General features: G+C 43.6%; 3 protein-coding genes across 6 annotated transcripts; 2 read left to right on the top strand and 1 right to left on the bottom strand.

Annotated features, from left to right (window-relative positions):
- Positions 1 to 1,227: 1,227 nt before the first annotated feature.
- Positions 1,228 to 18,338, top strand: usp15 (ubiquitin specific peptidase 15; the record flags this gene model as incomplete). 2 transcript variants are annotated; one of them, XM_080491745.1, is made up of 22 exons in its annotated part: positions 1,228 to 1,335; positions 2,006 to 2,133; positions 2,418 to 2,548; positions 4,604 to 4,730; positions 5,520 to 5,665; positions 6,559 to 6,620; positions 7,094 to 7,183; positions 11,080 to 11,227; positions 11,653 to 11,826; positions 12,309 to 12,467; positions 12,606 to 12,830; positions 12,933 to 13,016; positions 13,346 to 13,440; positions 13,851 to 14,039; positions 14,118 to 14,236; positions 14,342 to 14,623; positions 14,809 to 14,879; positions 15,226 to 15,341; positions 15,463 to 15,612; positions 15,956 to 16,059; positions 17,034 to 17,122; positions 17,831 to 18,338. In XM_080491745.1, 22 exons carry the CDS (start codon positions 1,247 to 1,249, stop codon positions 18,206 to 18,208), a joined length of 3,156 nt encoding a protein of 1,051 aa, XP_080347871.1. In that variant the 3' UTR covers positions 18,209 to 18,338. The 2 variants fall into 2 exon arrangements, with proteins under 2 accessions (XP_080347871.1, XP_080347872.1); XM_080491746.1 differs by lacking the exon at positions 7,094 to 7,183 and having other exon boundaries at positions 1,247 to 1,335.
- Positions 18,339 to 27,985: 9,647 nt separating this feature from the next.
- LOC308126858 (protein phosphatase 1H-like) lies at positions 27,986 to 46,399 on the bottom strand. Its single transcript, XM_080491546.1, has 10 exons — positions 45,860 to 46,399; positions 39,733 to 39,922; positions 37,719 to 38,099; positions 36,641 to 36,753; positions 36,005 to 36,089; positions 34,744 to 34,862; positions 32,952 to 33,015; positions 30,847 to 30,954; positions 29,985 to 30,136; positions 27,986 to 28,962 (listed from the first exon to the last, which is right to left on the bottom strand). The coding sequence occupies exons 1-10, from the start codon at positions 46,093 to 46,095 to the stop codon at positions 28,815 to 28,817; spliced, it is 1,596 nt and encodes a 531-aa protein (XP_080347672.1). The 5' UTR covers positions 46,096 to 46,399; the 3' UTR covers positions 27,986 to 28,814.
- A 1,778-nt stretch (positions 46,400 to 48,177) lies between these two features.
- On the top strand, positions 48,178 to 59,939 carry il17rel (interleukin 17 receptor E-like). 3 transcript variants are annotated; one of them, XM_080491812.1, is made up of 19 exons: positions 48,178 to 48,452; positions 50,657 to 50,877; positions 52,222 to 52,249; positions 52,628 to 52,777; positions 53,927 to 54,033; positions 54,312 to 54,426; positions 54,686 to 54,730; positions 54,892 to 55,031; positions 55,628 to 55,699; positions 55,786 to 55,840; positions 55,959 to 56,122; positions 56,832 to 56,876; positions 57,255 to 57,312; positions 57,471 to 57,616; positions 58,108 to 58,167; positions 58,275 to 58,332; positions 58,722 to 58,850; positions 59,154 to 59,210; positions 59,309 to 59,723. In XM_080491812.1, the coding sequence occupies exons 2-19, from the start codon at positions 50,764 to 50,766 to the stop codon at positions 59,428 to 59,430; spliced, it is 1,665 nt and encodes a 554-aa protein (XP_080347938.1). In that variant the 5' UTR covers positions 48,178 to 48,452; positions 50,657 to 50,763; the 3' UTR covers positions 59,431 to 59,723. The 3 variants fall into 3 exon arrangements, with proteins under 3 accessions (XP_080347938.1, XP_080347937.1, XP_080347936.1); XM_080491811.1 differs by lacking the exon at positions 48,178 to 48,452 and adding an exon at positions 50,138 to 50,217; XM_080491810.1 differs by lacking the exon at positions 48,178 to 48,452 and having other exon boundaries at positions 50,582 to 50,877; positions 59,309 to 59,939.
- The last annotated feature ends 4,310 nt before the right edge of the window (positions 59,940 to 64,249 follow it).

Genomic DNA, 64,249 nt, shown 5'->3' with positions numbered 1-64,249 from the left:
TGGTTAACCTTTGCATGCTCAAAGTTGGGATACCAACAAATATAGAAGCTGCTTGATGTTGCTTTGCAGCGTTGCTACCCGTTTCTGAAGTTGTACTTGTATTATATTTTTGTATTATATTAAATGATTAAATCAATTTTATTTTAGTGTTTTGGAAAAAAAATAAGATACGTTCAGATGCTTTATTGGTGATTATGAATAAATGACATTATAAAAAATAATGAAAATTGTAATGCAGAGTTAGGACACTAATGAGACAATCGTGACATAGAGACTTTAGTAAAATTTTTGTACTGTCACAGAAAATGAGTGTACAAAGAAATATTACTCTTGTAAAAATGGTTTTGAATAAAACTTGTATGTTATATTGAATCAGTGTGCAGTGGCTTGTATTGATACAATTTGAACTTTCCCACATTTTGTCACAGTAGTTGGCAATGTTTTCTGTTTTTACACAACCGAACAACTGATGATGTATTTTGTTGTTAACAAGTAAATAAGCTTAATTTGATTTCATGTTTTTTTCTGATATCTTGAAATATGCTCTGCTATCTGGACAACCGATCCAAAGGGTCCAGAATCCCCTGACACGTCATTATTTGCTGAATAAAGGATTCTGGGGCGGCTGTGGCTTAGTTGGTAGAATGGTTGTCTCTCAACTGAAAGGGTTGCTGGTTTGACTTTCAACCCCCCCCCCCCCCCCCCCCCCCCCCCCACATGAAGTGTCCTTGAGCAAGATGCACAAATTGCTCCCAATGGATGGAGTGAGTACCTCCTCCCTTCTGCCTCCCTTGGTGTGTGAATGAGTGAACATGAATAACACTGCAATCTGCTTTGGGGACTGCTCAAACGGTGGAAAAGCGCTATGTAAGTGAAATCCATGCAATCCATTCATGCGCATGATGTTTTGCACAGAAATATACAAATTCCTCAGGGGATGACACCTCTCTCCATTATTTACTGAACTTGTGGTCCAATAAATGATTTTGTTGTATCTAGTGTTCAACTCTCAGTGCTATTGTAAGATCATACAACATGTTTGACAGGGGCAGTGATTTGGTGAGTGGCAGCCACAATGATGGAGCAATTTTCAGCATTTTCTGGAAGTTTTTTCCACCACTGGGTGTCACGCTCCTCTTGGCCCGCGAGCTCACCGCTGATTGGCCGCGGCGGCGGCGTCACGCAGTACGTAGCTCGGTAACGCCCCGCGCTTTCCCAGCATGCAGCGGGTGATGTCTGAGGAAAGATGGCGGAAGGAGGAGCGGCGGATCTGGATACCCAGAGAGGGGAGGTCGCGGCGCTGCTGAAAACACAGCTGAGAAAGGGAGACACATGGTGAGGGCCGAGCTGAATTCCGCCAAAAGATGCGGCGCGGCTGTCGGCCGGCTTTGCCGAGGCTGTCAGTGAGAAAGGCCGGCGGACGGGCCGTGTTGACAGTCCGGTCTCAGCTAGCTATCGGTAGCCTGTCAGCTTCATGTGTGACAGCTCGGCAGGCTAGCGGCGCTAAAGCTAACACCAACTGGTAGACTTTTGTGATAAACCTTGAGCCCCCATATCTACTCTGTGAGTTCTACCCTGATGGATATATTCGCTGCTATCTCAATAGTTACTCACTTTTACTCCGATGACACGCTATTGAGGCTCCACTGCTCTGGCCAGTTAGCGTGCTAACGGCTATGTGGCTAGTTAACCGACGCTCCGAGTGGTCCGCCAGTCAGCGGGTTCATCCGTCGACTTCAGCAGGGCGGAGTCGGAAAAGAACCACCTGTCAAAATCGTAGAGCCAGCTGGCTAGGCTTGTAGCAACCTGAACTCAACTCGGTGTCAGGGAAGCTAAAGTTACATATGTCAGTTTGTAAACGTTTGTTACATATGTCAGTTTGTAAACGTTTGCCTCCCTGAGTCCCATTTGATGACAGTACAGTAGATTGTTTTTCTACCTGAAAACTTCTCACAACCTTTGGTCAACCTGTCAGCTGATATGATTCCGGATTCCTTCTTCACAGGTACCTTGTGGATAGTCACTGGTTCAAGCAGTGGAAGAAATATGTGGGATTTGACAGTTGGGACAAATACCAGATGGGTGATCAGAATGTCTACCCAGGTCCAGTTGATAACTCTGGTCTTCTCAGAGGTAAGATTACTACTGGTTCATTCTAGTCAACTTGAAATAATGTCGTAACGTGGGCTTCTTTTTCTGGAAGTAGCAACAGAGTGAAGAGGGAAAAAAAACAAACCCCGAGCATTGTTTGTTTACTCTATTGAGTTGCCCTTTTGGGAGTGGGGATTCATAGAAAGCGCTCCAGCATTTTCTTTGTGTGTTTTGTGTCGTTTGAGACAGTCAGAGCAGAGTCAGTGGTGTAAGTCGTAACCTATTGAATGCACTTTGTAACTCCCTACTCTTTCTCCATCATTTAGATGGGGACGTCTTGGCAATCAAGGAGCACCTCATTGATGAGTTGGACTACATCCTTGTTCCGACAGAAGGCTGGAATAAACTTGTCAGCTGGTATGGGCTGTCAGAGGGGCAGGAGCCAATCGCTCGTAAGGTAAGCGTTCAGATATTACCTAAAGGGATTTAATATGTTTTTTTGTGACAATATTTGTGGCTATGGTGTGCATTGTGTCATGTGCAGAACATGTTCTCCCTAATAGTGTTATTTTATAATATGCAAGATGTAGAAGACAGTTTTAAAAAGGGAGTTGAGCCTGTGATGATTATTTTAAATGTCATGATAAGAAAGTCTTGGGTACAACAATTTGTAACACTTTGTCATGTTTGCCTGCATGCTGCAAGTAGCGAAGTTTGGATTGAAAAGTTGAACTTGTAGATCAGTCAGATCGGCAAAGATACTCTGGGGAAACTACACAACATAGGTCTTATGAATGGGATATTTATATGTCATTAAAAATAAGTGACAGTGATGGTGGACTGTCAACTGTCAAGACATCCATCCATCCATTTTCTCCCGCTTATCCGTTTCCAGATCACGGGGGTGGCAGTCTGAGCACTGTCACCCAGATCACATTGCACCGATTAAGAACCTTTCCTGCGAGTGGTGAGCCCACAGGAAGGTGGCGCCTGGCGTGGGACATGAACCCACTACCTTGAGATTGCGAGTCTCATGCTCTACCAACTGAGCTAGCCGGGGTCAACAAAGACATTCCAGTCTCAAACTGCAGTTATTTATTTTAAGATTGTTGAGTTTGAAGTAACTCCCATCTGTGAAAAAGTTTTCATGTTGTCAGCTCCAACTTAGCAGGGTCGGCCATATCAAGCCCCCCATTTCAAATCTTGCCAGTCATTGCATTATGGCTGCTGGAAGAGGTTCCTCTTCCCCTTCCGTTTCAATCATTCTCTCTCTCGTTCTTTCTCCCCCTTTTATTGACCCTCCCCTTTTGCCATGTATGTCTCGGGATGTATCGGGTGGCGGCAGGGTTTCTATTTTCAGGCAACGTTCTAGATGACTGAAAAGCTACATGGAGCGATCTGCGAGACACAACATGCAGGAGGTTCATTATTAGTTTTTCTCTTACTTCATGTCTTTGCTTCTGTTTGACAGCCTGGGGAGTGTGGGGCGGGGGGGGGGGGGTTAACGATCGATTATAAAAAGGATTTAGGATTGTAGCGACTCGCCGCTACGGTTCCTTATGCAGTCCTCTTTTGGTCTGCTTGCCAACAGTGGCGGAGTGCGCCTACGTCCTTGTTTTTTGAAGTGGAGGAATGCCGGCTGAGGTCACTCTGAGAGAAGCAGCGTGAAAGCTTGTGAGAGCATAGCCAGTATGGGAGGAGGGGGTGTGGGTGGGGTGACGGTTCTGACTCGGCTTTGATTCGAGAAATTCTGCTATCGAGTTTGCCGACGAGTTGGACTTTTGCTCTGAGCCTAGAAACACATGAGTGTTGTACTGAGGGGCATCACTGGCCCACCGGTAAATTTGTTTTTTTGGGGTTAGGGAGGGGTGTACGGTAAATCGGAAGCCCTGTGTGCATGACGGTCACAGTTCTCTGGGACATTTGTGAAATTGCTACTGCTTGTATACATGTGTGTTGGAGGGGCTCAGCGGCGAAATAAATAGGCCGAGACCCCTCAGCTGTTTCCACGAGGTGCTGCTAATTTAGGCACTTCACTCTGACTCTGTTCCTATCGGGACACTAGACGAGTGACAAGCAGGGCAGCGGTCGCTACTTTTGTTTTCCCATTGAAAGAGAAACTAGCTCAACCCACAACTTGATGTTACAGTTTTGTTTTTGCAATGAAACTTAAATCTGGGAAATGGAAACCTAAAGGTGTTTGTTTGGCTGAGAGTTTTTTTTTTTTTTTTTTTTTTTTTGGTCTGGACCAACAAGAGCCTGTGCTGTCATCTCACATTGAGGCTTGTACAAGTAAAACAGGGGGCAGCAGAGACCTATCTTTGACTTTGTCCAGAACACAGCCTGTACTTTCATGGAATCTGTACCTTTTATTGTTTATAAAGTAATAAAAAAAATGTTTTGTTGGATGTACTTTTCAGTTACCCATGTGTGTTTTGTAAAGGTGACTGAAGAAATACTTGGTTAGATGAAATTAATATGAACAGTTTTTAATGTGGCATTGTTGTTGCAGGTGGTGGAACAGGGTATGTTTGTGAAGCACTGCAAGGTGGAGGTGTACCTGACAGAGCTGAAGCTCTGCGAAGACAGCAACATGGACAATGTCATCACCAGACGCTTCAGTAAAGCTGACACAATAGGTACGTACGAGGGAGTCGCCTCACATGAACTGGAAGCAATTCAATTGCATTTAGTTCCCAATGTAGGGTTTCAATTTTCAAATTGTACAATTTAAGTGTTTTTGTTCTGTAAACTACTCCATATATTTTGTGTGTAGCTGCCATTCTGTACAGAAAAGCTATATGGATGATGGATTATCCCCCTGTATAAATTATCCATACTGCTTTTATTACTAAAGTGTCGTCTGAATAACGTTTTACACTACTTAGTGTTTTAGAGACATTTATTGGCACTATCTGACCCTCTAATTCAAGGGTTTTGGACATTTGGCACGTGAGCTAAACCTGGCCAACCAAATGCTCCATTCCGGCCTACATGCTGAAATTCTAAAGTGTGAGAAATGACATAGAAAGCATTAACTACAATTTTTCAATTAAATATAACTATTCCTAATTTTCCAAACTTGCTAACAAAATTCCTTTCCCCCCAAAAGTTCATTAAACGTACATAAACTTATCCATATTTAAAGGTTGCTTTATCGGTTTTTTCCCCAATTGGCTCAACTGATATGAAACATGGCTGCATGTGTGCCCTCTGAACTAAAGTGGATTAAAGTAATAGGATTTGCCAGATACTTCTCATGAAACTTGATTTCCCTACACAGGTTGCCATTCAAAGAGAACAATAAAGGTTCTCAGTGATAAACTCGTCCTTTGTTGTTAAAATGTGGCTTATCTTTTCGTACCATACCTTCATGGGTTCCACAGTGCTCTGGACATGACACTGATATGTCTGCTGATAATTTGCAGACATGATTGAGAAGGAAATGAGGAAGCTGTTCAGCATCCCCGATGAGAAGGAGACCCGGCTGTGGAACAGGTACATGAGCAACACGTTTGAGCCTCTCAACAAACCTGACAGCACCATCCAGGACGCCGGCCTCTACCAAGGACAGGTAGGACCTTTAGTAATCTCACCTGACACAATGTTATAGCTTTGTGGATGACCAAAAAAAGCACATAGTAAGTGAAGGCAAAATGCAATGTTGACTCCAAAGCTCAACACTGAAAATGTGACTGGCAATGAATGAAAACTAAATGTATCTGAGTGGAGGTCAAGGAAACCTCTCCCTATCTGCCTTGTCTCAATCTGCAATCGGTGAACATCCTTCTCAGGCAACAAAAACTCAATGCTCTTGGCATTTGTGATGATTTTCTCCTTTGCTTTACTGTTAAAGTCTTTATTATTTTGTTATTACTGTCTACATATAGAAATACCCTGATATGAGCAGGTTGAAATAGAAAAACTCAAAAAATTTCAGAATTAAACTTGGAATATTTAAATCAGGTTTTTCGAGACTCGGTGCAGTCGCTGACTGTCAAGCAGCCACCAGTAGTCTTCCAAGTCTTCCACTCAGCTGCACTTTGTAAGCTGCTTAAAATGTGCATGTACGTCCGGGCATCCACCTGGCTCTGTGCGGATTAATTTAGACACCTGGCTGTGTGGAGATCACAGAATCAACCCATTGTTTCACCAGATCGACGAGCATCGGACAAATCCTCCCTCCGTGTTACAGCAGATAACATCCATCCAGCTCCCTGTCCTTCCCTATTAGAAACAACCGCAGTATGATTGAACCTGAACCTTCCATCGACATGTCAATGTGTTTTCTGTAAATGTGTCATTCATTAAACTCAGAATATATATATATATATATATATATATAGAAACTAAATGGAACTCTTTCAAAAAAAAGCCGTGTTCAGTTTCTGTACATCAGACAATGGGATACAAACAGGTTTTTTTCGTTAAAGAAGCAGATGGAGTCCTCTTTTCTCTCTCCTGCAGGTTCTTGTTATAGAGCAGAAGAATGAGGATGGCTCATGGCCTCGAGGCTCCACGGCACCCAAGTGAGTGAAAAGCACATCCCCTGGCTTGTATTTCTCTGTTGAGTCGCAGGAGTTATCGCCACAGACCTGGAATTCAATTTCCACACTGCTCAAACACCACTGTTTTACTACCGAATTTCCACAAGATTACACCCATGCAGTGTAATACCTAAATGCGTAGGACTGCATGTGGTATGTGTGTGTGTGGGGGGGGGTAAAGTAACATGGGATGTAGCGCCCCTTTCCCTTCATGCCATTGGAAATAGCAGCATTGAATGTGTAGCTATCAGAGTTTTTCTGCTATGTCACTGCAGCATCCTCGAAAGTCTCGTCCCTCTACAACTTCTCCTCAGTCTTTTTGCTCGACCTTTTGTTGCTGACATGCCACTCCGTTTATTTTATCTCATTCCAGTTTGATTTGACACTCACACACCTGCTGGAACAGCTCTTTTATTTTCTATTCTAACTCATGATCTATTCTTTATCTTTTGAAGGTCATCTGGTGCTTCCAATCTCTCTGCTTTGCCAAAGATCTCGCCTTCATCTCTCACAAACAATCATAACAGCAGCTTCAACAGCAGGAAGTAAGGAGTAGTTGTGGGTTGAATAGCCGAGGGGTGGGGTTTGAATGCCAACAGCCAGAGATGGAGCCCGAGGTTTAACACAGCAGGCCTCCCTGTAAACCTGGCTGAAAAATTCCAGTTGTTTCGGCCCATGAAGTTGGATGAAATGTTTCGGCAAAATGATGCAATTTCAGTTTGTAGATTTTGTCTGAGCTCCGTTTCAGCACCATTTGCATTCATTCCACGTTTCAGTCATACTTGGTGAAGCGGTTTACAGCATGGCACCATAAAGTTCATCAAACATAGATGAAGGTCTATCTCTGGCTGTGAGTTTAAGCGATCTCCTGATGATGCGGACTCAGCTGCAGGAGCTGACTGCATGGAGGGGGTCGGAGTTTACGTGGGATCGATCTTTTTGAATTGCCTGTATTGACAGCAGTGCTCTCTAGAAGTGGTTCCTTCCATCAGATTTTTAAATCGGTGACGCTGAGCAAGAGTTGCATGATGTTGGTCTGTTTCCGTTATCTTCAGCTGTATTCAGAATGACTTAAAGCCTCTACATACTTGGCAAGAAAATATTTCCTGCAGCTTGTATTAACCTTGTAAGACTAAAAAATAATTTTTCTTGCCATTTGTATCCACCTTTTATTGTTTTGGTAAAGTTCATTAATTGATCCAAATGAGTCTAAACTAAATTAAACATAATTCATCAAACATATCTCATTGGTCCAACTTTTGGACGATTAAATGCAGATGTACATATGTTGGGAGTTTATAGGTAACATAAAAATGTATTCAAGATTTTGACCCCACAAAAACACCCACGTTCAAGAGTTTTAGAAATATTGTAGGTAAGCGCAAAGTCTTTCAATGACCTTCAGCTTTATGGTTACACAGGCCAAACTCCCTCCGTCATGTGTCTGGTGCCAGTTGATCCCCAAATAAAAGGAAAGAATCCATAAATTTAACAATTTCCATTCTTATTCCATTTCCTGTTTGATGATGACTTAAGCTGAACCGTCATACGGTTTGACCACGTACGTCTTCAGCTTCATCACCGGTTTCTCCGGACCAGATTCATTGTTCTGGTATCTCAGTGTCCTTATGTAAAACCAGCAGATACCTCTGTGAATAACTAAATCTCAGCATATGCTCAGTCATTCAGCTCTTGTGCAGGAATATATTTAGATGTTATCTTTTCTCATTCTGTTTCTGAAGTGTTTGACAACCTTTTGATTTACTGCAATTTGGGAGCGTTGCTGTCAGCCATGTTGCAAGAGAGCACTGCTTCGCTGTGGGGTGGAGCTGTACTCCCTCTGCTGTCCTATAAGACTTCACTCTTCCCTGCTTCCACCTAATGTGTGTGATTTACCGCATGCAGGAGTGTGTCTGTCTCTTTGAGTGAGTGTGTGCGTGTGTGTGTGTGTGTTTGTTTCTTGGCTATAGACGCTGTCGCATTTGTTAATACTGTTGGAATGCAGAAGTAGCCCCAAGCTCGGGCCACCCAAGAATCGATATTGAGGGAAATCAGCTTTTTTTTTTTTTTTCTCCCCTGATGATCAGTGGCTCTACAGTAGAAGGCAGATTCACTCAGAATATTTAAAGGTCGTCTTGAACTGAAGTTCCACATTTCCATCCGACAGCTCAGTGTTACAGCAGTTGCATCTTCCTCTGCGTAGTATTGGTCGATGGTGGAATGAATAAAGTGGGTGAGTTCGGGGAAATTGGAGCCTCGGTCCCAGCAGCTCCCCTGTCCCTGATTCACTCTAGTGCTGGTGCCGTCTTTTCCTTTGAATTATGCATGCAGCTGCATTTTTTTCCCCCCCTCCTCATATGAAGTGTTCCCATATTACATAACACTTGTCTTTTTGATTTTGCGGTTTCGGCACCGTCTGTTGAGCTGTGGTAGCGACGCTTTGTAACAGCAGTTAAGTGTCACAGACTTGGAGGTGGCGTCTCCTGATTCTGATCCTTTTTTCCCCTCTGGCTCTTCATATCTGATGCTCCGTCTACCTCTCTCCCCCGAGCTCATTGCCATGCACAGGTTGCGCAGTTGTAAGTGACCTTCAGAATGCATTTCATCTGCTCCCGCTCCTCATCGCCCGCCTCTACGCACACTGCCCTCTGTGATAAGACCAACCCCTTCCCTGGGTTTTACTTTATTTATTTAGAGCCTCCCCTTTTTAAAGCGCACATGCAGACCGCCATGGCATATTAAAGAGGAGGAGGGTGGGACAGTCAAAGTGTGATTTACTCAGGACACTTGCTTAGAGTGTCATTGGGTGCATTTTTAACAGCAACGGAGGGAAAGAAATTTGTGTGTTAGTGTGTCGCAGTGAGGGAAAACACAGTTGAATGCGTGTGGCACTACAAGATAAGGGAATAAATGATGTGTCGGCATAACATGTTAATGTTTATGCGAGAGATACTGAGAGAGCCGGGTCTGTGAATACTGCAGCCTCAGCTGGATGCAGTGGATCAGCTGCTCCCTCCATCCCCATCCTCTTCTGTCAGCCCCCCCCACCCCTCAAACTGTCTGCCCCTCCCCCCCATTCTCTCTGCTTCTACCTCCCTCCCTCCCTCTTTCTCTCTCTGTGCACCTCTAGCTTCAGTAGCAGTAGTCTTGAGCATCCTTGCTGCTGTCGCTGCTATAAATATCTGCTGGTAGCCGTAGAGCGGCAGAGAGCAGCAGGCAGGCCAGAGGGAGGAGCAGAGGACAGGACAGGACAGCATAGGACAGGGGGAAGGGATCCGAGGCGGAGAGGATAACAAGATGACCAGCGGCCGAGCTCGAAAAAGAAGAAGGGGCGAGAAAAGAAGAGGCGAGCTGCTGACTTAGCTTTAAGAAAGATTATGCACGTGTGTTTTTATGAATTCCTCGGTATGTGTGTTGGCCTGAGCTGGACTTACAAAAAGTCAAATTTAGGCCTGAACTTCATTGGGACTAAATTGAAACTCTTGCCGGATTGGGTGAGGATAACTCACCTGGACTGAACTGTGGAGACTTTGGACTTTGCTTACAACCTTCTTTAAAACTGAACTTCAAATGCGACCTCACTGAACCTCATCCAGGCTGCTGGTCGCGTAGTTTCGCGCGGACATGTGGGCCGGGGTGGAGCTGAGATGTCATGCTCCTGTGTTGCTGGTGGTGCCTGAGGCCTGAGGCGGTGGAGTTGGATAGCAGGAGGGTGGACCACCGTGTGCTGAACTGCGAGGCCACTACCCCCAACACCATTACTGCGGTTTCTCTTGACCAGTGGGAGCCAGAAACTACCAACTCTGCTTTGCCTGTTCCCCAGAGGTCTGCTGATAACTGCAGTTTGGGGAGGCCTACCTTAAAGCTTCTATTGATTATATGCAGTAGCTTTTTCTAATCTTGGTGCTGAGGTACAACTGCCCTTCATCTGCAGAAGTTTCAATTCCTGGGGACGACAGACCTGCATGTTTTTGATGTTCCTCTGCACCAGCACACCTGAGTCTGATTGCTAATGCCATCACAATCTAAAAAAAAAAACACGCCGCTCATTACAATCAGGTGTGTTGGTGGAGGTAGATGTTAAAAACTTGGATCAGGATTATACACATCTGTATCGGATGTTTCAGTGCCAAAGCACACACCCGAATCAGGTCGAGGGGACTGCGAATGGATTAAAAATGTTGGGGAGCTGCACCAAAATGACCAGGACTTAAAAACACTCCTTAACAGCAGCAATCATTTTTTTTTTTTTTATGGGGTGGATGAGAGTATCAGTAAAATCTGCAGCTGTCTTCTTGTTTTAGTCTTTTTACTGTTTTGAAAGTAAATGGTTCACTTTCTATGCATATGTATTCATGTCATAGTGCTGTTTACTAGATTCATTACTTTTACTTCCCTGTCTAACCCGTCCTTGTGTTTGTGTTTTTGTTTGGCTACGCAGTGTGAAGAACTCGAGCTACAGCTTACCGTCCTACCACCCCTACAGCAACAGCTATGACTACTCCGACCAGAGTAGGCCGAGCGAGCGGTCAGGCCTCTGTGGACTCTCCAATCTGGGCAACACCTGTTTCATGAACTCTGCTGTGCAGGTAACAAGCGACTAGGCAGCGTCAGCATCTTTGGAGAGTCATATCGACTCGTTTAAACCTCAAGCTTTATGTAGTGAGCTCGCAAGAATTGGAATAAGTGACGTTGGAACGTACGAATGGACTTTGCACAAAGTTTACATGTGTTCTAATTGTGCAGTTTGCCCATGGAGATACTGAGATAGCAGTGAGAAAAAAAGGAAACTAACATTAACTTTCATGCCATGGAGTTTTAATATTTTTTCTGTAATCTGTTTATCCTCTTGCATCACTAAACCATCTTTTTAATCTAGTTACCAATCTGTATTCATACTTAAATGTCAAGGCAGCGGTGGCATAAATGTCTGAAATGTCTGATTTATGAGTGACCTGAATCCAGCTGATCTTCTTCTTCTCTCTCTTTTTTTTTTATACCTCTTTTGTCTCAGTGTTTAAGCAATATCCCTCCACTCACGGAGTACTTCCTTAAAGACAAGTACACAGACGAGCTGAATGAGGACAACCCGCTGGGCATGAAGGGGGAGATTGCCAGAGCCTACGCCGAGCTTATTAAGCAGCTGTGGTCGGGCAAATTCAGCTACGTCACACCAAGGCCTTTCAAGGTGATTTATTACATGGGGAAATAATGTAGAAATGTGAAAACAGCTTTTTTTTTTTTCTTCTGCTGCATGTTCCCTGCAGACTTGTATACTTTGGAGGGAATGTTTGCCGTCATTATTCTCGGTTTTGACAAGTTGACCTGAGCGGTCTGACTGCATAGCACCGGGTTGTTTGTGGAGCAGCCACACTGTGCAAATCTGCAACGTGTCATAAGCTGGTAATAAATCATCCTGAATGAATGTATAGAACTTTATTGGATCTAAAGGTTAAATAGGTAACTATTGTGAAGATTGTATTTATAGGAAATGCTGCACAAGTAAACAAATATATTTAGAAGAGAACAAAAATGGATTTAGTCCTTTTCACATTTTTTAGGAGGCAAAATGCACATCTACATTTTTTCCTTTTTGCCTTCTGCTTTTCTTTTGCATTGGAATTTAAAAGAAAAAACTGATACAATTGTGTGTTTTTTTTTACCAAAAAGACCCAGGTGGGCCGCTTCGCACCCCAGTTCTCAGGCTACCAGCAGCAGGACTCGCATGAGCTTCTGGCTTTCCTTCTTGACGGCCTTCACGAGGATTTGAACCGCATCAGGAAGAAGCCCTACATCCAGCTTAAGGATGCTAATGGGCGACCTGATAAGGTGAGAACCAACAGCTGATGGGTTTTGGTATAAAACAGAGTCTTAGTAAAGGCAATGATTATTGAAATGTTTACATTTTAAGACGTCACGTTTGCTCTCACTTTTAACGATTAGTTTTTGTTCTGCGGTCACTTCCAGGTTGTCGCAGAAGAAGCGTGGGAGAACCACATTAAAAGAAATGACTCCATCATCGTGGACATCTTCCACGGCCTGTTCAAGTCCACTCTAGTGTGTCCTGTGTGCGCCAAGATCTCGGTGACCTTCGATCCGTTCTGCTACTTGACCCTTCCACTTCCCATGAAGAAGGAGCGGACGTTAGAGGTTTACTTAGTCAGACTGGATCCTCTGGCCAAACCCACACAGGTAATTACCGACTGCTCCAGTTACCATGCTTAGAACTTTGACACAATGATGTTGTGGGAACACAGTGAGCAGTAGTCTTCTTCTGTTTTGTTGTTATTGCAGTACAAGCTGACGGTTCCAAAGGTGGGCTACATCTCTGACCTGTGTACCTCCCTCTCCACCCTGTCTGGAGTCCCTGCTGAAAAGGTATAAACCTCACAGTCGGCTCCGCTCTGTGCAATAACTCGGCCTATTGTGAGCCATCACACTTATGATGCTGACAACTCCTTGGACAGTACAACCCAAAATAGTCCAGTCCCTTTTCAACTGTCTCCTCCAAAGCTGCAGCAGCGAGCGAGTTAGATCGCATCTTTTTCATGTGAATTATGGGAGGATAACAAAAAGCAGAAAGAGACTCTAAATCATCAACGTATCCTGACAAGCATTTATGTTTGTTCCAGCATGAATATATTTCATTGAGCGATCTGTTTTTATTTATGTCTGTTAACCATTTCTGATCGTCTCTTGGCTTCCAGATGATTGTGACCGATATCTACAATCACCGCTTCCACCGAATCTTTGCCACCAACGAAAACCTCAGCAGCATCATGGAACGAGACGACATCTATGTGTGAGTGTCGTCGGTTATTTCTTCTCTGATCGTCACGTTACTGAAATCATGATAACCGAACTGTAGGCAAATTGCTGGCTCGTAAGGTTTTTCCCAATAATCGAAAGTTTTAGTCATTATTCATGAAGTGATTAAATAAATTTCAGCCTTACTGAGGATCAGCCAGCTTTAGTTCTTGAAGAGGGATCACCTCCTGTTTTTGCATTATTCATACAAAATAATGTTTGTTCAGCGATTTAAGGTTTGTAGGTTGAAATCGGAAGGTTTCCTCCAGCTTTTCGTCAGCGGGTTACTCAGTTATCTGCAGTTGGTGTTCTTCTCAAACAACCTCCAGAGCGGTAACGACACTGGACTGCTTGTTCATACCCGTTTCATTAATGGACTTGCATTCTCCACATTTCAATCTGCAGCTTCGAGGTGGCAGTAAACCGAGTGGAGGACACAGACCACGTAGTAATCCCAGTGCATTTGAGGGAAAAGTACAAACAGTCGGGTTATAATCACACCAGCACGCCACTGTTCGGACAGCCTTTCCTCATCGCCGTCCCCAGAACCCTGAGTGAAGACAAACTCTACAACATGCTGCTGCTGCGCCTCTGGTAGGTTTGCCGTCAGACACTCAGGGAATTCCGTGAAAGTTGCCCTGATGCCATTCTGAATGAGTTTTGTGCTTGCAGTCGGTTTGTGAGATCTTCTGTGGAGGAAGATGAGGAGGACTGTGAAGAGACGCAGCCATCCAAACAACACACTGTCAATGGTAATGCCACTAATGGAGTCCTGGAGGAGGGGTCGCCAAGTGAGTGCACCGTCACAGCATTGTTCTTTTTTCCCCTCATTATCACCATTCAGCGTTTGTTCAGAGACAACTTCTTACTCTTGGCTTTTTTCTGCCTTCTTCCAGGTGAGATGGAGACCGACGAGCAGGACGACGAGTCGAGCCAGGATCAGGAGCTGCCCTCGGAGAACGACAACAGCCAATCGGAGGATTCTGTGGGCGGGGACAACGAGCTGGAGAACGGCGTGGTCGGCCCTACGAACTCCACCAAAGGCCAGCAGACAGCTGGGCACAACAGAAAGAGACTATTTACATTCCAGTTCAACAACATGGGCAAAACGGACTTCTCGCTCATCAAGGAGGACACGAGGCAGATCCGCTTTGACGAGGGACACCTCCGACTTAGCGGTAGGTAATCTTGAGTACAATGTATTCGTTTGTTGTAAGCAAGAAGTACAGTGTAGTTTAGTTGGCGCATAGAACAAGACAGAAATATGTTAGTTTTCTGACCGATAGTCAAGGTAAAACAAGTAGAAGAATCGAATAGTGGGAAGCAAATGTTAAAAAACGGACATGATTTGTGTGTTTAACAGACCGCTCGTATCTCTCTTTGGACTGGGAGCCGGAGATCAAGAAGAAATACTTTGATGAAACTGTTGTAGAGGTAAAACTGTTTTTTTATTTTTTTTAATGAATACACTGTCTCCACTACAGTTTATATGTTGCAAGGTAGATCTTTTAGCAGTTACTTATCAGTGTGGAGCAAAGGCAGCTTTATGTCTTTTTAATTCACCACTGCGACCCAAACGAGAGCAGCAGCTTGAAGTGATACTTTCAGTTCTATGAGTAGATATTTGGTCAGTATTGAAGCACCAAACTGGTTCTATGAAGTAGAAAATCTCCTAATCATGTAGAAACGTGTTGTGAAAGGAGTGATTTGATAAATAAGGTCATCTACGTGTAGTTCAGCGTGGTAAAGTTGTGAAAAGAGTGTCTGACTTGGATTTCAGGACTTCAACAAGCACGAGAGCATGGAGTACAAACCTCAGAAAAAGGCTTTTTTCAAGCTGAAGGACTGCATCGAACTGTTTACCACTATGGAGAAACTGGGAGCCGAGGACCCCTGGTGAGAAAACCCCTCCGTCGCAACATCAAAACGAGTTACGAGCAAGTTGAGAGGCCAGCCGCCGAAGCACGGGCAGCCCCGCTCTGCATGTGGGAACATGACCGTGTGTCTGCTCCCGCAGGTACTGTCCAAGCTGTAAGCAGCATCAACAGGCAACGAAAAAGCTGGACCTGTGGTCGCTGCCGCCGGTGCTGGTGGTCCATCTTAAACGCTTCTCTTACAGCCGCTACATGAGGGACAAGCTGGACTCGCTCGTTGACTTCCCGCTCAGGTACACACCCAGAGGAAAAAAAAAAGCTGTTTTATCACCTACATAGATTTTACTGCGTCGTATCTATTGTTTCTGTTTTTCCCTGCAAATCCACAAAGGGTCGTCCACACATGGCGCTGAAGCTGCAGATTCACAATACAAACACAGATGCAGTTTATTGTGACATCCTGTGATATGTGGTTTCAGATTTAATAGTCAATTTTATGAATGAATATACTCTGTTCTATGGAAAGATCAGTCTTTTAAATTGAAAGGATGCATTTTTAAAGTATTTAGTTTGTTGAAGTAGTGAACGGATTGAAAACTACACGTTATAATTGAATGCAATTTTTTTTCCCTGCAGAGATCTGGACATGTCTGAATTCTTGATTAACCCCAACGCCGGACCCTGTCGCTACGACCTCATCGCTGTATCAAACCACTACGGCGGGATGGGCGGGGGCCACTGTAAGTCACATTAACAGTATTTATAGTCTTCTCACTTCCCAACACAGAACTGTCACTGTCTTTTAGCTGCTTCTTCAGAGGCTATGTACATATTTCTCACTAACGAGCTTGATGTTCTCATCAGTCACTGTCGGTGTTTGAGGCTCCTTGTTAAAAGCAGCGGATCACAGGCAGCCGACAGCAGGAGTCTGGCCCGCGCTTAAAAAGAAACTCATGCGCTTCAAGCTGTTTGAGAAAAAAAATAAACAAATAATAATAATAATTTCTATTTGGTTTGGACTGTTGCGTTGCCAGAATTGTTTACAGACTTGTGTTTTGAATTTAGCTTTCAGGGATTGCCTTTGGATTTACAAACTGTATGATTGTGTTTTATTCTCACAAACTCTTCAGTGATCGAAACAAAACGCAGTCAAACATAGAAAAACCATCCGAGTGCGAATCCATATGATTCTGTCCTGCAGCATTTCAGATGTCTTTTTGTGATCGGTCGAGCAAAGGCGTTTTGTTGTTCGTGCATCAACGTCTTTTTTTTTTTAGGACATTTGACTGAACTCTTATCATCCAATTTGACTTTATGTTCAGATTGTTGTCAGTTTTGGTTGTAATTGTTTGGCTTTTGTGAAAATACAGACGTTTTCATCACAACAAAGAAAAACTTTCAAGTTCAAATTTGAAGCTTACTGAGGGACTATTTTCCCGCTCAGGCCTTTCAGAGTGTAAATTGAGCTGCATGCGGCTCCTGAACTAAAATGTGTTTGACGGCTGAACATGATTTAACACTGAGACGGTGCTGCCGTTACATTTTGTGAAAAAAGAAAAAGAAAATTGTGCCTGAACTTGAGCAGCGTTTTTCTCCAAGTAATAATTATTCTCATTCGTGTATCGGCAATCTCTTTTTCTTTGTTGACTCAGCGATTGATTAATGAATAATTTCACCTCCATTGACGCCATTTAATCCGGTTAAATCTCCTCAGATACCGCTTATGCCAAGAACAAAGACGACGACAAGTGGTACAACTACGACGACAGCAGCGTGTCGCCTGCCAACGAAGATCAGATCGTGGTGAGTGTCCTCATTTGCCAACGCCACTGGCTTCGCTCCTACTGTATATTCATCAAGCGGCACTTTGAGCCGGACGCAGAGCGCCGCTGTTTGACAGAGCGAAGAGCATTTCATCTTCACTTTCACTGGAATTAACGACGACGCTGCCAAACTATTTGATTCAATAGAGGTGGGCAACTGTGGCGAGACGGCGACGCTATGTAATATTAAACTGCTGTTTGAAGCGACAGAAGCCAGACGAGGGAGGAAAAGTAGAAACCTCTGTCCGCCTTATATAACCTCCCAAAGTTAATCTCACTCATTGTGATTTCTCTGGTTATAAGCGCCTCCTGAAATTGTTTTGTTTACTTTAGTATTTCTACTGTAAAGTCGGCACATGAAGTGTTTTTGGACCCGATTTACGGAGAACGTAAATAGAAGTTTTATTGATAAAAAGACTTCAAGCTGCAGAGTTACGGGACGAATCGAACACGAGAGAGTTGGATTCATTCATTGTTCATTTTTGACGAGTTGTCACCACATTGATCCCGAAACTTTCCCCGAATGGGAAGACGAGCCGTTATTTCTAGGTCCCGGGGGTTGGTTATAATGTACAGCTCGTGACGCGTCCTGTTCTTGTACGACTCATCCGACGCTGAATTCCAAACGTTTCCCTTGGAAAGGTGAACGGAGTTTGGTCTTTTGTCTGACATTTATTCGTCTCTGCAGTCCAAAGCTGGATACGTGCTGTTCTACCAGCGCCAGGACACCGTGAAAGGCACCGGCTACTTCGCCCTGGACCGCGAGGAGGAGGAGGAGGAGGAGGAGGAGGAGGAGGAGGAGGAAGAGGAGGGAGAGGAGGAGGAGAACGAAGGTGAGGAGAGACAGGAGAGGAAGAGCACCTCGTCCACTCAGGGGGCGTCTGCATCTGCGTCTGCGTCGGCCGCCGCGGCGGCTCAGAGCGACGAGGAGGACCCCAACGAGAACCGGCGGCGGAAAAACGACAACGAGCAGGAGGACGAAGAGGAGGAGGAGGAGGACGACGACGAAGAGGAGGAGGAGGAGGAACAGGCACCTAATCGAGACGTCGCCATGAAAACCAACTGATGTAAATGACGGGAATACACGGAAACAGAGCGAGAGACAGAGAGAGACAGAGAGAGAGAGAGAGAGAGAGAGAGAGAGAGAGAATGGGATCTTTCCATCCAAAGCCATATGGACACACTGCATGACGGCGGGCGCCGCCGGTCCCACCCAGCGGCTCGGACTCAGCCACTCGAGGGGCGGAGCCACTGCGGGGACCACGAGCTGCCGGGTTACACAACTCTCAGAAATCAGGGCCCTCCTCTGTGGCGGATCACTGCGTGCGAGTGTGTGTGCGCGTGTGTGTGTGTGTGCGTGCGTGTGTGAGTGAGTGTGTGTGTGTGAGACTCTGTGTGTCGCCACGTCCATTTGTTGTACGTCCGCTCACCTGAACGACGCCGCGGGATCGATTCGGAGCGAATCTCCCACTGCTTCTTCTTTCTGTTGCTGTTTTTTTTTTTTTTATATATATATACATATTATATTTTTTGAGAGCAATGCATTGTTGGCATATCGTTTTAAGTATCACCTCGATTTTGTAAATATTTTAAAAACACTGAATTAAACTGAGTTTTCATGAGGCGCTGAAACATTTTGAACTTGCACAATCACCAACCATCCACCCTTGTTTTTTTTTGTTTTTTTGTTTGTTTTTTTGTATTAATGCCAGACATACTGCAACTGTTAACGCAACTTTGTCTCTCAGAGGGTTTTTTCACACATAACTAAGCTTCAGAAGCTGCCTTTAGTGAGCCTGTCATGACTTGTGTCTACAATCGAGGCTTCTTCTAGAGAAGCGACACCCGTCGCCGTGTGGTTTTATAAAGTGTCAAACAGCCAAACTGTCCGAGCTTCGTGCTGCTGCTGCTACTGCTGATGCTCTGATTTAGCTTTTTTTCTTTTTTCTTTTCTTTTCTAGACGATCACGCTCCTGCTTTTTTTATTCTATTTGTGAGCTGGATAAGATCTTAGATCCTGTGTGTTTTAACTTTGGGGAAAACAGCCCAGCGGATTGTATTTTAGCAGCAAAAGTGCTTTAGGAAACACGGTTGTTAGAAGCACTCCGTCTTAAGTTAGCCGAGATCGTCTGCGTCGCGTCCCGCTCTTCATCTTCCTCCTCCTCGCCCCGAGGCGCTCCGGGATTAGGGACATCGGTGGTTCCGACTGGCGTCGGACGCGTCGTCTCGTGTCGGGGGGGATCACCTCGGCCTTAACTCCTGATCTCGGACCGGTCGCCTTTCTCTTTGCCGTCGAACCGTCTCTCCTCTCGGCGCAAAAAAAAAAAAGTATTTTATTTTATTTCTTTTTTCTTTTTTTTTGTTTCACCCTACAACCACGTCACCGAACCCACAAAAGGGCCAGAATGTACGCTGAATGGAATGAACACTGACCACATATTTGTGATCGATGCCTTTTCATTCATTTCTTTCCCTTTTTAAAAAAAAGTTGCTTGGTTTGGTTGAATGTGACGGGATTTGGGGTCTTTTGCCTTCGACATCGGCTCTATGAATTTCTGGGGATTAGCGATGGACTTCCTCCCTTTCCAGAATTGGGGGGGGGGGGGGGGGGGCAATACTGAAATCCGTGGGGTGAGTCTGCCTAAAAGGCCTTTCAGCTTTCAGGATCGTGAAACGGTGAGAATATTTCTTAGCAGGTCGTTGTAGGATATTCCTTCATCGACCTTTGGAGTGCTCCCCCCACCCCCCCCCCCCCCCCCCACCCCCCCATTGTAAACAGCATTAAGCTTACCTGTTGTTGCCTCAGAGTACTGGATGTGTAACAAGCCATTTCCGAGCGTCTCTGTGCTTCAACCACCCCCCCCCACTCCCAGCTTAGCGCTGCCTTGCTTTTGGGGCGACTCACCCCACCCTGACTGAGTGAAATGTGATTGCTACTACAGGCTTATACAATACTGTACATAAGAGTTCACTCTGTGAGTGCACATTTGATAAAAGTTTATTTATTTATATGTAAGCATTTAATAATAAACAGACGATATATTTAAAAGCGTGGCAAGACGGGGAGGGGGGGGGGGGGGGGGCGGGTGGTATGTGGCTTGAGCTCACATGTACACACTAGTTTGTGAAAAGTCTTGCCTGTGCTCTCGTCAGGGAGGGGATATTTTTTAAGGAAATCAAAAGGATGATTCTGTTTTGGGACTTTTTTTTTTTTTTTCTTTTTTAAATGTAAGAAGAAAAAAAAAGAAATCATCCAGACATCCTCGCATGACGGCATATTGGGGGTTTCCAGGTTTGGCTGCACTTGAGTTCACTTGGGTTTACATTTGAAATGTGCATGTGTATTTATACACAATCTTCAATAAAGTTGTGTAAAGCTTCCGGACGGTTCTGACCTGGTTTTTCTTCTCCCTGAACCTTTATTTTTGTTTCAAGACGTAGAAATGCAACTTGTCGATACGTTGGGGAGTGTGTTTTTTGTAAACCCCCTAAATGGCAATAGTCTTTTAATTTGAAATACATCGTAAGTCTTTTCATATAGTGTGTGAACTAACCTCTGAATGCAATAAATTCAGTTCTAAACGTCTAATTCATTTCCTTTTATCAGTGATGTAGTTGGGGAACCCCCTTGACCCCCCCAATCATATTTTTAATCTCAGTTTATTTACACTGAGGACTGTATTCCAGACTCGTCCTGTAACGACACTCTTTCATCTCCTTGACATCCACATTAAGATCGAAGCGTGCGCTTCTCCCCGTTTTATTTCCTTGTGGTGGGTGAGGAGGGGGGGAACACAGTGTTCTCTCCGGTTCTGAGGGTTCTCATGGCTGGGAGGTTCCCCGGGAACCAGCTCGTCCCCCAGCCACTCCCCCCCACCCCCAACCGATGGGAGGGAGGAGCTGGAAGACCCCGCTGTGTGCAGAGAGCGCATCACTCCCCAAGAAAAACCTGAACCCAGCGTTCTGCTGGAGCGGCGTTACATAACCCCGCACTAGAAACAAAGGCCGGCGTGGAAATGTCTATTACTTATTTCACATTCAGATTATTTATTGATTTTAAAAATTTTGGCAAAACTTTCATTATTAGACTGTTTTTATACATGAAAAGAGGAAAAAAAGTATAAATAATGACGGTCCCTCTCAACACGTCATTGAAACAAACTAAATATAAACCTTTATAGCAATAGTTATGATCGTAGTGAGGTATTTTCAAACAAAGTGAAAACAAGTGTGGAAATGAATTGGACCAACATCAATAATGTAAACTGGGGAAAAGAAATAAGACTTTCCCAACTGGTAAATTTCCCAGTTAAAAGCTGCATGAACACAGAGTTAAACTTTGACATAGTAATTCTGAATAAACAACAAAAAGAATTGATCAGTGTTTTTCACATTGATTAGAATATTGTAGCAAATATTTTGATTTAATTTACACCCTACGCCGGTGTAGCGCCAGCCCATAGGGGGCAGCAGAGGGCTTCAGGAGGGTGTCGCAGCCGGGAAATCTTGGCGCGGGGTCATGGGGATGCATTTTCCCAATATCACCTTTTTTTTTTTGCATTGATTTCTACCCCAAAATAAACATATAGTGCACACTTTTGTGAACTGTAAAACACAAACAAGCCGTCTCTCTATTTGCAGCATGGATGGTTTATACTGCCGCTTCTTAATTCTTTGTTACATCATCCAAATGTGTTCCTTTCAGAATAAAATCATCTGATAAACACACAAAAAAAAGACACCAATCGATAACGAGATCATCTTATATAATGTGAAAACTGGACATGAACCATGGTCTGCACGCGCTTGCACTGAGGCGAGCCGGAGCAGGCCGGGCCTTGCTGAGGAGGGTTTGCATGTTCTCCCTGTGCACGGCATCCATTCACAGTGCGCGTGAGGTGAATGTGAATGTTTGCCCTGCGGTGGCGCGTCCATCCCGGCTGACCCTGAACATGATGGATGGATGGATGAAGCAAAAAAAAAAAAAACAAGTTGTGCACGTGAGACTTGGTTCGCGCTCCGTGCGCCTCTCGCGCTAAGCTGCAACCGGAGAAATCACAAACATCAACAACGAGATTGTTATTACGACGGGATTACAGAGGTTGTATAAAGGGATCACCCGACAGTGATCTCTTAATCCATCACGAGACTGCACTAAATGTGACCAGCAGGTGGCGCACTCCGTCAGTTCCTCCCTCCCGGTCTGCTCATACGGGTCCGTGGAGGGGAGAAAGAAAAAGCAGTGAGAGTGAGACCTCCTGTTATTTCTCCATCTCTGCGCCCGTCCTGACGTTCCCCGCGAATTTTATCCACGCCGCGCGCTCCGCCACATCCACTCGTTTCCCACCACGAGCCCGACACGCAGCCCTCGTGTGCCGAGGCAGGGGGAACGGCGGGATGGAGGAAGAGGATGGAGGAGGACTGGGAAGAAGAAGAAGAGGGGATCTCGTCGAGTCCGCGTGGATGTGTGCGCCTTTCGGCGTCTCGGAGCGGATCTTGACGCGCGGACAACTTTTTTTCTGGTTTTTAGTGAGCGCGCGGCGGAGAGACTGAAGCAGACAACAATAGATTATAAAACAGACTGCTGCAGTTCGGCTGCAAGGTGAACCCGCTGAGTGAACACCCACCCGTCTCTTTTCACCCCCGCGTCTTTTCTCCAATCCAACCGAATCCTGCCCGTTTTCTTCTGGATTCTTTTTGTTTTGTCACTTTATTTGGACTTTTCTGTTTCGAGGCTGCAGTCATTCTCGTGTGACGCAAGCAAAAAAAAAAAAAAGAAAAATGCGATTTTCTGAAATTTTTCTTGAAAGTTTCTTAAATCCTACATGTGATTTGCTTCGAAATGTCAAATATTACAATGTTTGTTTGTGCTTTTTTCCACGTGCGTAACTAAAAAAAAATATATTTTTAAAATGTCTGAGCACTCGTATTGGATTAGTGCTGAATTGTTCCAAATGTAGTTGTAACACTTGAACTATTTGATGTTATTTTGATGTTTGTTTGTTTTTAAACAGCCACAGTGTCCATGATGGCTGGTTGTGGTCTGGCAGATGGATGAATGTTGCTGCGTCCTCACCTGCCATATGTCGTTTTTCACTGAGGTCATCTGAGGAGATCGAGTGTGCAGGAAAAAAAAAGGGGGGGGGGGGGGTTAAAAAAAAAAAAAAAGGTAAATGAGGTGTTGTTTCTCCCTCCTTTCGATGCTTTGGGTGGGGTTTCTGTCTCGCGCCTCGCCGCGGCACGGTTCCTTCTGGGGCGCACGCCATGTTTTTCGCCCCCCGTGCGCCCTTTTACGCACGGCGGGCAGGAGACCCGAGGGATCATCACGCCGCAGAACAAAAGAAGGTGCCAAGCGCTGGTTGAGGTAGTAGTTTGTGCTGTTGGTCGGGTTGACATATTGGCCCTTGTGGAGATGACTGCGCAATCTACTGCCTTGCCGGCGCTGGTGACTTGCAACAGGAGAAGAAAGTGGAGAAGATCCTGGACCCCCCCCATTCCCCCTATCCCACCCTACCGGACCTCACTGTGTTTGTAAACACTCGATGACGCGCTGATGGGATCATTAATACGCGTGATGATTGCACAAATCTGTACAAAGCTGGAAATCTTTTCACCCTCACAACTTTTCTTTTTTGTAGTAATAAAGTGATTTATATTAAAATGTCCCAAGTGATTTTTCTTCGACTTGTGTATTTAATTAATTCTCCAGCTTTCATTTCAGTGTTTCTATAAGTCAGGTGAACTTATTTTTTTTATTCCCGCCGGATTTCTCTTCTCAATCAACTAAAAAAAATAAAACAATATATATATAAAATAGTATTCCAGGTATTGAGGAAAGTAGTGATTTGTCAAGTTTGAATATAATTAAATTAAAACCCATTAGAACTGAATAATGTAAAGGTGATATCAGTGCAAAACCACCTGTGACAGTTGCAGGCTGATATTAACACCCAGGGAACTTAATGTTCCAGTTTCTCAGTAGCCAATGAACAGAAAGAGCCATCATATCAGTCTTCATGGATAAAACATATTTTAGCTGATCCAAGGATGAATTGGAGGTTTTGTTGATCTTTGTATACCATCAACGCAATATTTCGTCTAAAAGACGAAACATGTTCAACCTCCTCACACCAGCATTTTCTGATGAATTCAGTTTACTAAATGTGATATATGTGATATATGAGTACCTGTTGACCCCCCCCCCCCCCAAAAAAAAATAAAAAATCAGTAATTAGGTAATTCATTCATTCATTTTGCTGCACATTTCCTGTGTGACTGATGCAGCCACAATACAGGAAATCAATTTGGGATAATGGCTCCTGCTGATGACCTCAGCATCATTAGGAACCGTGAACGATTTGCCTGCGCCCACACTTTCCAGAGAAGTCCCCGTTTCCCCCTGCGAGACGTTTTGGAGATTCACCGAGCACTCTGCTCCTCTGCTGATGAAATCCCTCCGCTGCCCGCTCGCACTCTCCGACTAGTCTTCTGGAGTTGACCCATGTTTGTTAGTTCCTGCTCGCCCCGGCAAAGGGGAATACAAACAGCAGCGATATTGATCAGCGCCTTTGCTCTCCGCTTTGCTTAGCTTCTCCACATCGATTTGGACTTAGAGCGGAAATATTTGGGGAGAGATTGATTTTCGGGGCACTTAAATGTCAAGTAAAACTAAAGTTTCACCAAAAAATCAGACAAAGCATCTTTTTTTACATTAATCCGTCACATTTATTGTCTTTTTTTTGTTGTTTTTAAACTTCTGGGTAAGAAACACTGAAGGTAAACATTGCCGCTCTGCCCCTCAAAGTCAGAGTCGTACGAGGAAACATTAAAAATATGTTTGGTTTTCTTTTTCTTTTTTTTTTTTTGACTCGGTATATAAAATGTACAGTTCACATTCACAAACAGAGAGATTGAAGGGTTGCACAATGGCCACTTAAAAATGCTTTCCCACTGAGCTTCACACTTCCCCCTTCTGCTACAGAAAGAAAAAAAAAACTCTCCATCGCCTCACAGTTTCCCCAACCTTGCAGTGTAAGGTAGAAAAAAAAAAAACCAACAGCAATGACAACATTCACAATACAGCAACTTCAAAAAGATCTACAGTCGGACTGAAGGGACAAAGTAAAAGTCTTGAGAGCTTCCTGTACACTCCAGTCCTTTCTTGTATATCTACTCGTGTCGCGAAGACGACAAACCATCACGATGGTTGAACCTGAGTCGATGTGCAGCAGCTGGGTGGCACAATAGGATGAGAAAATTATAGATCATATTTCACATTCATCTAAGAGAAAAAGGCGTATTAATGACATAACAAGTCTGAAGGACGCACATTCAACACGTACCGACGACCCTCGACACGTTCAAACCCCCCCACCGCACTTCCTTCACACAAATACCACCTGTACCGCGCCCAGACACACATATGGGTGGCATCAGAGAAGTTTAAAACGATAAAGTAAAAGCATAAAAATAAATCATCTAATAATAAATTATTAAATAGAGCTTGAAAAATGGTCTGCTACATTGCATCTGACGCGAGGACAGAAATGAAATATTTTCAATGACACACACACACACAAAAAAACGCCCAACTAAATAGATGTTTCATGGAATGTACAAGAGGAAATAAATGTACTGACGCTGCAAGGACGAGGAATGTAGAGAATAATTGTCAACTGCAAAGAAGTCCAAGCTAAGGCCCCGTTTGCACGACAACGGCGCTCGGAGCCACTGAAAACACAGTTGCGCCTCGTTTCTGTCGCGTAGACGCACATCGTTTTTGAAAACGCGCCGAAGATGATTGTTAGCGGAGCCGCGCGGCACAGCGACGCATTCCGGGACGTGAAGTTAAAAGTGGTACAATTTCAGTACTAAAGTGTCGGGCGGAGAGCTGAAAGAAATCCTTTTGGAATAAAAATGATTAAGACACTCGTTCAGCAGCGTCCAACTCTGGCTGAACAAACACGGAGCTCCAGTCGGTTGCTAGGTAGCTTAGCTCATGACGGCCAACAAACGGCCGGATAAAGTTCCGTACTTTATTTTGTATAACAGTTAATTGTTGATTTTCTTCCTTGTTTTCGTTCAATAAGTAATGAATAACATGTCTTGTTAGTGAACTTTACAAACATTAGTCAGTGGACAGAATTGGAAGAATCTCAAGGCTATGCTAAGCTAAGTGGCTAATCGCTAGAGCTTGATATTTAATGTACAAACATGGCTGCTGTGGGAAACCAATGAACAGAACGTGTGGCAACTCCTGCGAACATGGGGACGAAAATATCGCCGTCAAACCATCGACAAACCGACGAACCCAAAGACAAACCTCTCCATAAAAAGAAAAAGAAAAAAGGAATTACAATTTATGTTTTCTCTTCAGGTCTTAAGTTTTTCTTTGAATCATGCACTTTTAAGCTCTGACTTCTCTCTCAGCGCAAAACTCCAGAAGACTTGATTTGTTTTTTTTGTTTTAGACGCTGGCTGCTTTTCGCCTCCTGCTCAAAGCGAGTAACCAAACTCTTTAGAAGTTCTCTTTCACCCAGAAAGAGACGGAAAACGTGCAAAGACGGTTTTGGTTTCACATATGGCCATTAGCATTAGCAACGCGCCATTCCCTTCCTTTATCTCGTCCTTTAGCTCCGATGCTAAACGTCTGGGATGCTAATGACGCCTAAAGGGGAAGAACAACCTCTTAGATATATGCGTGGGTGGGGGTTTTTTTTTGTTTCTTTTTTGCACTTTTACAAACAAACCACTTGGTACATTACATAAATACAAATCCAGTCCATGTAAAACAGACCGTCACTGTCTGCATGCATCCACACAGCGAATCTCCGCGTCCGCATGGTCCTGTCATTTTTGTTTGGTTCAACTTTGATTGTTTCTAAAAGTTATCTTTGAAATGGAATTGAATTTAATCCTCCCTGCTACAGGGAATACTGGCATTTTGTGTCTCCCTCCCGATGTCACGTTTCCAAAGTGATACTCAAGGACATCCGTGCACAATCTCATGGATTATTTCACACTTTTGAAAAAGGTTTTTTTTGTGGTTTGAAAAAGGAGAATGAGGTCACTTTCACCAGAAGCAACGAAAACACCCTGCAGGTTTTAGGAAGAAAGACGAATTTAAATAAATTTCCTTCGTTCAACATCTACTTTTTCTATATTCGAGATTAAGTGACTCTAAAATCAAAATGTTCAATATGAGATTCCCTTGAAATTTATCGGAATTCAGTCAGTCCTGCTTTCAATGCTGACGTCAGTTTCCGTTAAAAATCAAATATTATGACTTCATGCAGGTTTAGGGGTTCCGTGTCTCTCATTCAGTTTTTGCATTCAAATGCACATTTAGCAGAACAAACTGCTTTTCTCAAGTTCACCGGAATGTAAAAACTATGTTTGCTTATGTCTAACTTCAAAATACTGCCTTGGTAGTGCAGGAAGACGTTTCAGAATGAATTATTTAACGTTCAGAGTCCTAAATTTGGTCTCGATGTACTGAAACTCTTAAATTCATAAGATTTATTTATTTTGTAATCTAAAATGTGGAAACGAAAAGAAAACAATGTGTTTTCTTTAAACACGAGAACAAGAAGAAAATTAGATCATATTAGGACTTTTTATACTTCATTTTACAGATTCACCACTTCATATTTCTGACTAGTCACACGAGAGTTGTTGAACCTTTTTAAGAGTTCTTTTCCGTCTACACTTGTGTTAATGTCCAGTCCAAAATAAACTTTTTTTCCACCTTGGAAGAATTTCTTACTTCTCATGAATGACAGCTTGAAGTAGAATATGAAAATTACGGTGAGAAGTTTGCAGTCGTTTTTTTTTTTTTTTTTTAAGTTGATATTTAATCGAATGTTTTTTGTCACTGAAGCGAAGCTGAATGAAACGTCAGTGATTTTAAAAGACCGGATCTCATTTAAAAAGGAGCTTATATCTTCCCGGAGGCGGTTAACTTGACGTCAACTTCCCCTCCGTGAGCGCGTCTGTCTGCAGACTGTCGGCAGGCGAATCCTTCAAAGCCACACTGTGGCAAAAAACGCAAAAATGCAGCTGACCGGTCAGCTTGGTCCATGTTCACCAGATGAAGGAGGTATTTTTTTTCTTCTTCTTCTTCAATAAACAAGTCGACTGTAGGGAACAAGAGAAGAAGAGCATGAGAGAGATGGAGGGGGCACGGCAGGGGGCCGAGGACTGTGGAGCGTAACCGGCGAGGAAGAAGTTTTTCTTCACCCTGGAAAAGCTTTTTCCGGCTTTCACATCTCAGACGGAGTTCAGGAGCAGCCGCCTCCTTCGCCCCGTGGAACTGCTGTCACCTTGAAATGGCAAAGCGTATTTATCCTAACAAACCAAATTACTTCCTGACGGCGTGGACCCGTGACACAAAGTCAGTTAAATTATCCAATAAGTGCGATTTTTCTTTTCCTTTTTTTTTCTTCCCTGACTTTTTCAGACTGTGTGAAGAGAGACAACGCTGCCCCGTCCTGAACTCCCGCTGAGAAACGAAGCGCGCCACAAGTCTGCGTTCCGCTTGACTTCAGTCGGCGAGAGCAAATTAACGGAGGGAACGGAGAAGGGAGGGGGGGGGGGGGGGGGGGGGGGGGTTGTGGTTTTTAGGCGTAATCCGTCCTGTTCAGTTTGTTCGTCTCTTCCTCCTGTCCGGCTCTTCAGGGCTGCCGGTTGCCGTACATCAGGGGGATGATGAAGACGGAGATGTCGTCTCCGGAGCCCAGACGCTCGTTGGTGATCCTCCAGCCTCGGTCCCGCAGCACGCCGCGCGCTCGCATCACCAGGTCCTGGGCTGCCATCGTGTACCTGAGTCGCCGGTTGAGAGGTTATCAAAAAAATTAATCAATCAAAATTAGCAATCAACTCTTGAGAAGATCAACCAGTGAGGAAAATACAGGGTGCATTGTGGAGGAAAAGAAAAGATGTTATTTATTATCGCTGAAGTTGTTTCGTGCCGTTTAACAGTTTCTCCTCGGCTCCATTAGGAGGGAGATTGAATTCACCTGTGAGCTGATGGCAGAGCCTTTTCCTGATTGGCTAATCAATCAGGAGCACGAGGGAGAAAAGGACATAGAGAAACTGGAGATTTTCAATTTATTTTTATTAATTTTTTTGTCTTTTGCGGAGGATTTGAAAACAGGCCAGTGGTTGATTTGTAACATTGGTGCTTCAGTTAAACAAAAATATTTTTCTTTATTCGTTTGTTACTGAGGACACAGTTGGAACTTTGACTTCAGTAAATAAACTTGGATTCCAAACCAAATTCTGAATTGATGAAAAAATGTTTCTACAATGAAAACTGAATTTGGTGTTGTAAACACAAACTTTACCAAGTAATACACAAATGATGCATTACTTGTATCAAGTATTTCATTTGATTCCTATTCCTCAGTGACTTGCTGGGACAAATAGAGACGCCTTCAGCCCAGGTCTCCTGAATGCCTTAAATTAAAAACTTGTTGCCTTCACAATTTGTTTGCACCTTTGTATGAGGAAAAGGGACCTTGTGGAATTTAATCTCTGTATTTATATAGTTGTATAGTTCTATAAAAGACATTTCAAACTAGAGGCTGTTTCACTGTGTGTTGCCAATACGGATGTTTTGCTGTTTGTAGTGAAGGAATCTTTGTCCTTCCCTGTTCTGATGTGCCGAGATGTTCAGCAAAAAAAACCCCCAAAAAACACTGAAAAATAAGACGTAATTTCCCCTCAAAATAGCAACGACGACCGCAGAATGAAATATGCAAGGCAGAGGCACAGTTTACAGAGATCACATTGAATAATGCAGCGAGGATGTACGGCGCAGCGCCAGAGTCAAACGGTCCCACCTGTGCAAATCGTCGGGGTCGCAGTTGGCCAGGAAGGTGGTGACCACCTCGGCCACCTCCTGGTTGGAGAGGACGTCCCAGAGGCCGTCGGTGCCCATCACCAGGACGTCGTCGGCACCGTGCTCGTAGTGCGTGAGGTTATACACCTTCACCTGCGGGACAAACGTTTGGGTTATCTGCGGAGAGCGCGTGAACGGTCTCACCGTCTCAAAGCTTTAAACGCGGGCCTCAGACACCGAGCGCACTGGATCTGCACAAACTAATAGAAATCTCCGAAGTGGCTCCAAAGATCAAGTGCTCTCAAGTTGCACGGCTCGAGTTACTCGCCCGTAAAGAAATCCATACGGCAATACCCGTTCACTCGGCGCAAATTAACGAATTTGCTGCAGTTTCCGTCACCGAGAGGATCCGGGGAAGCCGCCGGAGAGGCTCTGGTGAGAGGTGAGACTTGTGTTTGTGAGCTGAGGGGAGGGGAGAGGCAGACGGAGGCGCCGAGAGGAGTCGAGTCTTTCCATGTGAACCTGGTGTGAACCCTCGCCGTTGATGAATTAAAGATCAAGCGGAGAAGAGCCCGGGGAGGAAAAATAAAAAATAAAAAATGCAAAACTCTATAAGACAAACTACATCGGGAGATGAAAGCGCTTTGAAAGCGGCGCCGAGACAGCCAGACAGGTGAGCCGAGGTTTCAGGCAGCGGAGGACCTTGTTTAGACTGAGAAGCAGCAAAACGTTACCTGCAGGGTCTGTGGCGCAGATATCTGCTCCCATCATCCTTATGTGTACGTCTTAATTCTTCATGTCACAGGAGAAAGGGGGATGGCCAGCGATGTGGGGCAAGGCTGCCGTCGGCGTGTCACGCTTACCTCCGGGCAGCAGGAAAGGAACGGCTTGATGTAGATGTTGGAGTCGTGAACTTTGAGGTCGTGGTCGCCGAGCCCGCGGGTCACTCCGATGGTGGCCAACACCCGCGCCTGGAAAACACGGGAGGGTCAGTCCAAACGGATTTCACTGGCAAAGCACATTTTCCCCAGTTAAGCCGTCTCTAAGCTGGCGGAGGGGGGGGGGGGGGGGGGGGGGGGGGGGGTACAAACGTCTTTGGTATTAATGCAGATCAGCTTGTTACAACAGTCTTTTTCTGTTTTACCGTTTCTCATTTGGTTGTACTCATATAACAAAAAATATATATATTTTATCGGAATGTACGTGTTAATTCTTAGCATATAAGTTAATCGTAAAAGTTATGATATTCTATATATTAGATTTATAATCACAGCATCCGTTCTACTAACTGTATGTATAAAATCTCCCGATCCAGCCTGAGACATAAGTTTTATGAGATGAGGCTAAACTATCCTCGCTTACGACTCCAGCGAGGCCGCGGAGAGTTCACTTTGTTAGTGTTGAGCCGGGCGCTGGGGCGCCTGCCGGAGGGTCCAGATACAGAAAATGTAAAATAACAGCGGGGGTCCGGCGCTGACTCCACACTTTCTAAACGTCCAGGCGGCGCGAATAAAGGGGCGATCTGGTACTTTGAAGGCTTTTCAGAATATGTAATTGCATAGCGGCCGTGCAGATTAACAAACAGACCGAGTGAAGCAGTAAAACTTAGTTATTGTTTGTTTAATCTACCTCCGGAATGGTTCACCCCTTGTTTCAGGCTCCTTGACTCCCCCTTCCGCGTGTCTGATTGCCGCTCCCGGCCTTGATGTGTTTCACCTGTGCCTGATTGTGTGATTGTTCACACCTGGTGGCTCTGGTTTATATTGGGCGTCTTCTGCTTGTTGGTTTGTTGTGTGTTTCTGTGTGGGCAGCGTCGGGGTCTGTTTTTCTGTGTTCCCTTGTTTGGACTTTTCAGCATCTTGTGATCGTCGGGTTTTTGGTTTTTGGGAATAAAGATGAGCTTCTTAAATCCCCCTAACGGGGGAGGACGCTTCTCAAAGTCCAGCCACAGGGACAATCTGTGGTCGGGGGGAATCATCAGGCATTTTTTTTTTTTCCTTTTAATTTGTGGGGAAAAAAAAACAATCAAAATGAGGTAAAATAATGAAACGGGTGGTTTTTATTTTTTAAATGCAGTGATTTAAGTTGTTTGAAATTAAGACATTAAGTTCTTTTTTTGGAGTAGGTGGGTGTTTTTTATATATATATATGAGCATAAACATGATCTAACCCTGACTGACGGAACCACACAGAGGACAACTTGCTTTTTAAATGTTCCCAGTAGAGCAGAAGTGGATCCTTATTTCAAAACAGTGAAACAGAAACGTTCAATACAAAATGCCTGAAATGACCAATTTGAGACCTTAATGGTTTCTGTCACTGATAAAAAAAAAAAGCTTTCGGTTGTACTGCAAAGCACTTTTAGGGTCCAGAGTCGGAAGACTGGAAGGATAAGTCCGACAAAAAGAAGCGCTCGCTCATAATTTCTTGCACATGTTGACATATTGTGGACAGTGACGTACTTCTGCTGTCTGCGTTGTGCCGTTTGGGTTCTTTAAAAAGGCACACCTTGATTAAAATGGCTGTTTTCATTTCACTTCCATCTTTGCCTCAAACTGAATTGATTGAAAATTATGGGGGAGAAAAACGAAAATGACTGTGTGGTGGTTTTTTGGTCATTTTTTCTTCTTCTCTTCCTCAGCGTGGTTTAACTTTTGTTTCTCATGGAGGCGACTGTCATCTCGAGAGTGTGTGCTTCAAAGTGTGTGTGCATGTGTGTGCATGTGCAGGGTGTACTGGTGTTGCCGCGGGGGAGGAGACGGGCACGGATGCGTGCACTACTAGACATCAGAGACACCAAGTGTTCGCCCACTCCCTGGGGAGCTGGCAGGCGTGAAGTGTGTGTGTGTGTGTGTGTGTGTGTGTGTGTGTGGGTCAGACTTGACAATTTATGGAGCAAACGATTTCCTCTGCTGCTCAGAATTCCCGGGCAGCCGCGCTCGACTCTGGAAAGGACACACTCGCTTACCTTCTTGCCTTCACCGTATATAAGTGGAAACTTGAGATCTTCATCCTCGATGGTCTTGTAAGCCCTGAGTGTGGGAAGAGCGGAGAAGACCGGGACAGTCAGACGATCCTACACGCCACCGACCACATCCAGGTTGTTCCTGTCAGCTCATTATCGCCGTTCCCTCATATTCTGTTTAAAGCCGTCTCTTTAACATCGACAAAATTACACGAGCTTTGGCTTACTCAGCGGTTTTCGGTACGATCTGAGCACGTTTCAGTTTCGGTCCGCTCTCGCTGGTCCAGCTGACCTCGATTCCAGAATATTGGTTTGTGCAGCTCAACATAACGGCCCATTGAAAAGCCCTTTGACGAGCCAGGCTTCAACATTCTGCAGGATTTGTTTTACAAATTAAGTGAGCTGGTAAGCCTGGGATTTTTGCTTCTGTGTTCCAGCTAATTTGTCTTTCTCTCTTTAGTTACTGCAGTTGTGAGATATTTCTTGTTATAAACATCAGGGTGGGAAAGAGGGCAAACGCCATTCTTCTTCTTCTTTTTATTTTTCTTTTGCTTGCGTTTAAGCTTGCATCTCGTTGCCAGAGGGTTTCTCCGGAGTGCAACAATAACAACAGCTTCTCTTTTTCTCCACTGAAGAATTAAGAGCGAAAACCGGAGGGGGGGGAGGGGGGCATCTCGGAATGAACAAGAGCACACCAAACACTTGGTCGTGTTCGACCGGCGTTTCGGCGAGGAGCGAGACGTGCACCCCCAGAGAAACGGCCCTCTTGTCTCACACATTTTGTAATGGAGACGTGGTGACATATTGCGGCTTCTCCACCCGTCGCTGCCGCCACACTCTCGCTTCTCACACCTTCGGTAGAGCGAGGGAGAAACTGTTAATGCCAATTCAGCTTCACGCTTTTCAAAACAAAAGTGGAGGAAGTTCTGAAGTGGAAAGGCCACAATTGTCCCCCAAAAAATCCAAAACCTTTGGTTTTATAGTTGATATGTTAAACAAAATTAGACACTTGAAGACAATAATCTTCCTTTCAGAAGGGATTTGCTAAAATCCTAAACTTACAGTACAGTTTTTTTTCTTTTGAGCCACGTTATCAAATCTGTGCTCATCCTCTCGCAATGTGGACGAAACACAAAAGATGAGTCCAAATACTTTTCTTGCACACAAAGGAAAGTTAAAAAAAAAAAAAAAAGTCACGGCTACAGATCCTGCCTGGCATATTTCTCCTCCGTGAGAGGCGGTTTGACTGTGAAATATACATCACACACCGCAATAGGCTCAGAACTGTATGTGTGTGTGTGTGTGTGTGTGTGTGTGTGTGTGTGTGTGTGTGTGTGTGTGTGAGGAGGAGAACATCTCATTACCGGCTTCCACTGCAGCCACAGTCAAACAGCATGGTGCCTCGCTAACCCACATAGAGCTGCACCAACAGGGCCATCTCTGCTGTATCATTATATCTCATCAGCTTTTGGCTGCTCCCTCATTAGCTCTCGGCTGACTCTCTCCACTTTCCAAAGGGTAGAAACAGCAGTTAAAAAAAAAATACAAAAATAAGGGCTGGAAGAGAGGAGGCTCACGCCACAAACCAAACCTTTTATCTCTGATTATTGTTTCATTTAGTGGAAATGCGGCGGTGGGAGGGGGAGGAAGGGGGAGGGGGGTGTTGCAGTCCCACGCCATTACCGGCGTTCAATTCGCGTCGTCTGAATGGTGCAATTCGCGGTGATGCCGGAGTCGGCCGTCTTTAAGGGCGCGGTGCAAATAGTGTGTGAAAGAGAAAATGGGAGAGACCTACCATCCGTTCATGGTGAAGTCTCTGTAGAGCATCCGCTTGCCCACCTCCTTCCTCTGAACTCTCCGGGGGAATTCCAGGTGCGTGAACTCATTTCCTAACAGGTGAGGCTGCATGAAGCCCTGGAGGACCGACAGCGGACTCAAAAGTCACTCGAGCAGTAAAATGTGCGGCAGATAGACAAGCTCAACTCCATGAATCAGATACCGAAGGAACATTTTACAACAAAAACACCTCAGATATTAGAAAGGTTGATAAACCCAAGCGTGTTTGAGATAAAAAGTGATTTTTTTTTCTTTTAAGGCCTGGATAAAACAAATCAGTCTCTTTAAAGTTTTGCCTTTAACACACATTTATTCCGCTCGTTCATCGACTCCCACTGAAACATGAGTCACCGCGGACTGTCATTGTCTGCAAAAAGGCCAACCACCAGCGGCTTTTCTAATCAGGCGAGCTTGTCGAGTGTCACACTGGCTGATTTCGCTTGTTTCGCAGCTCCGCGGGAAACTGATGGAGGTGGAGAGCCGCGCTGATTGTGTCGCTTGCGGCTGAAACAGTGAGAAGCGGCGGTCAACCGCACGCCGTTTCACTGGCCGCCCTAATGAGCAGGTTCAGTTCGGGTGACGAGGACTAAAGACTAAGAAAAATCACACACACATTTTTTTTTTTTTTTTTTTCCAAATTTGGAAAGAAATACACTTGTTGGTGCAAAAAATAGGGAAAAGTATTTATACTACTTTTTTATTTATTTTTTACTTTTTCTAAATGATGTGCATTGTCCATACAGCATTAATAAATGACATAAGGACTGCTAATGAATATATAGATTAGATATTCATTATTGCTGTCAAGCATTTCTCTGAAGATCAAACTTGCTTTGCCCAAATGCATTTTGCATTAAGATGACTTTAAACAAATATCTGAGTTGGCTTTACAAAGACAGAGTAAAGCAGAGTTTATCTGTTTAATTCTCCTTTTCAACGCGACGATTTTACAGCTCGCAGCCAGTTATTTTTCCTCTCATTAAAGGCAAACCTCAGTTTAGCAGTTGTGAGAAGACACAATGAAAAATACCTCAATAGCTCATTTTTACTTGCAAACCGAAAGTAAAATGTCACAAATCTGTTTGGAAAGCAACACAAAGTATTCATCCTGAACCACTCCCTGACATAATTATTATTATTATTTTTTAAATCAAACAGCAATTTAATCCCCCAAAATGGGCACATAAATACGCTTTGTGTGGAAGTAAGCATGCTCTTACCAGGAACTGGAGTCGCTGCCGTTCTGACTCCGGTGTGAACTCTGTCGACACGGGAATGATCTCATTGTTCCGAATAATGATTGCCCTGTGGGTACACGCCGAATGTTACAAAAACACCTGTCATTTAAAAAAGAAAACATGCCTGTCGGGCGGAGAGAGTTGATGTGAATTATTACTGTGTAAAGAGATGTGCTCTTGGATTTGTTGATACACGTGTTTATATGTGCAGAACTAAATATCCGTGTGTGTAATCCACTTTGTGCGCTTCTATTATGTTTTGGGTTTTTGGTGCCCTCGGTGTAGACTGGCAGGCTCACACTCGAGCCTTCTGGTTTACCATTTGTCTCCTGACAAACAGAAGCCTGATAAAACTGAAAAGCAGTGTGGCAGAGGCACCCAAGCCAGGATAGCGCTTCAAATGAGCCTGCCAGTCTAAACCGAGGGAAAACACAAGTCAGATTTACAGAAAGAAATGCATTTTAAACCACGGATGCAGAAATGTTACACACATTAAGTTCCCAGTTCTGCCCGAACATGTCCATGCGCCGCCTTCAAGTTTCTTCGATTTGGTAGTTTTACTGCCGTGTAATTGTCACATCATTCCAAACCCATTCACTAATAAAAACACACACATACCTGCTGTCACCTGCGTTCCCAACGTACAGTTTTCCGAGCAGGTAAACTACGGTGAGCGCCGTGCATCCTCCTGTGATGTTGTAAACCTGCTTCTCCTTCTCGATCTGGGCGTCCTGGGGAGAGCAGAGCAACAAGACGTGGTTCCCTTCAACTTTGATGAAACGTCACATTACGAAAACTGGCGAGAGAAAAAAAGAAAACCGCCCACCTCCACCCACGTGTGAGCGTAGAACTGAAGAACTCATTTAGGGAAAATAAGTTCAAATTCTACGCTGTGAGCATCCGACCCAGAGGGAGAGAGAGAAAACTACTCAGGAACAGAAAACGAGCAGGAGGCACGACGGAGACGATGTGTGTGATGCTGGCGCTGCTTCCGAGTATCGATTGCGTTAACCTCTTGTCGACTGTGCATCGCTACACGACTACTTGTGTCTGAAAATTGCCGACGGCGGCGTGGGAGAGGATTTGCGTCTCGCCTAAAACACAACTTTTGGATTCCTTCAGTTGCTTTCATGCTTTTTTCCCTCCACACGTTCCATAATTGGTCATAAAATAAATCATTGTGATTTCGACGCATTTGTGCAGAGACCTTTCAGACATCCTGAGGAGCAGCCCCCACCCCCCCCACCCCCCCACCCCAGGCTTGAAATGACGGATTTCTTCTCTTTGTCGCAGAGGCCACAGCTTTTACTGATGCAGTGATAATCTTCCACAAAGGATGTCAAACCAAGTGTGAGTGGGCTTTTTTTCACGGTGGGGGGTGGGGGTGGAGGAGGGGGTGGGTGTGTCTGGAAGAGCTTTTACATAGATTTCTTTTTACTGTGTCTGGGTACCACAGGTTGGCAATTTGACAGTTTGGACTGCTTTCCATTGCCATCTAGTGGTAATGCTGCAGAAACTTAAGTCTTATCAACGTTTTCTTTTTTTCAAACAAAAACTCAAAGTCATTATAAAGACTCATTTCCTCTGTAACTATTTCTGATGTAACTAAGGTGAGAGAAGCGACTGCTACAACCAGATAAAGAACACTAAGTTACTGGAGCACGTCAATGTGACTTCCCCGTCGCCCGTCTCTCACCATCTCTTTGAATGCGTTCTCTATGGCGCCGACCACCAGGCTCTCGTGCTGGACCTTCTTCTCGGTGAAGAAGCGCGGCGGAGGCGGGGTGCTGCACGGGGAGCCCGGCGTGCCCGGCGTGCCCGCCGACCCGCGCAGGGAGGCGGCCCGCGTCAGGGCGCGGTGAGGACCCGGGTTGTTGCCCTGGAGTTGGGGATTCACGTCGGGCTCCTCCCCCATCACGGTGGGCGGCAGGGAGGCCAGGTTACGTAAGATCTCGATGACGGCCTGCAGCTGACAGGCGATGTGGTGCTGCAGCAGGCGAGCGGCGACGACCGCGGCGCCCGAGCCGGCGTGGCCGTCGAACAAGGCCCAGTAGTGGAACACGAGTCCTTCACCGTCCTGCAGACAAATGGAGAGAGCTGCAGTTAAGGCCAACAATCAGCTGGGATCATCTCCAGCACTCGAATGACCCGGAGTTCAATACGACGGCGTTGAAGATGGAAGGATGGAAATTGATCAGTGACTTAAGCTGCTGGCTGCATTTGTGGCGTGTGTGAGTCACCGGAGGAGAGACCCAGGATTGAACATCATGACTCATTGTGTCCAATAGTGTGTGTGAGCTGCAGAGGTCAATCCTTCACATCCCCATGGTTCTGCCATGGAAGGAACAAGGCTTTCTTTCTCTCTCTAACTCACGGCATCACACACTCCAAACTGGCATAAAAAGTTATTTTCTCACAGGACATGACTAACAATTGGCTCGCTTTCTCCAGCAAAGAAGTTTTCATGATATTGATGTCTTATGGCCAAGTCATGAGACTGGAACAAAGTCAGCAGCATGATAGACGTCCTCGAATGACTTCCATATTGTTAGAAATAAGCTGTGGAGGACTTTTGGACTTTTTGGGGGAATTTCAGATATTTACCTGTTTCAAAATATCTGCTTCACGTGACTACAACAGGGTTGTTGAACTCATGTAAGTTTTAGTCGAGACATACAGTTCAAATCAATTTCAAGTGGACAGGGCAAGTGAAATATAACAATAATAACTGAAGATTAATGAGGGGGCCACATTTTCCTTTTGTCTTAGAGCTAAGAAGCTTGACTACATGATCAAGAAAAGTCTTTATATTTGTACAAAAACCTTAACATGTTGAAATGTAAAAAAAAAATGACCTTCCTGCAGCACATACTTTCTCTTTGAATTTTGTTGCATTGAAAAGTATAAATGTCACAACTTTGTGCTTCGCGAGGCAAATCAGCAGAAAGACTTGGACTCTCCTCTGCCACTGTGTTTCTCTTCAGGTCACTTCTCAGTTTGTATGTCTTAACAAATGGAGTCTGGTGCTCACTTTCAGTGGGTTGTTGTTAATATGTCTGCTACTCAGCGGTGAGATCCAAGTGAATAAATGAAGAAAGCAGTTATATTTATCATCTTCCGTGTGAATTTCACACCATGCACGTCCAGTTTTGGCCCCTGGGCCGTAAGTCTGACGCTCCTGGACGAGAACATCCGGGAGTTGTGAATAATCTTGAACAGATTCGTTCATAGGAATGAAGTGCGTTGTGTAGGGAATGCTTCTTGTGATTCACGGGGTTAGCTGTTTGTTTACTACCCAGAATGCATTGCGCACGTCAAGTTCCTCTCACCCCACCCGCTAGAAAGATCACTTGTAAAGGAACCACTTCCTTGCTACTCCACTTCTGTGCACGAGCCATTTTCAAGGAGGAAACAAATGTTACAGGACTCTCCCTCAGTGTCTTTTTCAGATTCGCTGATGTCCTCTCAACCCTCAGCCCGCTTGAAAGTCCGTTTGAAGGAGGACCAAAACCGGTGTTTTGAAGGGGACCAGATTCAGCTTGAAAAATCCTGAACCGAGTTCGGGGTGCGTTCACGTTTCCCCAAACGAAACAGACTTTCCCAGAAAGTCCCTGAAGTGAACTCTGGTTCGCATCAAACAGGGGAATGTGAACGCGCCCTAAAACAAGTGTAACTATGTAGTCTGTGTGTATACTTATGTATAACCCTACCTCTCCCAGTTTGCCGTGCTCCATTCGGAGCCCCATGCCCTCCCCATTGGGCAGGGAGTTGCGTCTTTTTGCCGTGGGGGTCTTGCTGGGAGTGGAGGGGGGGCAGTAGCTCATCGGTCTCCTCCTTGCCACCACCACCTCACAGCAGGCCTGGTCCTCGTTTAGCGCGCTCTTACCGGCATTGATCACCCTGAGGACAAAAGACACGGTTTGCTGAGCAGGGTCACAAAAACAAAACTCGGGGAGAACGTGCACACTCCACATCAGTCGTCTCCCTGTGAGGCCACAATGCTCACCACTGAACCACAAGAACGGTCTAATCTAGTTACGTAGTTTCATCGACAAGGAGCAGATGCACGACTCGCTGTGATCCAGTGCAGGCGCTTGAAACAAGACGCTCGCTATTGGTTTAAAGAAATAAATAAATAAACGACTGCGGCTTTTCACGGTTCTCATGGTTCACTGCAGGATCGTAACAGTCATCCAGAGCCAGCCGTGTGTTTGTGCGCGCCCGGCAACAGCCGCTGCCTTTGTACATTTCATGTCTCCAATGAAGATCAAAAGGAAAGGTTTTTCACCGTGCCACCGCTCTGCCGGGAGGAAGACTGTCGCTTCTGGGCGAGGAAGAAGTCTCGCTGTGTGTGCACATACGAGACCAAAGCTTTGCGTCGGCAGAGCGGGAAGCCTTATTCGTTTGTGTAACTGGACAAACGATAAACCTGTTTTCTGTGGGATTCAAACGAAACACAAGCTCGCTTCTCTGACCTCTAAGTCCACCTCTTTCCGTTAAAAAAAAAAAAAGCAACTCATTTGCAGCTATAGCTATAACTCCAACACTGACCACACCTGCCGCACAGCACATAATGATAGCTGGAGTAACTGAGCTCCCAATATGTGGTGCAAAAGAGAGACTGACAAGTCTGGCCAGAGCCAGACATCTCTGGAGGCTGGGGTGTGGAGAAATTGGCATGTCTATTTATAGACACTGACTGTGGGCTGTTTTCTGCAAGGCGGCATCATTATCTGGTCCAGAGCCTCATGTGCTTGTTAACATGAGGTAGGAAAAAAAAAGAATAAAAAAAAGGCAAAAGATGTGACTAAAAGGAAATATGAGGATATAAGGGAAAGGATCATTTTGATAGTCACACTGCTTTGGTTTTATTTACAAAATGGGAGTGAAAGAGGAATGAGTTTTACTATAAGGGCAGAATAAAAGTCCTTGTCTTCTTGATGATTTCCAGTGACTTAATGGCTTTAAACTATAAATCTATAAAAGGAGCATCTGGGCCAACATGTTTGCGCGTAATCATGGCAAATCCACCAACAAATCCCATTGCGATAAAAAAAGAAAAAAAAAAGGAAAAAAAAGCCCTTATAAGTGTTTTATTACCGAGAGTGATCCGAGTCTAAAAGTGCTACCTTGGCTGCAATGCGCCACTCGCCGCACGAGCGGAGTCCATACTGTAATTACGCGGCTCTGCCTTCAAACCCCGCGCTGTACTCCTGCACCCATTATCAAGATGATGATGCCCTTTGATTTATCGCGGTCATAAAACACTCAACCACTTTTTGAGGTTGTTGACGCGCAGATGTCCAGGAAGTGTTTTTTTTTTTTTCTTCTTTTTTTTTTTTTAACCGAGTGATAAGCTGTGCGACCGAGTCGCTGAGCACGTTTCACCGGAAACAGTTCAAACAAATAATTAGCGAAAAAGCATTATCATACCGCCCCCAAACGAATGCACTCCATTTAATTTAATAATGCTGCGTTTTGTGAAAGCTGCCGGTGCTTTTGTGCGCACAACTCATTTGTCCTCCTTTCGCCATTTGCAGGAAGAATGATTTCATTTCCATCAAAATAAAAAAATCACTCCATTTGGAACAATTAGCGTCCCTCCCATTAGGAACAAAACCTAATTTTCCCCTCTATTGTCAGACATCTAATGCTCTTTTTGTTTCCCTCCCCTCTGCTACAGATTGTGGGCCAGACAGTGGCCCCGAGGAAGCCATAATTATTTGGTGAAGCACAATGGTTCAAAGCTTTTCCTCTGGTCGGCTCGGAACACGAAGGGAACAATAACATCAAAACTAAAAATGTTCATATTTACTGCTATCGTCAGTTAGGACCGCGCGTACAAAATTGTGCGTGAAACAGAAATAGCTGTAGTTTTTTTGTGTCGCGTGGCGGCGGAAAGGCAGCAAATTCGGTTGTTGCTTTCAGACTATTTTAAGAAAGGCTTGTACTGCAGAGTGCACGGTATTAGGCCGACCCCCGAACACCAACCATTAGCAGGAGTGCATCTGCACGTCTGCATCTGGATGACGGTTTTTATTTTTCTGATCGCAGCTGTCTCCGCCTGCCTTTTCCACAATGTTCACACTTGTGGTGTGGTTTTTGTGGTTCAGGAAAAAAAAAACCAACAACAACAAAAAAGGAAAAGTCAGCCTTTCAGTCTGGCACTTGGGACCAAAACGTGTTGCAAATAGCTCAAGCTGTTCTTTCTGTACAAACTGTCTTTAAGCACATGAGGAAGTCACTGAAAACTGCACTTTTTGAAAACAGCCTCAAGAGTTTAAAGGGGTCACGTTATGCAAAAATGCACTTTCTAATGGTTTTCCAACAGTAATAGACGTCCCTATACCTGGAATCTACTCCAGAAGTAGAGAAAGTCTGTCCTCTCTCTCCCTGGCTTGTTTCATTCTTTAAAAAGTGTGTTGCTCCAATGAGCCAATCAGAAATCAAACCCTATATAGTGTCATCGGGGGGTTTAGCCAATCCCAATCAAGGTCGGCCCTCACACAGCTCTGCTCTGGCACATGGCACCACGAGAGGAAGTACTTCCTCCTCTTCCCAAGATGGGCATGTGTGGGCGGAGCCAGTCCAGCTCACACAGACACAGCAGACTCTGAATGCAGCTCCTATGATCCAACATTCAAATGGTTGAAAATCAAAGAAAAGCTGAATTTGGGGTAAAAGACTTTGAATACAACGTTTTTGGACCAACGAGACCGACGTGAAAGTGTTGAAAAGCTGGATAATATGACCCCTTTAAGGAAAAGCTTTTCTGAACCGCACAATACCGGACATACACAATACAGTGACCGTGGAAAATAGTTTTTTCTCCAAATGTGCAAATAGATCCGACACCGATAACCATAGCAGAACCTGGAGGAATGATTGTTCTGCTCAGTCATCTGGACTCAACAGCACTATTCCATCAAAGTGTACATTTACTAGACCGTCATCTGGCTCAGCGGAGACACATTTCTTACATGATTTAAATAAGGAGCATGTGCTGAAGACGGATTCGTCTGTTCCCATGTAAACGGGGCCTTCGCTGGAAGAAAGATGACAGGTCCATACTGCCCCTTAATGAAATGTCTTTACTCATAATAATAAAACCATTACAAGAACCAGCCATTCCGACATTTAGTTTACTTTTTGTAATAAACTAGGAAATTAGTCTGCTTGCTGGTTATTTTGGTTAATGTTTCAACTCTGACTAGTTGGTAGTTAAAGGTTTATATTGATGATTAACAAGCGTTTCCCTGCTTAGTAAGTAAAAAAAAGACAAGGAAGTAAAATGTTGGGTATGTTTATATGTGTGTACATTCAGCGTGAGTCACTGACTTTTTACCCTGTCTGGTGAGAGCTGTTACGGTCACCCGACTTTAATTGTGAAAGGGCGCTCAATCGTCTGGAGGGGAAACAAAGAGCTGCATTGACGGTTGGAGACAAGCGGAGTTCTTACTTGTGCTGCAGTCAACTGGCTCAAAGATGAAAGAAGACGCTCGCAATATTGCTCAGTTCACGGTGGAGTTTTCGTAGTCAGAAATATATATACTGGAGTATTTTCACATTGCATTCTTAAGGGTTCAGACGGCTTAAAGGGTTTTTAACTGGACACGTTTGACTTTATTGATGCGAGCACCACAACACAAGATTTGACTTAAAGACTAACTTCTACAGGGAATTTTCCTTATATAATGTAATAGTAAGCCGCTCAGTTCGTAATATCTGGAAGAGGCCGGAGCCCAAACGGCTGCTGTGATGAGAACAAGGGAGGTTTTAATTACAGATAAATGCTGATATGAGCTGAACTCATTAACAACGCTGAACCACAGGAGACAATTTCATGGATACCACGAGCATGAACGTGAGAAATGAGTGTGTTAAAGATGGAGGAAGCGAAGGACTACGACCCAATCAGAAACCGATTGAACAAGCGAAAAAAAAAAAACCCACATTAACTGGTCCTTCAGCTCATTTTCCCAAATTAAGGATCAAGGTGTGTGGAAGGTTTACAAGATTCACGTGTACGACGTTAGACAGAAGCTTCTCTGACACATCCAAATGATCTGGAAAACAAAAAATACAGTTTATCTTGGATTTTCCATAATCTAGGACGATCCAAGGAGTCAATTGTTTTCACCGTAGTTCACTCACAGCCCAAATTGTGATCTATTCGCCAGAATCATTGAAATCATAGTAAATAACTTTCAAATAACAACAAATCCCAAATGAAAAGTCGACATTTAAATTCACCGTTTGTACAAACAAAAAAAACATGAATGTGAATTTTCTCCAAATGAAAAATAAAGTGCATGACACCATTGGCAATAGCTGGTTTACACGATGAAGAAGTAAAGAGGTCACAATCTAGGGAGTGACTTTGGTGGGACTTTAACTGACGGAGGAAAAGGATGGAGCAGAGCGGAGCTGATCAGGTGATACGATCGCTAAAAGGATCCATGCTTCCCTCCTTTCATCACGTTTCCCCGGCGTGCTTCTCAAATTAGGATCTAATCATATTATGCACTGGAAGGCCGCCTGCTGTGTCTGTCATGTATTGTTTTTGAGTTTTTGTGTGACGTGTGGTGGAGCTTGGCGCCCTGGCGGTGAAATAATGGTGACACCTAACCTCATTAGGTGCAGACACGTTTACCAAAATAAAGTCCAATTCAAAGAATGAAAAACTGAATGAGCCCGTCTTTCAAATCCTCAAATGAACCTGGAACACCTGGAGAACCTGGGCAGGGAGCCAGGTAGCGGTAGAACATGCAAACTGTACACAGAAAGGGTTAGGGTGGTTTCCAAACCTGGAATATGCTGAAGATTAACGCAATATCAGATCTACATGATAACTATCGGTACCAATGATTATCGACCCGATATCAGAAAATAAAGGACGTTGCGCGGAAAAGTCCGCTTTTGCCGATAACTAAAATTAGAAAATGGCTCAAATGTCTTGATTTCGCTCATTTACAGTCCGTTTGTTTTCCCCCGTGACGTTATCGGTGTAAGCATTTTCCAGTTTCTGAAAAAGAGAACAGGATGGCAGTCGACAATAAATGATCAGCCAAAGTGCCGGTAAAAAAAAGTCTCAGTCAACGTCACAAAAAAAATGCCTCTTAAACTTGTTGCAGATTAAGAAACAGATGATTCATTGCTCTTCAGTCTTGATGACAGCAGAATCTGCAGCAGAAGCTTTGGGGCTTTTAAGGACTAGAAGTAGTCAGCAGGTTTGGACAAACCAAACCACACAAAAAAAAAACCAAAAGACACTGAAGTTGTCATAAATCGGAAGTGATGTTCTGTGAGTGTGTCTTCAAGCAGCTGACATACACACACACACACACACACACACACACACACACACACACACACACACACACACACACACACACACACACACACACACACACACACACACACACACACACACACACACACACACACACACACACACACACATCTCCAGCAGCCATAAATAGCGTCCTGTTGTGGACTAATTCCCAGATACACTGCGAGTTGAAGGTGCATCATCCTCTTGCACGTGAGGACCAGCTTGTGCTGTGATCCCGTGGATGAATGCTGTCATCTGTTTCTGAAGCGGTTAAGCTCCATGCGACTCAAAGTCTCACCGTTTCTGCACTTGGGCGATGATAGTGGGTCACAACAGGTGAATAAAGAGTCCACTCCTGAGTTGGTTTATTTCATGAAGGGGAGGAAAGGGGAGCACCTGCCGGCTCTTGGGCCTTGAAACAAATGCGTCAAATACCACTCGCACGTGAAATCAAAAGGGTTTTTCTCTTTTCTTTTCCCAGCAGCTGCAGTGGGTTTACTTACTCAGCGTATCCGGTGGCCCACGGTAATCTCCTGGTTTCCTTCAGGATGAGGATGGGCCGCGCGATGTGATCCGCCGAGCACTCGATCTCATCCGGGGACAGTCCGAGGAAATCGGGTCTCATATATGGGAATTTCAGCGGCATCTCGTTCCCGGGGTTACCGCTGCCCCCGGAGCCGCCCCCGGTCATGATTCCACCCATGAACCCGGCCACCGCGGACTTGACCCGGGTGAGCATGTTGGTGGCGCGTCGCGGCGGGGTGTCCGGCGGCCGGTGCGCGGCGCCGCGGCTGCCTTTCCCCGGATTCCCCCCCAGCTCGGCCCCGCTGCTCGACGGAAGGCTCGGCGGATGGAAAGAAGCGCTGCGGCCGAGGAGACGGAGGACGAGCGGAGCCCTCAGGCGCTCACGGTTTCATTCATTCGGAGGGAAGCGGGCAGCCGCTGCCGGAGGCGGTGTCGGTGGCGGGGATGCTTAAAGCCTTCACGCCTACATGGACGGTCATTGATAACGATTCAGCCCGCCGTGAACGCGGAAACACACTGAAGATTAACGGTCACGTGACGCGTCCATGGACGCACACTGCAAAAAAAAAAAGAAGAAGAAAAAAAAAAAGAAAAACAAGGGCGCGCATCTTCATTTAACAACTATATCGCGTTATAAATACTGAATAAAACATCAAACTATCCTGTAATGTATGCACATACATTTGAGAGATAATATTTCCCCATTAGTAGCAATTTTGCTTCAATATTTTTGCTTGAACAATTGTTAAGAGATTCTTTGATGAGTCACAGTTTACCTTATATAAACAGAAAAATCGGTCTTTAATAATAAAACTAATTCAATCTCAAATGTTTTCAGAATACAATTGATGTTGCATGACTGTCAAACCATTTGGCACGACGGGTATTTCTTACAGCGCAGGGATCAGCTTAAAGGTTGAAAGCAAATCAGTTCTATAGAAGAGACACACTATGCACTTACGATATGGACACAATTATCACCTTGTAAGCAGAATGAAGTACTAGATTCAGGAAGGCAGTAATACTATTATAATTACAAAATAATATTTATGTATGAGACATGTTTATAACCTGTATAGACTTCTATGTGAGTAAGTTTTACGTTGCACCTCAAATCCACACAGAGGAATATGGAACTGTTGCATTATCTTGTGTTTCATAATGCGCAAGAAAATATTGAACATCATAGAGATATCTTAGGCAGTATTATAGAAAAACATTTGATTGATAGAAAATACATTTATTTGGATGTTATGTTTGTGAAGAGATCAGTCTGAACAAGAGTTGCTCAATTCAATTCAGTATCACCTGGCACGACACAGTCATCTGTCGTCACAGGTTGGTGATCCATGCGTAATTACGCACGGCACGTTACTCAGTCTTGCCTGTATATGAATGTGTACTGTTCTGTTACTATCAAGTAAATACACGATCTCGTGTAGTATGGCGGCCACGATGACATAACTCTTAAAAATATGATTTAATCATTTTGTTCAAGTGAATGAAATTCACTCCTTTTCTCCATCTTCTATTTTTTTACGTGTCAGAATCAATTGCAAGGTATTGCGGCCTGAATTCGATATATGTTCAGGTTATATCTTGGTATTCATGTGTTTATTTGTAATAAAGAACATTTCTAACTGTAAAAACTAATGTCACCCCATTCTAACCTTTAAACGCGCATGACTAAAGAAATAGATCTGTATTGCAATACACACAGAATTCCAGCAGATAGAGCTATTTCACAAACTTGAGCTTGGATCACAACAGTGGCTCTATTGACGATTGTTTTAGAGTCTGATTTACAGAATGTTGAGGAAATGCTTTTCAAGTTTTCACCACCTTAAAAACTTTACAAACCTGTAACCTGAGCTGTAAAGAAATCCTGCCAGAAGTAGGTCAGTGTTCACAGCTGAACACAAATGGTTGAAATTGCTAAAATGTCCTTCCTTCTTGTGGCCATCAGACTGTAACTCCTATCTGTAAATAGTGTTTGCTGTGGTTTCTTCAATTTCACCCAGTAGCGGGTGTATTAATTGTGGTTTGGCACATGTTTGCGCAATGTCATTCATAGAGCACAGGCAACTCGATTATGTTTTCTTTTACTCTTAATTGTTGATGCTGAAGTTGTATCAGTGAAAAAAACATGTTGTTGTGAAAGACTTCAGTCATTGAAACCTTTACCAGGATGAGTCACATTCTTTTTTTTGGCATCGAGCTCTGCCTGTTGTAATCAGCCTCACTTGTCTCATGTTTGCTCTTTATGGTGGAGGACTTTGATGTTGCACAAAAAGACATTTAACAGAAGTGCACTGCCTGACTGTAACAGCACAGGTGAAGCTCCTGTTTGAGCAGGAAAGCAGCACACAGGCTTTTAATGCTACTCTTTGTTCTTTGATTTATTGGGCAGTGCAGTCATAAAATGAAACCAGAAAACTCCGGGATTGGAGTTATAGGAATTTCCAGGAAATTCTAGGAATTTCCTCAGGTGCTGTGGGACTTCTTCGTCACATTCTGCTCCCGGAAATCCGAACAGTCCGTAGGAAATAGAAAATGACCGTCTGAAATGGTGTAAGTATAACGTTTTCTCAGCTTTCCCAGACATAGGAAGCAATCTAATACAGGAAAAAAAAACTTAAGAAATTTGATGCTAAATTTAAGTACCATCAAACTTCAACTTTATTATTTGTCCCTTGAAAGGCGATTTATTGTGCCGGCAGTTATAACACGTGTAACTGTTAAATGAATATACAGAGTAAAACAATAAAATAAAACACAGTAAAATAGTAAAAACACAGTAAAGCAGCAAACACATTGAAAGCACGGTAAAAGCAGTAAACACAGTAAAACTGTTATATCACATATGACAGATTTGGGCTTTGGCAGCAATCCTGGTCATTGAGCCAGGTTCAGCGCAACAGTCACTACAACAGTAACATCAAGACTCGATAAAAGTTTATTCTGCTCATGTATGTACGGGACATTGAACTATTTATGAATAACCAGGTCGATTCTTTCCCTCATCGTCAACATGGGGTTGCAGTGACAGTCGGGAGAATAAACGAGTGAAGACACTTCAGTTGTTCTGTGAGGACCCCCTCCTGCACTACTGTTTGTGTGCGTGACAGTCCTCTGATGGGAGGTGAGGGCCTCTTGATCAGATACCTGAACCACCTTTACTTGATCTTATCAATGCGGAGGAGCTTCAGCTCCATTGATGATCCCAGATCAAGGTGAGGAACGCAGACAGACGGTAAACAGAGAGCTCTGTTCTGCAGTTCAGCTCACTCTTAATTACAACCGTCCACTTCACTCCTGCCGCATGAATGAATCTGTAACCTGAGAAAAGCACCTGAGAAGCTTTTGCCATCCCTACCCTGAGAGGACATGCCATCATTTTTGCTCCGGGAGAGCCACGGACTCAGACCAGGACGTGCTGATCCGCTTCTCACACTAGAGTCAATTGTTTTTGTGCAATACTGGAAGCCCTCATGTGTTGGTCCCAGAAAGACAGCGTCATGTGCCAAAAGCATTTATCTTGACTGGGCCTCAACATCACACGTGTGCATATCACAATGGAAGGAGACAACAGTGAGGGATCAAGTTGTAAGCTTTTTCGAAAGTCCACCAAACATCTAACTCGCATGCCAAATGACAAGAACAGAGAACATATCGTTCCCTTAAGAAACCTCAAGCCCTGCATCTTGTGAGGGAGGAATTTGAACCGGAGTTCAGGAGATCTCAGACAGACACATAAAGAAATATTTTATACTTTGTACTTGATTCCTCACAGGACATTGTGTCCTCAAAGTGCTCCATCTACCTTCCAGAGATATCCGAGGATGTCCACTCTTAGATGTGCTTTCCCAGTGCATCCTTGCAATGTGCTTGTACTGTACCTGCTCAGTCTATCTTGTACCCGACCATCCCTTCATCACTCAGCAGCTTCACACCCGTCTTTACTCACTTCTCCAGAACACAGGGTCTTAGATAAGTCGATTATCGTCTTTGTTGTTGTTCATTGATATCAATCGTCAGATTCATTATACCATAGTTGACATTTCTGTTATTGCAGGCCCCTGCCTACATCGCTGCAGCGGAAAGCCCAGATAACATTTATTTCATGCTGTTATTACAGCGTTAAATGTCAGAAGTTACTATAGTGAAAAACATGAACATTTTTGTCTTGTTGACACATGTCGCTACTGTTACGTAATATGACCTGATAATAAAAGCCAGAGTGCCCCAAACACTTTGTCTGAGAAGTCTTCTGGTAAATGTGCATTTTCCTGCAGGATCACTATATTGCACCATGGTTTTGGAAAAGGCTTTGCTGGTGAGCACGTATTGAACACACAATGCTTGTAACAAGTCTGGGTCAGTGATCTCTTTTAGCTCTGGCAAACTGTTGGACTGCAGGGGTGAGAATTTAATCTTTTATTTGGAAAACATAACATCTCTTGCGGTCAATGGACTTATTTCTGTGGCCAGTGGGTGGAAGTGATGAAATGTAATGCTGGTTGGGAATCATTAATTCTGCTGTTTTGTAACCATAAACTTGAGGCAAGCAAACTTTTGAAGCATATGGGTAACCAAATATTGGTTGATCTGATTTTCGGAGGTGACAGATATGCAGTATGGCTTATACAGTATGTCTGAGAAGAGCTCTCCATGCTCCGCCTCTGCAACCTTTTAGCAGCAGTCATTCAGTCTGTGTTCAGTTCACACCAGGTATGACCACATAAACAAGAGAGGCTCTTCCCCATTCACCTCAGTGCCTCAGCCCAGCCTGGGAAAGAAGACTTGAAGAAGAAGAAAGAAGAACATCAACATATTGCATCCGTTGGAAAATCTGACCGGTGGAAGAAAAGCCTTGCTGAAAATGGTCTTGTGGGCTGCCTTGCTGATGGCTTACTTCTGCTGGGGTCTGAATGGGGCTGCAGCAGGGAGCACAGGACTGGAGAGGATTGGAAAATGTCACAGACGGTGTTCACAGGTAAAAAAAAAAAAAGTATCCTCAGTTTCTGTAAATCTCATAGAACTGCATAGCTTTTGTCAGTGTGCAACTAAATATAGCTGCACTCTATTATTAGCAACTTTTGTTCTGCCATTGTGGCTGAGGTTACTGCTGCTAAAGCAACAACACTTCTGATGTTACACTCTGCTGCCTCTCATTATTCTATTGTTTGCAATAATTAATAATATTGTTACTACTTCATCTGCTATTATTATTATTATTATTATTATTATTATTATTATTATTATTATTATTATTATTATTATTATTATTATTATTATTATTATTAATAATAATAATAATAATAATAATAATAATATTATTATCTTCCTGAAGTTTTGGTAACTTGAAAGCTCATCAAATGCAAGTCCCACTATTGAAAAAGCAAACATTATTACCACGTTGTAAATGTATTTCCAGACAATATCTGACTCACTTCTACTGACAGTAGTCTGCTGACATCTTTTGAAGGACACATCCTGCAGCACATCTTCCACCGAGCTTAGTCAGAAAGTATCACTACCTAATCATTTACTTGCACTGAAGGAGGAAATAGCTTTGGATCCTGCTGAGTGGAGGCTGGATAGAGAACACTCTGTAAATCCTTTTTTCTGTTCCCTTAAATGACTTTTGAACTGTTTTGTTGTTGTTGTTGTTGCCAAGTTTCTGAGAATAAGTGTGTACAAACCCAGAGGTTGGTGTTGTAGCAGCTGAGGATGTGCTACAAATCTTTTTTTGTATTGATTATTAATTAATTTGATCATTTGCGTTGATTTTCCAAAATTCCTTCATATCTATGAGGTAGTGTGATTTTCTGAATGGATCCTGGGTTGTTGGCATCATAAAATTCAGAAGCATGAAGTTCTGAATAATTACCCTTTGTGAGCAGTAGAGGAATTGCATTTTAATGGCAATAATGATTTTTTTTCTTAGTGTTGTGATTGATGGGAAATAAATGACCTAACATTGTTCCATGATTTGCAAATGTGCAAAACTGTTAGCCATTCCATACACTGGCTTACTAGGTATTGTCATAGTGTTGCTGCCATTTTGTAGATAACCAAGTCACATGAGTATGTATCTAAACATACATTGTCACATCATAGTATTGCAGACTCATGCTGTACTTTGACTCACAACAGCAGGGCGTTTACCTTAAAAAGCAATGAGGATGTAGACGGCTCCACACTGGCAGGGAATTCCCTTTTTCTGCGACCTTTGCTCTCCTTGGTTGGAACTGCTACGGTTGTAGAACTCCTCTTGAAAACATTCACCAACAAAACAACTTTATTTGACTTTGTCTATCTCTCTCTCTCTTTGCAGGACCTTCGCTGCAAGTCAAAGCCAGATTGTAAGTAGAGATGTTATCTGCAGCCGCTGCATGTACATCAGACATGCTTCTGCACATTGACTGTCTACATGTGCCCGACCAATGTCGTTTGTGTTTGTGTGCACAGTAAATGGGTTTGTCACAACCAAACTCAAATAAGACCATTTTTAGAAGCAGTGAAAGTCTGCTCCACGTATCGTGACGTTGAAGAAACTTTACATATGCAAACGCCTGACATGTAAGGAAATAATGAAAAACTGTAATCCTGTCAAAAATGGATCACTAACATAAGCTGCATCTAAATGTACCCGAGTGCTTCGCTTAAGCCTATTATTCAAAAGTGATGCTTGTGTTGCTGTGCGTGAATAACATTGCGCCCATTCCATATGTCCTTTGTAGACATGTTTCGTCCTCCATGTAAGGACCTGCCAGTGGGACTGAACACCTCCTCCACTCTCCACAACGTCAGCCTCTCCACCGTGATGAGATGTGAGGGGAGACAGGAGTGCTCGCTACACCTGCGGATCAGAACAGTTTTGCAACTCTCTGGTATGTCCAAACTGCACAGAACACAGGGCCAAGGCTATCAACCAAATGTCTCCGTGTCAAGAGAAGTGAAATCACTCCTAGGGGAGTTACGTGGGTGGTTGAACACACTTCTGTTGGGAGTCTTTTGCAGGAGACCTTGACCTTGCATCTTAACTTTTGCAAAGATATCCAGAGAAGAGAAACTCCCAGAAACTCCACAGTTGTCTAATTATCAGTTGGGCATTCTTAGCGGGGCACTTACTCACCAGAGTGAGATCCAGGAAACACTTGCGTTGTTCAGTTATTTTCTGAGCAACACTTCTTTGTTAGACTTAGATGAGACTGTTGGGAGCTGTCAGTAAATACATTTAACACACCGACTGACTTCTTGTAAAACTGCATCGACTTGTTCCCTGTTCGTGCACCAAGTTGTAGGTGTGGTGGAGTTTGAATAGTCTGTTGAGAAGGCCAGATAAAAAAAAGCTTCCACTAATTGATGTTGACAACAATTTGTGATATTTTGCAATTGTCTTAGACAACACAGTAGAAGAGGAAGTTTCAATAGTGACCCGATAGTTTGGATTCATTGTTGGAGGATGATTGTAACTGATGACACAATAGGCAGACCCTGTGGGGGAAGTCTCGTTTCTATATGACGATTTAACAAAAATCTGTTCGAGGGGTGAACTTCTTCTTTGGCATCATTTTTTTAAAAAAATGTTTACCCTTGTTAATGCTATATATACTATCTACGTTAACAAACACTTTCCAACTGTTGTTAGATTTAAACAAAATTGAGCAGCACTGTCTAGATAATAGCATGACTTTTGAGCAGGTACACAAATCGGCAAAGGAGAAACAGCAAATACAGAAGTACATGATTTTGACGGTTAAATGAATGATGGCAGACAACAAGCAACAACAGCAGCAGATCTTATTGATGAGGAATGGGAGTGAGAGTGTGTGTGTGTGTGAGGTTTGCCCACTGGGGGTGGTCGGAACTGTTTTGGGGGGGAGGCCTGCAGAGACACTAACCGGGACCCAAGCGTCCGGCAGCCCCAGGCTCCACGATTTTCCTCTCTGAATGTTTGAATGGTTAACTAATTGGTGAACAGTTAGTATCTGATGACTACAAACATTGATCTGGACATTTTGACCTTCTTCTTTCAGAGTCCGTCCATGGGGTGTCCATATGCACTATGTCTCCTGTGATGATGGAAAGGTGCCAAACCATCAGCTTCACAAAGGCGTCAAGAGAAAGGATGAATGGACTGAAGGTACTTCACCAGTGTAATCCTTCAACACACAGTTGGCTATTTATTCATAATTCAAGTAATAATAGATCCTAGGATATTTTTGTGTTCCAGTAAGATTAAAACAGTAAAATTCACCACCACACATCTTACTTCTTATACTACTTAACGCTAAAGTTTCTAATATGACAACAAACGTCTCCCCACAAAAGAATCCCCGTCTCCCCTGCATGGTGAACACGCTGTAATTTGTGACGAGTCCAGTATATTTTTGTGTCAGCTTACCCGCCCTGTTCCTATAGGTGGAAGTTGAGGATGATTGCACCGTCGTGTCTCCAAGCCAGCAAGTGCAAGTAACGGTGGAGACAGTGCCGAGATACTGCGACTCGGCCTGGACTGGCGCCTACCAAGCCCCAGGTAAAGAATACAGTTTGCTCAGTTGTTCAAACACACTCAGAAGCTCATGACGCTTATGTCATCTACGAAGCATTTCGTTGTTATTGTTAGACATAGCCAACATGGCTTTGTGTGGGCTCTGTTATGTTAAGCTGAAGTCAAATTATTCACTTTCCCGTGTAGTAGTTGGGAATTATGTAACAGGTACACACGCAGAAGTAATGTCACATGTGTCTTGGCATAATTGATTTATTTTTAACCTTGTGCATTCTTTCCACAGATTGCAGCAGTGAAGATTTGAGGAGGCATGTCCCTGAATGCATCAGTAAGTACATCATCACATCTAATATCGGACCTAAGCAGGTGGTTTCCAATCTTGTAGTTCTTTAAACGCTTACAATTATGGCCTCTTATCTGAGGTTGCATGTTAATGAAAACCTGCGTGAAAACGTGACTTCTTCCTGTCTTGGCTTGATTTGTTGCCAGCTGGTCGACTGTCATACACCGTGAACCCGGAGAAGAAGGAGCTGAGTGTCAACGTCTCAGAGATGCTGGAAGGCCACAACTACCAGCTTCGCTTGTGCCACAAGGGCTTCATCTGCTTTGGGACGGTCGCCAGTGCTTTGGTTAGACTCTTTTTTTTTTTTTTTTCTCTCTTTGCTTTAATAAGATAAGATAAGATAAGATATCCTTTATTTATCTCACATGTGGAGAAATTTGCAGTGGTACAACAGGATAGTAAAGAGAAAGAAGCACTCATAGCAGAAACAAAAAAAGCAGATAAAAATACAATATAATAAAAATATGCACACGGTGCCTATAAGTGTGGACATGTACAGAATATAATAAGAATCATATTGACTTTTGTTGCATATTAAAAAAAAAAAAATCAATAATTTAAAAGACAAAGGCAGAACACTGGCCGGATTGATTTCAGGGTGAATTCTAGATTAGGCAACACAATCATTTTGACTTTTGTGCATGTTGAGTGTTGGATCTGTTGAACTTTGGTCACATAGGAGGATGGGTTTTCCTCTCAATAGTCCAACGTTACCTGAATCAGCCATTACAGACTGACTGACCATTCATGTGCCATTCAGTCTGCCTTCCACCCTTTATTCCTGACCCTGCAAGACCTTGATTTAACTGCTAAGCACCGAATCTTTGATTTTTTTATGAAGTCCCCACCTTAATTAGTCAGCAAATGTTCTTTATGTTCCAGATAAAGAAGGAGCAACCCGTAAAAAGTGCTACTCTCCCATACTCCCACCTTTCTCCTTGTCTATGTATCGAGGTAAAGTCCCTGCGCCCACACATGGTGTTTTATTTTTACAACCCTGAACAAATGAGATGAAGCACTCACTCTGACATTACTCACAGGGTTGGTCGACTGTCATGGACGCCCCAAGAGTCCAGGTCTGCCCATTTAAAGAGCGTGAGTCACTTTATTGGTTTTACTCCCCAAGTGTATCACAGTTAACTCAGCATGAGGTCTTATCACTGGACAACTGACACATATCAAACCAACGTGACGGAGACTTCTGTGCCCGCAGGCGTTGAGGAACTGTGGACTGGAATTACCTTTGACCCTTTTGAGGAAAATTTAATATGGGAGCCCGCTTGTCCGGTTACCGCCGTGGTGTCGTTGTGCCAGAAGCGAGAGGAGAGCGTCTGCGTGGACCTGCCCGGTTCTTCCCAGAACATCAGCAGAGAGAAGGTACACATTTGAAATGAGGAATCTATCACCACCCATCATCGCGCTTATATTTTTGCAATATAGTTCTGAGAAGCTGTGACTCATGGTGTCAAAAGCTGAGTTTGAGCACGTGTGTGCCAACACTGCACTGTCATAGACCTACTAGAAAGGTTATGAATCACTGTGTCCGACCAATCGGCCCCTTTCCTAGAAATACCATCCTACTTTCATCACAGTGTGAATGAAGTACAGAATACCCCGTCGATGACTCAATGATAATTATACCTTACTCACTGGGAGAAAAAAAAGAAACTTGAATGAGTCAGCATTTATTCTTTATGAGTGCCGTGCTCTGGGAGTCCTGCGTTGTCTGATTTCCAATCTCGGGAGTGTTTCTTTAGAAATGGGTCAAAACGAGGGCAGGTTTGTTTTAGTATTTGCTTCAACTCAGTCTGTCCTATTTCTTTTTTCTTTTTTTTTCAAAATTTAAAACAAAGTCAAACAGTTCCAGTTCTAAGACAGCGAGATACTCTTAAGCAAAATCTATCTTGACAAGTTATCTTCTTTGGTTTTGAAGGCCGGTTGTTTGAAGTTGGAATTGTCAGTTCATGTGAAATTACCCAGTGATCCAGAGACACTCGTTCATAGATGAACAAAGTTGAGCTAGAAACGGATCTAAATCATTTCAGGACTCTACTCTTGACTTGAAAACGGTTTTCTTTTTTTCCAGATCATTTTTTCTAAAGTGGATCCACACCCTGAACTCTGTGTGAAGGTAAAGTTCACTTTTTCCACTTTGCCCATTTGTTTATTTATTTTTTCATTAATTCTACTCGTGAATAACACAGAACATTCCCTCTTTTGAGCTTGTACAAGTAAGTTCTCGCTCTACTGTGGGATTCTCAGCTTATCTACTTTTAAGCGGTCGTCGTTATCTGATTTACAGTCTGATGCCATTTTCACCTCACTGGAATAATAAAATCGACTTGCAGTTTAAATGGCCAAGCTTTCAGGAAATTGCCAGACATTTCATCAGAAATAGATAACCTATAGATATATATAACATATAAAGCTTAGAGCTTACTGATACAGCTTGATAATGATTCACTCTGGTGAATTTGAGCTGCGAGTGTAACTGTGGTGTCCTCCTCAGTTTACTGCCGGATCCCGGTCCTGGACGAGATGCCCGTTCGCCGACAGACGACTACGAGGTGCCACGTCCACCACAAATCATCAAGCATAATCACATTACTGCAATCTTTACAATATCAAGTTGGTTTATGGCAAATCAATTAACCTTACGGTTGACATTTGAGCCACCAGCAGTTGATGCACGGTCATCAATGACACCTTTGCCATGGTTTTTCAGCATGGGAGGTGGTTGTGGCGACCGGAGAGGGACGGGACAAGGTTAACATCTTGTCACAGGTCACGGCTACATTTTCTGTGGGGCTGTGTGCGAAGTCTGCAGCGTCCCACGAGTGTCAGGTCAATGAAACGCGCTCACTGCATTTGGTAAGAAACACAAAAGTGCGTGAAAAATTGCGTGTTACATTTCGTCAGATATCCACTCTCTCTGCTTTTGATTTAGTTTTGCCATAGAGGTTTATCATAACTCTTATCTGTCACAACATGTTTGTTGCACTTTATAAACGTCAACCTTTTGCACTCTTCACTTCTGGGAAGTGACATGTTTTCTCTGTGGGGTTGTGGCTTTTCACCACATTTCAGTATTGGTGCTCATCACACCCTTATAATGATGTTTTATGGTAATTGCAGTGTACCTGTCAATACATCGGCCACATAAAATGTGAGATGACATGTTTTGTGGTTGTCTCATATTTCTTTTTGCACAATCTGATGATTACAATATCCCTGCAGGTCTAATTAACGGTATTTTTTATTGGTTTATAAATGCTGAGGTGCATCTTCTTGTCTATGGCCCCACCAAGGAGACAGTCAATAAAGGAAATCATGACTACGTTTTTCTCATGTCATTTTACCAGGAAAAGCACAACGCTGTTGACTTAAACCTGGGAGGGGAATCATGCACTATGTGTGTTCAGGTATGTTTTTTCTTTTCTTGCCTCTGCAGGATTCCTTGACTTTAAGTGTACATTCCCTCACATTTATACAAACAATAACACTGGATATTCCTGTTGCACTGGTGCAGGTAAAGAGGCTCGATGCTAAGTTTGCTGCCACCATCACTGAATGTCTTGAGCAGTGCAGTAAGTCTAACTTTTGCAACTCTGAATTCATGTTGCTCTTTATGGTACCACCCAGTGCGGCCTAAACTAACCCATCCTTCATGTCTCGTAAATCAGCCGCAGCCAGAGGCATCACATCTTTTTGAAATGCAAATTGTTTGCAGTATTCCTCCTCCAAATTGTCATTTCAAACAGAGCTTATGTTTACAATCATGCAAGCTTGAGCATGGGAGTAATGAACGCACACGCCCGTGAAGATGGCCTTAAGTGGCTTCCTGGCTTCCACACAAAGGGAGGCTTTGCTCCGGCTCCATTTGACCCATTTGAGATTTGTGTGCAACGATAGATGAAACTGTCACGTGAAAGCCCACTTGTTGACTTTGGAAGTTGAGAAGTCCGTCTTTACGCAGATGAGTCACCTCACGTGAGACCCTCCATCGCCCACCACACCACACGGGACCTGACCTGGGTGGTCGCAGCAAGCGTTTGCCTCTCTGGCATCATCGTCCTCGCCCTGGTGCTTCACGCGCTGTTAACTGGTAGGTTGGGAAGCTTTCAGCGCCATGCTCAAATACAAACACCTGCTGTAAAATTTGTTGACACCCTTCAAACTCACTCTTACTCACCGAGGGAATTAGAAACAGGAAACATTGTCATTCACAAACACCTCTGGCTTTTGCACGAAGACATTCCTTCTTACTGGAACTCGACTTGCTTCATTTTATAGACGTTACTTCCTCTGTGTGGTATAATGTCCTTGTCTGCACAAGATATTTGAATGAGCGTCAGCCAATGCAATAATAACTTGCTTTGTCATATGTTTCCCCTCTGTTCTATTTCAGTGCATCAGAAGAGGAAACAAAAGGGGAATCGAGTTTGTTCCTCTCGAAAGCAAATAGGTCAGACGATCGGTCAGATCCGTTTTACCTTGCAGGAACGTCCATTTTAAACACGAAACGCACGTGAATCCTGCCTCGTTTGGTTCTTTTCGTTCCAGATTGTGCTCTGAACTGTGTGGTCTCCGGATTAAAAACTCAGCCAATTCTCCACGGGAAAGTTCTCAAACCTGATCCACCGCAATGTGAAAACAACGAGAAAGCAAACCTCATCTCCAACTGAGCGAGGGGCGATTTCGAAAGCATTACATCAAATGTTACAAATCTCACGAGGTCTCTGTTGCCTTTGCTATATACTGTAGCAATATGTGGCCGTACCTTCTTGTGGATGCATTTATTTGTGTGTTGGTCATCATTAACTGTTTGTTTATGTGTTTTTGTATAGTGTTGTTTGTGTGAAAAATTAATAGAACTGTTCATTTTTAATTTAAAATGCTCATTCATGTGGCAACTAAATGCTCCCCCTTCGTAATTAAAGTGTATATTTTCAATAAAAAAGCAAAATGTATAAATGTACATGTCGTCGCCCTCTGTTCTCCTCCCTGATCCAACTGTTACACTTGAGCTTTGGCCCCGTTACTGCTTCACCAAACTCTTGTCCGGAGACGGACGGGCGCCTCATTAAACCTAAACTTAAAGTAACATTGGCCTGTATCTACTGTGGCCTCATGTTAGCTCACCCAGCTAACATATCACAGTAATACCACAATAAAACACCCATTGTTGAATCACTATTATTACATCATGCTTGACATTGCCTTTAACCGCAATTACACTTGACAATGTTATTCTTCATATAATTTTAATAGGAATAAAATGCACAAAAGACTGCATCATGTATCTCAAGAGTAATGTCGTTGCAAACACTGACTATGATCGGCACATAAAAAAGCCCACCAAACTGGATTTTACCTTTCTTTTGTCCTGTTGCATTGGAAGGTGTTTAAACAGTTTCCCCAGAAGTGTCTTTTCACCGGCGCTCCCACACCACTTTGTTTGCACACTTGTCGAGGCAAGCCGCTACTGTTGTTTCCTGAGATTCCCTAAAGTTTCCCTCCTGTCATCTTTTGTTCAGCCTCCGTCGGTTTTCAGCACAAGATGATCGACGCCTTTCAAAGTACTGCAACGGATAAGATTAAAGACAAAAAAATAAAAAAATAAAAATCTTGATATTATCCTCACCTGATTCTACTGAGGATTGTATTCTGGAAAATGATTAATGTGATATATAAAGGTGTAGTGGCAATCTGTAGAGCTTGAATCACATACACAATATCTGGTAACTCTTGGCGTATTGCCTGCAACTGTCATCCACTGACTTTATAACGTCACCTTTATTACACTTCTATTACATTCCGGTGAGCAAATGTGTGAATCAAAAGAAAGTTTAATAGTTCAACCATTCGTGTCTTTCTTTCAAAGACGATGATACTTTCATCACTTCACTGTCAGTTTTTTGTTTTATTTTGAAAGAAAAACGTTCCCAAACCCCTGGACTTCTCCATGCATTTCAACACTGAAACATAAACTCAAGGGAGTTAAAGACATATATATCACAAAAAGAATATATAAATGTCTACTAGCACATTATGTTCATACTTACCTGGTATTTCTTCAGATTTAATTATTTTTATCATTATTTTCAAAAAGTAAACTAAAACTCAAAGTACTGTTTATCCAAGGGATGTTGTTTTCACTGGTATTTTCAATCCTGGTTAAAGTTTACAGACGGCTGCTCCTTCAAGGGTTTTTTCTGTCTTATATTCTATTGCTATTTACCACAAGGAAGGGCACCGTTTCTCGTGTCCTCTGCAGGCTTCATGTCTCGGCGCTCGGGCACATGTTGATCAAATGACTAAATCATTACCAGGCTTTTGTGGAGCTTCACAAGGAACTATTCATCTAAACCAGGTGCAGTAACCTGGGGACTGATTAAAGGCATGCACGTGGTCCTCAGGTTTTCAGTTAAGATGAGTGCAAAGTAATGGAAAACACGTGTAGACAGAAGACAGGACAACGACTTCTTAAGCTTTTGGATGGAGTCAGCTCAAATGCATTACAGTGGATGGCGCTAATGGTGTTTTTGGCACTTTCTATTTTGTTGCATTAAATGACTAAACCTCGTAAATAATCAAAAGGAGGCACTTCTGAGCCTTTTCCCGAAGGATCCAAACCAAATCCAAATGAAAGACATCCCGCCTAACTGTGTCCCCGTAAGGCTCGGCATGAAAGAGTAAGCAGCTGGTATCTGCATGTGTGGTTTCAGCTTCAAAATGCAGCGCAGCCACTTTACTGTTGAAAACAGGACGAGACGTTGCACTTGGAAAGAAAAAAAACATTGCGCAGTGACACACCGGCCCAAATGGTGTGCATTAAGAAACGACCTCGTGCTGCGTGAGGACAGTGTGACCATGAAGCCGAGCAGCTCAGCGGCGATGATGTGCGAAGCTGTGAAACACTAAACTATCAGACACGTTTAATCATAACGGTCATATTAACAATCAGCATCTCCCCAGTTTCGGTCTGATTGGGGACATTTCCGTGTGGGTTTGCATGTTCTACATATGCATGTGTGTGTTTGAGAGTCTTTTTCCGAGCAACAGATGCTTCTGAGATGAACTTGTCATTAAATTGCTTTCAGGCGTGAATGGGAGTGTGACTGTGTTTGCCCTGTGAGGGAGTAGAGGCAGTCGGTCATGCTACCTTGGAAATCGGGCCAACATCCTGAAATGTCACATGACTCCAGATTCACCCATACAACCTTGTTTCTTTCTCTTCCAGTCAGCGTCTACACCCATCCCCCCCGACGGGCCCGTTATCTTCCCCTTTACCGGAATGATATCTGCTCGGCTTTACATAACCAAATGGTGTTGCTCAAAAGAGGACGCTGTCCATGCAGGCACATCTGCATGAAGTCCAAGTGCACAACCCAACAAGGAAACATGTTCCAGTAAAGTTTGAAGTGTTCGATTGAGCTGCATCGGAAAGCACTTCCTTGTTCGATTGTTTTCTAAATTCACCTTCGACAAACATGCAAACCATGTTGTAAGTGAAAAGAGGCGATGTCCATGTCTATCTTTGAAAACGGGCGCACGCATGTGAGGCAGATTAAATTTGAATAATTGAAAAAGAAAAGTAGAAGCCATGATTCTTCTCAAAGTACTTCCTAGTCATACTTCAGTCGTAAAACTCTGTGGAATGTGGAAAACACGTGTTTGTAACCCAGATCGTTATCACTTCGCTGTTAAGCACTTCGGGGAGATTTCATTCATGCTTCATTCATGGTGACAAAGCAAAAAAGACAAAGTTCTTAGAACGGTGACATTTTTCTTTTTTTTAAAACTCAGAAAAACAGCAGGATGTGCTCAGACTTACTCAAGGGGGTGAGTAGCACAATGTAAGTAATTTAATTAGGGAATATCCGCCAGCAGTCTCCGATGCCAGAAGTGGATCTGTGTGGAGGAAAGTTCTGAATTCTGCTTATTCAATAGGCTCAACAGGAAATAGACCAAAACTGAGACGACTGAGTGGCGCAAACACACGAGAAAGGGATTCAGCGTGTGTGTGTGTGTGTGTGTGTGTGTGTGTGTGTGTGTGTTCGTGCGTGTGTGTGTGTGTTTAAAATGACACAAAGTCTGCCAGTGTGTACTGTTTTTGTACAACTGATAGAAAACTAGAGAAAAACAGTATATACCACATAACATACAGTTGGGACATTTTATTTTTTTCCGCCTGAAGATAACGGAAGGATGTCATTTGTTGTTTTTATTTTTTCCTCAAGAAATATAACTCTGTTCCAAGTGAAAGTGGCCATGTTTGGACTTTTTAATCATTTTGTTTGATATTTGCTGTTTGCTTTTAATTTTCAATGGGACTGATTAATTAAGATAAAGGGGCAGAGTGTATAAGTTCATCTTCTTTCTGCTCCTTTTCATTCAAGAATTTGAAAACCTTTGTTCTATATTGTATTGAATTATTTTTTTCTCTTTTCACAATGACTGAACTAAACTAAACTAAACTAAACTAAACTAAAAGACCAGAGAAACAGAACATTAGTGTTGCGCTATATCCGTGTCAGCTGCTATTTCTTTGAATAGTGTAGCTGTAATGCAGATTAATATCAGCGCTCCTGGAAAGTCTCTTGTCTAATCACTCTCGTCTGTCAGATAAAACTGCATGAAAGAAAACGTGGAAAGTACAGTTTGTGCAGTTCTCAGTGATGTGCATGAGGTGATGGATGAATTCAAAGGAAACCACATCTTGGGAAACATTGAGGCGATAATCAGATTACCTCTGACCTGAAACAGATTTGTCATCAAAGCTTGCAAAGATAACATACTTCTTTCCTTTTCAAGGGAGACCTGACTCAACCTGTAACCTGACCTGACTGCTGCACTTCAGTGTTATGTCTGTGAGTCGATGAGCCCATATAACCTTTAACTAACTTTAAAATCAAACATCAACTTAAAACCACCCCTAGAGTATTTTGACAGAATTTTACTTAGACGTATTATTTCCCTATTTAACAGCTAGAGTCGCTAATACATGGTGAGCACTGCCACCTTCAGGCTGGGGATTTAACAGGCTTGTTCGAGGAATCAATTAGGAAAAAAACCGCTTTAAATGATATGAAAATAGAGGATCATATTGATTCAAAACCATTCATTAACTCACAAACTGTAAGACACCAGCGACAAACACCACAATCACAACTTCAATTCAAATGGCTGTATAATTTTATATTCTATACATTTACATAAATATTAATAAAATTGCAGCAACACATTTATATATACACAGAAAACTAAAGTGCCATCTTTGTTTTGAATCTTCTTTTTTGTTTTTTCACATTTCAAGATTTCTGCAGCTAAATATGTTTTCATGGATGTGTGCTGGTTTCAACTGATATAATGTATATGTAAATATATATGAAGAACAGAATGAATAAATGAAGCGATGGCAATGACGTGTAAAACATGTCAAATACAATAAAATGTTGTATTTGGCCACTTTGTTTCAATAAATACTTTTTTCTGATGTAA

The sequence above is a fragment of the Lipophrys pholis genome (genome assembly GCF_963383615.2).
Source record: "Lipophrys pholis genome assembly, chromosome: 22".
Classification (NCBI taxonomy): Eukaryota; Metazoa; Chordata; class Actinopteri; order Blenniiformes; family Blenniidae; genus Lipophrys; species Lipophrys pholis.
Note: the sequence above shows the minus strand (reverse complement) of the source record. Positions and strands in the feature narration are given on the sequence as shown.

What these genes read in the sequence shown, in the direction of transcription:
- LOC308126858 (XM_080491546.1), bottom strand. Translation starts at nt 46,095, where the DNA reads ATGCTCACCCGGGTCAAGTCCGCGGTGGCCGGGTTCATGGGTGGAATC. An exon ending in TATACGGTGAAGGCAAGAAG is followed by an intron (nt 30,955 to 32,951) that starts GTAAGCGAGTGT and finishes CGTGTTTTCCAG; the next exon opens with GCGCGGGTGTTGGCCACCAT. An exon ending in GACCCCGACGATTTGCACAG is followed by an intron (nt 28,963 to 29,984) that starts GTGGGACCGTTT and finishes CCGGCGACTCAG; the next exon opens with GTACACGATGGCAGCCCAGG.
- il17rel (XM_080491810.1), top strand. Translation starts at nt 50,764, where the DNA reads ATGGTCTTGTGGGCTGCCTTGCTGATGGCTTACTTCTGCTGGGGTCTG. An exon ending in GGACGGTCGCCAGTGCTTTG is followed by an intron (nt 55,032 to 55,627) that starts GTTAGACTCTTT and finishes TTTATGTTCCAG; the next exon opens with ATAAAGAAGGAGCAACCCGT. An exon ending in ACCCTGAACTCTGTGTGAAG is followed by an intron (nt 56,877 to 57,254) that starts GTAAAGTTCACT and finishes TGTCCTCCTCAG; the next exon opens with TTTACTGCCGGATCCCGGTC.